Here is a 60,948-nt window from a genome sequence, read left to right as displayed (position 1 = left end):
TTTTTTATCTGAGATAAAAAGTCTAAATTGTGAGATATAGAGCAAAAAATGAATATTTACTAAATAAAATGCATTTGCAATTTTGCTTTCAAATGCAAGATATTAAATGATAATTATACTTTTAAAAAGAAAATTGAAATTAGAGGTTAAAAATGTCACAATTGCAAGTTTTCTCTATTTTTACACATACTTTACATACTTTTACTATTTACTATTCTTACGTACAGGTTTTGTTGAATAAAAGGAGAACTGCACATGTTCTTAAATGTTTCAGTGTTTATTATTTTTCCATTTGAAACACTGCCAAACTATTAGTAATCAGTTAACTTACAACTTGAAAATAAATAAATTATATTTACATATAAAAGTACTTTTTATTTAAAGTATATACAAATGCGAGAGGTGAAAGGTCACACACAGCAGTACATCTAAAGTGCCCATTACACCTGATAACGTAACATTAGTTTCATATTCAGACTGATCTTCAGCTGATTTGCATCTGCACTAATACATCAACATGTCTCACACACACTGCTAGAAAGTCTTATTTTTCTTTGTTTGTTTGGTCATGTCGTATCTTGTTTGGGAAAACAGGTCCATGACGTCCATACTCGTGAATATTATTCAACATTAAACATGTTTTGGTGCTGGAAATCATCTGATCTCCCACATCCTGAAGATCAACAACCAGACTGAAATCTGGAGGAAGTCCAGGCGGTTGGAGAAACTCTTCAAAGACCTTTATTGATGTAAAGCACCTCATCGCTTTCACAGGATAGCAGCTTAAACCCGCTCATTCGTTTCTGCAAAGTAATGTCGTAAATATAAATAAAATTAGGATATTTTAATAACACACTTAGTATGAGCACTAAAACATGTGACTAATTCCAAATCACAGGTTTTTGCAATTACACATTGTAAATTCTCCTTCTCTAAAATGAGCTTGAAGACAAACATTTGGCTTTGACTGTTTATGTAAATATAGCTTTTATTAAATCAGTATTTTTTTAAATGCATAATTTTTTATAGTTACAGAAAACTCTGAGTAAACATGAGATCAGATTTGGTCAGTTTATTCCAATTGACACGGTTAGATGAGACTCTTTTTATTTACACTAGTCTTCTATTGTGGTCCATGTACAGTAAATGCAGTTACTGAAAAATGGATTATGCACAGACAATATGTCTAATGTCAGTTCACACTAGCTTTCTAAAGTTGATCACAGGTAAATTTAACTGAAGTGATGGCTGTTGAAGATGAGGCTGTGCGTAATGTAATTCAAAAATAAGTGATTTTCAATATAAGTGAAGCATTAGCTTTAATTCCACCTCACTGGAATTTCTATCAACATATTAAAATATCTGTGTAAATCCAAACTTTTAATGCTAGTGTGATTGCTGAGGACATTCCCACCGTCCTACAGCTGATGAAACCACTTAAATGAGAAATAAGAGCAAAGACATGTAAACATATACTTACTCGCTTCCTTTGTACTAAAGCACAAATAGCCAGGACTATTGACTTTGAGGCCTATGACTTTGAGGACTAACATCATACCCAAAAGTATTGGGACGTATGGTTCTGTAAAATACAAAAAACACTTGTTAAAAAAAATTCAATAATATACAGACACAGCAATATAAACTGAAACAGCAATAATGTAGCAATACTAATAATAACAAGTTATGAATAAATGAGTTAGGGCCAGGGTTATTATCTTTAACAAAAAACTAAGCCATGTAAAGGCTTTGTTTGAGGAACAGCCCAAAACTCATTCAAATCTGGAGCCTTGATTAAATACACGAGAGCAAACCTGTCTGCATAGTTCACTGCGATGAATACCAACTTAAACTAAAATAAACTAACTAACAAAACTACCATATGACTTCAGAAGACTTGAAATACAGCTCATAGACTCATTTCATACTACTGTTGTGTTTTTTCTTAACTCTTTTCTCAGTCACTCTCATTATATGAAAGAAGATCAGTCAGACATTGTGCTGTATGTCGTGTTTTATGATCCACAGAAGAGAGTCACACGGGTTTGGAATGACATGAGGGCGAGTAAATGACGACAGGATGATCATTTTCAGGAGAACTAACCCTTGCTAATGTGTGATTTTGATTTCATAAATATATTTGATAGATCTGCCCAGTGTGATCTCAAAGGGTTAGTTCAGCCAAAGTTCTGTCATCCTTTATTCATCCTCATGTCGTTCCACACCTGTAAGACTTTCATTCACCTTTGAAACACAAATGAAGATATTTTTTATTAAATCTTAGAGATTTCTGTACCTCCATTCAGATCAAATGGCCTATAAGCTAAATGTGGTAAGGATAAGATCAACTATAAGCAAGTATAAAAAAAAGAGCATATTAACAACTTACTGTAGTAACTCTTGATCTCATCATCAGTCTTCTGGAAGGTTTTTCCCTGATGCTTCACCACACAAGCGTACCGGTTCTGCTTCCAGTCGTCTGGATAAACACAAAGGGTAAATGTCTTCTGGAAGGTCCCGTCCTCATTTGGCAGTGTCTCTCCAAGATCCACATCCTCGTGGTGCTCCTGTCCATTTCTGAACCAGCTGATAGTCACTTCTGATGGGTTGAAACCTGTGGCATGACACAATACTGGAGAGGAGGGATCCTTCTGTAACAGAGACACTTCAGGAGCTAAAAAAGATTGAGAGAAACATGTGGAAAATATTGAATACTTCAGATCAGATCAGTTATATTTATCCATATTATTAACTCAAATATGTTTTTGTTTTAATGAAGCAATGCATGGAAAAGAAAGAAAAATGACAATGACATTTTTTAATAAAAAAATTATCTACTTGTTGAACAAAGTGAATTTCTGAACAAGGTACCTCTTCTCTTTAAATCATCTTTCCTGAAGGCCAGGAACTTTTCAGCCACTCAATGCACTCTTGTTCGTAGTATTGTTTCAGAAATTCAAGCTGTGCTGTGTTATCGCTCCACTTCCTCGCTGTGGGAAATCCCTGTGCTACAGGTGTGATGTATCTGAGCTCCTTCAGGTCCAGTGAGATGAAGTCCTCTCCATCATAAGCGTACTCATCAAACCCTCGTGAGTCTCCAGTCTCATCATCATAATCACATTGTAAGGATCGGTTTTGGTGCTAAGACAAAAGCTGAGCTACACACCTCAGTAATTGAACAATAAAAGTCACTAATCTTGAGGAAAAGATCTCACAGAAACTGTGACAACACCCTGACAAACATTCCTCCCCCCTCCCCATTTTGCCCTCTCCTTGTCCTGGTTTCAAGTCACCAAATGCAGATATATCAGTGATGATGTTATTTGTACATTTATTGTTTTATCCTTTTCATGTTTGATGTCTTTTTAAAGGTCTCAGTGCGAATGGTAAAATGGTCTCAGTTTCACTGCAGTCACTGGTAGTATTAGAAAGATTGGAAAACTAATGAGAATTCAGTTCTCCTTTGAGTAGTCTCTTCAAAGATATCTGATCCACTCCCCCAAAACCAGGTGGGGGTGATGCAAATATTTACAAACCTTTTGTTCTAGTTGGAGTATTTAAGGCTGGATGTTCTAACTCTCTGGGGGAATATTCTGCAATCAGACCCCCCGTGCAAACTGCATGTAGATGTGCCAGACATGATGACTCTTTTAAATTATTTTCATATTGCTTTGCAATTGTGTTTTATGTTTTTACGCTGATCAGTTGTGTACCATGGATTCTTGCTTACGATATTTACTTTTCCTGTCTGGCCAAAATAAATGTTAACCTTGATTTCTCTTGTATGGTTCCGAAATCGTTATTCTAGTATGGATCGATGTAGAGTCCTTTATTACCGCAAAATCTAGGGTTATGATAGATCAAACCGATGAAGCCACGACTGAAGCATGGAGCGCAGCGTGCGTGATATTCCGATTTCTGACTATCGCTGGGTTAGCAAGTTGTAGTTCGTCGATATTACTAAAATTACACTTTTTGTTGAGTGAGCATGTGCAACCACTTAAAGGTAAAATATTCACCCTACATCCTCTGACTAATCACAGAAGTAACCGTTTTGTGCCCGTGAGCGCGCGAACCGGACGCGTCATGTCTCTCTGCGATTTAGGGTCTCTCGATGAACGAATATAAAAACTAGGAAGATATAAAGAAAATCAACGATCTAAATTAAATCGCAACTAATCATAAAATCAGCTGATAAACTCTAAATGTAGCACACTTTATGGAGTCACTTAGAATTGGAGTCAGATAAAATTATTAATGGAGTCAGATTTAAAATGAGATATCAATAAATTAAAAGAACTTCACCGAAAGGCTGAAAAGGCTTACACGCAGAATTCCTTTTGACCACGTCATTAGTTTTCGGTTTTTGGGCTAATGGATGGAGTTTTACAGTATCCATACATCCTCTGAAACGTGTGAACACCTGAGGAGAAAAGAGGTGCCATAATATCTGTTCTTTTTCTTTAATGCACAAAGTAAAACTGTGATATTTAAAAATCTAGCATAAAGTATTTTAACTCACCACCTGTCTGATTGAATCGCTCCATTAGAACATGAATGTTGTTTTTGTAGATCTGCTGCACATATTTTATGATCCCAGTGTCTTTCCACAGTTCTTCCGATGCAAACTCCTCCATCCAGGGCTGTTTGGGAATCAGCTTCATTGTGTTACTGTCATAATAATCAATCTGATGTCCATCCAGTGAAGTTACAGCAGAAAACTCTGGGATTCCTGCAATCGTCTTTCCATGTATTCCAGTGTATGTGGTGATGAAGGTGTGAATCCCTGGAAAAACATTGAACAAAACATAAAGCTATCAAACAACAATACAACTATCCAAATAAATATGATTTGAATTTGAGACACTAATCCCATTGAAATTGCTTACTTTTTATATGAATTTATATTTGAATCTATTCAATTAAAAACATCTCATGATTTTCTGTCTGTTGAACACACGGAAGTAGCCGAAGGCCTCGCTGACAGAGACGGCATTGTTAAAATGACAGTAAAATGAATCTCACCAGAGGAAACCAAAGGTACATAGATGAAAAAAATTATGAACTTCATTGCAGAGGAAAATCCATGAATTTGACCCACCATTTAAGTGTAGTCGCCGAAGAGTAACTTTACTGAGCAAGTTACGACAACCAGTGATTAAAAGGTTCCTCCCTAAGCTTCCGTATTGAGACGGTTTACCTCAAGAGCTGCAGTGACGTCAGTCCTGTAACCTGTTTTTCCTGATTCAGGTTTAGCAAAAGCTAAAGAGTTTTTACAGCGCTCTTCGATGACTACACATAAAGAATTGTGTGTCAAACACATGGATTTTCATCTGCAATGAAGTTCTTCATTTTCTTAATTGTCATACCTTTGGTTTACTCAGGTGAGATTCAATCCGTAATTTCAAATGATTGATGAATTCTCTGTTCGGCTACTTCCATGTGTTGAACAGACACAAAATGAGTTTTAATTCTGATGTAATATTGTCTTTATAATAGCCAGGATAACAGAGCTTGTTCTTGCCGTTTCTGTCGCTAGTTTTGTTGAAGCTGCACTGAAATGTTTCAGTATTTCCCAATGATGTGTATTTGTCTCAGTCAGGCAGGTCTATTTAAAACATAAAACTATAACACAACATTTTAATGTAAATGAAAGAATATGCTTCCTGTGCACATTTGTGTGATTTAAAATGAAAGTGCTCATCTTTTCCTCCCTATTGTGGCAAATGAGTAAAACAGCTTCTGGAACAAGAACAAATGTTAGGCACATGAATAAATAAAAAAATAAAAAGATGCAAACAGATCAATTATTCGTTTATAATAAATACTGCAAAATTCCATAAAACAAAAACCAGGAATTGTCCATTTTGATTTCATGGTGAATTTAAAAGAAAAAAACTTGTCTTTCAAATAGTCATTTGATTTATGACACTGTATCTATATGTATTTACCAGTTTGAGAGCTTTGTGTTGTTGTGTTTTTGTGTTGTTGAATGCGTTCAATGTATTTTCAGAGTTACACACCTTCATCACCACATGCACTGGAATAAGAGGCCGGACGATTGCAGGAATCCCAGAGTTTTCTGCTGGATCTTTACTGGATGGTTATCAGATTGATTATTATGACAGTAACACGATGAAGCTTATTCCCAAACAGCCAGAGGAGTTTGCATCAAACGAACTGTGGAAGGAATACACTAAGATCAGAGAAAAACAACAGAAGATCTACAAAAACAACGTTGATGATCTAATGCAGCGATTCTATCAGTCAGATGGTGAGTTACAATGTGTTGTTACCAGGGTTTGACAGTAACACTGGCCAAATGTGTGTGTATTTCAGCTGTGGCGTGTAATGCAGTCACTCCTACTAGCCACTTTAGCGGGTTGAATTTTATAGCTTAATTTTTCAATTGTAGTCTTTTAAAAATGCAACTGAAATAATACTAAGTGCAATGTAGTTTTCACAGTTGGTTGTAGACAAAGATGACGATAAAGTTCAAATACAAAGTTTAATGAAGAGAAAACAAATAATAATCAGACAGGCAGGGCAACACATACTAAATGTAATGTAGACCGAACAGAGAGTAAGGCCCCGTCCACATGGAGACGGGTTTAGCTGTATATGTTAAAATGTTGTACCGTATCAGCGTTTCGTCCACACGGATCCGGCGTTTTTTTAAACCGGGTCCCAGAGTGGATAAATCTGAAAACGACACCCTAAATTTTCATGTGTAAAGCCAATCCGTATATTTTGTGAAACGGTGATGTCATCACACCACGTCCCACGCGGTAAAGACTAGAAGGGATACAGCTACGGACACTGGGCATGCGCACATCAATACTGCGTTGTTTAATTCCTGTATTTGCATTATAGTAAGGGTAGGCGGATAGGGAAAGCTCTGGCTTCGTGTGGACACGCGCTGAATGTGAGGGACCAGCTTATAATGCAAACACAAACGAGGATGATTAATAGATCACAGCTGACACAAATGAACTAATAATGAGGAGCGAGAAAACTGAACAAAGTAGCACATGATGAGACTGAAGATAAACTAAGGCCCCGTCCACACGAAGCCAGAGCTTTCCCTATCCAATCTTTTTTTCCCCCTCGTTTCAAGAAATATCTACGTACAGACGAGAGCACTGAAACTGACTTAAAACGATGTAGTACACATGCCAGGCCAGTGTGTGGCGCTGTGATTCTGCCACAGAGATACACTATAAACAGAGAAGAAGAGTTGTGGCTAGTAGGGGTACAGCAACAGTCGGAGGTGAGGCAAAATCTCACAATAAAATAACAATAAATAAATGTGCTACTTACCAGATTGTGTTTTATTAACGTCTACACCTACACAACCCTAAACCTACCCTTACTATAATGCAAATACAGGAATTAAACAACGCAGTTGTAAGACCGCATGAATTCGCTCCAAGGATCGGTAGCGAACCGCGGTGAAGGCCTTACGCGTTCAGTGTTTCAGCTGGAAGAATGGATTTGATTATAATATTCTTTATCTGACTCCATTTATTAAAGTTGTCGCATTTAGAAGAGAATCCCAACCGGTTGTTTGGTCATCTATATTTGATAGTTAATCATACATTTGATCGTTCCGTTTTAACCCTTTGTTGCAATTATACCGTTCCACATTGGAGAAAGTTAATAATTACAGATTAATTCAGAAAGGATCAAAAATGTAACAATTTATTAACAATCAAGTAAATGTAAAATGTCAATTACATAATAGACATAAATCTCTTCTAAAAGGAAACACAAATTCTAGTTATGGTTACACTCTAAATAGTTTCAAATAGATGTAAACATAAACCATTAATTATGCCCAGTAGGCCTGTGTTACCTGTGAGATAGAGAGAGAAAGAGAGAGAGAGAGAGAGAGAGAGAGAGAGAGAGAGAGAGAGAGAGAGAGAGAGAGAGAGAGAGAGAGAGAGAGAGAAAGAAAGAAAGAGAGAGAGAGCTAAAGAACAGCTCTCTCCAGAGAAAGCCAGAATCCAAAGAGAGCGAGCTACAGATGAAATTCTCTTTTATCCTCTTTCCTGATGTCACCAAATTCAAACCTGACTCTTGTAAAACTGACCAATCAGACCAAACCATGAGACATTTGAAAATAACCAATCAGACAAAACTTCCCCCATTGTATCAAAGGTGTAAGAACCTGTTTGCCAGCCAGCCATTCTTTTGTTGTTCTATCTCCAACTGGCCCTTCTGATGGCGTTAAGGGGGAAGGGGTTGAGTCAATTTCAATAGCCTGATCATGACGATGGCTGCTAACAGCAAAGCAGATGATTTTGTTCTATCTTGTTGTATCTTTGATTATTTTCCACCTTACACAGTATTGATGTGCGCATGCCCAGTGTCCGTAGCTGTATCCCTTCAAGTCTTTACCGCGCAGGACGTGGTGTGATGACATCACCGTTTCACAAAATATACGGATTGGCTGTACACATGAAAACGCAAGGGTGTCGTTTTCAGATTTATCCACTCCACATGGTTTCAAAGAATACCTGTTTCAGGCGGATCTGTGTGGACGAAACGCTGATATGGGACAAAATTTTTACGTATACAGCGAAACGTGGACGGGACCCTAGATAGATCTGTGATAAAGTAACTAACAGAACATAAAGGTGACAGTAGTGTTGTCAAAAATATTGTTTTTTGATACATATCGATACTGAAATATCTGAAATGCTTCTAATAGGCCTAATAATTTTCTGCAGAATAGACACATGATACCAGCGTCTCTTTCTCTCTCTCATCTCTCAGACAGTGAGTGACACACAAACACCCGCCTCCTCTCACTCACTCGCTTCATTTGCTCCAAATCAATATTGTTGCTGTTACAGGGCTTGAATTTCAGTGTGGGATTGCGCATATTGCACATCATTTTACTGTGTAAACTGTATAAACATAATTCCCACATATTTTGTTCTCACACCCAAAGTGGGTGCATATAAAGCCACCTCTCAGCTCTAAATTTAGCTCTTTTTCCCTTCTTATTGTGCTTAGACCGTTAAATACACACATAATAATGTCAAAATGCCGGTCTTGGCAGTTCTGTTGTGAACGTAAACAGTTGAGCAAGAACACGCATGTGGATATATTGGATCCGTGCGTCAGGTCTTAAAGTGACAGCAGCCTAATAAACCTGTGCCAAATTATGAGATAATATAAAAAATATCTATAGGCTATGGCAGTTTTTTCCCATGGTATTGATGTCAAAATTGTGGTCAGTGAAAATGCTGAGTGGCTAGTAACTTTGGAAAACCACTAGCCACAGTGACTGCTGAGCAAAAGAGTTAATGTCAAGCCCTGATTGATACACGGCTCTCTGAAATGCTTGATTCTGGTCAATCGCCTCATCCTGAGGTCTGTTATTCCCCAATAATGACCGTTGTCAATAGCAGAGTGCAACAGTCGTGTTCTGAAAGTAAAAACTCCATATATTTTCTCCATAGGGAAATAGATATTTAACAATAACTTATAAAACATTAAAGACAGAACAACTGTGAGCCACAGGGTTGTTAATCGATGGTATTTGCTTCTGTTGAAACGTCTACCCGCATTATTACAACTTATATTACAGGGCTGTTGAATGCTTGAATCTGATTGGTTAGCGAACATTCTAAGGCATGCAGTTATTTTAAGAGAAACGCACAGCAAAAGTAGTTCCAGGCAGGTCTTGACTGCATTACAGTTCCATATCACTCCATATCACAGTTATTTCAATTACAATTTAGAAAATAATGCATCAGAGGCATCGCGTCATGGCCACATTGCCACTTCGGTGTGCATTATTTTCTAATAATTCAATGCCCAGTCAGCAATTATTCCTTACTTAGTTTTAAAATAATCAGGTTAACAGCTGAATTTATGGTGAAAAACTACATTGCCCATGATGCCATACAAATTCCAATCAGAGAGTCAAACAAGCAAAACTTTTAAAAAAGATTTATTTAGCTCCGCCCACTCCCATGAAGCACGTGAATGACTTAATGAAGTCGATCTCCCTATGCTCTCAAAATACTGAAATGTTATAGTAAATAAACTTAAAATATGAACATTTTTAAATTCATAGTTTTATATTTCTCCGTCATTTTTAATTTGACTATTCTGTTCACCATGCCTCATGGGATTGTCACTAATGCCGTTAAGTCTTGTCTTCTTGTCAGATTTTCTAATATTTTTTGCTTCAAATAAAAGTTTGTAATGTTGTGTAAGGGCTGGATGAAAAAACAGAGAACCCAAGAGCAGATAAGTTCAAACTAATATTTATTGGACCAAAAGCAAAGGACTCCAAGGACAGGCAAGGGTCAGCAATGGGTAGACAGTCCAGCAAGGCAGTAATGCCAGAGGGCAAGACAGGAGAGTGGTCAAGAGGCAGGCAGAGTCAGAATTAGCAAAACGACATCGTCTTCCTCTGAGTCCGCGCCTTCACAACGTAATGCCGCTTTGACTGTCGGGAAGAAGTCCGCTGTGTAACCCGCACCAGTGCTCAGCTGAAGTGCACATCAACTGCGGTCTCGTGGACTTAACCGACACGCGGTGGCCATTGTAAGTCCACATGACCGAAAGTGCACATGAAGTGTGCCATTTGGGACAGGGCCATGAACAAGAGACAAAGCAGGAAGAGCAATGATCAAACCCGAGTCTTGACATGTTGTGATTCACATTGTAACTGGTTGGTTTGGTTCATGGCTTATAATGCTTTAACAAAGACTTTTTTTTAATCCCTATGGGAGAAATAAATGGAAAAATACTTCAGGAACCAGGAAATTGTTCTGCGCTGTTTGTATGTATGTTTAAAAGGTGTACAGCACATTGGTCAAACTGTTGTTTTTAATGGTGCTTTACAAATACATTTTCCTTGCCTTGCCTTACATTAGCCAATACTTATACTACATTTATAAACATCAAAGGATTAGCTTGTACATTAATAATAAAAAGTAAGCACAGTTGAGTATCCCACTATCTCTCTTTCAGGTGTTCACACGTATCAGAGGATGTATGGATGTGATTGGGATGATGAGACTGGAGACTCACATGAGTTTGATCAGTACGCTTATGATGGAGAGAACTTCATCTCACTGGACCTGACGGAGGGCAGATACACTGCACGTGTACCACAGGCAAAGCTAACAGTGAAGAAGTGGAATAATAACGACACAGCAAAGCTTGATTTCTTAAAAAAATATTTGCAATATGAGTGTGTTTTCTGGCTGAAGGAGTTCTGGCATTCCTCTAAAGCTGCGTTTGAGAAAGCAGGTACAGTGTTACCAGGACAGACAGTAGATCATTTCTTTCTTTCATGTGTAGATCCCAGATAAATCATGTTGAAACAGAGAGCTTGATAAATCTATGCAGGTCAACATTAAACTAGAGACTGTTAAACTGTGAGGTCAAAGTGCAGGGGTTTATTTCTCTGTTCTCAGTTTTGTTCCCTGTTCTCTTTATTTACTTTTAGATCCTCTTAAAGTGTCTCTGCTGCAGAAGAACCCAGACTATTATACGTGTCATGTCACAGGTTTTCTCTTCAGAAACACAACCATTTCATGGAGGAAGAATGGACGAGATGTTAGTGATTCTAGTAAATTGGAGACTGGAGAGACACTACCAAATGAGGACGGGACCTTCCAGAGGACACTTACCCTCCATGTCCTTCCAGACAAATGGAAGAAGAGCCAGTACACTTGTGAGGTGGAGCACCAGAGTTTGACTGAGACCATCCAGAAGATTCTGACTGTGAATCAGATCGAGAGTAACGGTAAGTTTAAACCTGGTTAATTTTTCTACATGTACATTTTACTTTTTACAGGCCAATAACTAATAATGAGAATGGCTTTTTTTTCTGTTGTTTTTTTCTGTCATATTATTAATTGTGTATTGTGCATATGTTTCTCGGTGTTCAACTGTGTAGAACCTGCATCAGATGCTTCATATATCGTGTATCTGTTGGTTTTCCTGCCCATTATCTCTGTTGTTCTTGTTGGACTGATTGGACTGTGTGTACTTTGGAAATGCAGGAAGATACTCAAAGCTGGTAAGTACTGATGAGCTGTTGTATATAATTCCCATCATAAGTGCAGATGTTTCCACATGTGTTTCTGTGTGTGGCAGTAACTGAAGAAGTGTGTGTTGAATGAGAACCTGTTGATGTTTTATCTGTTACATCTTGTTTTAGTTTTTCTCTATAATGACTAAACTATAACTATTCTGAGATTCTGTTTGTGGTGTGTGTGAAATGATATGTGAATCCCTTGATAATGTTTTTAAAATTTCTTTACTGCACTTTACACCTCTGTTTATCTCTTCACAGGCAACAAGAAGATCATCTATGTCAAAAATCCAGAAAAAAGTCCAGAACCTGCACAGCCTCTTTTCTCCACTCCCTCTAAAGAAATGTTCCTTCCAGAAGACTGTGATTCGTGAGTGAGCGGCGTCTCATGGTACCTTCACAGATGCACAAAATCCCTTTCCAGAAACTTCACCTTCACAGTTCGTCACCGGTGGAACGATCTTCCCAACAAACGAGTTATAAAGTTCAAGAAACATCTAAAGACTTTTAGGGCCCGATCATACACCCATTTTTTCCCATTTTCAGCCGGACGCAGTTCTCATGTTCACGTCCAGCTCATCGTTGTTTAAATATCAAATGCACTGGCGCATCTGTTCACCCATGGGCGTCTGGTCTGAACCCCAGGTGTGATCAGGCATATTGTTGACGCATTGCTATTTTGAGGGACTGAAAACAACTGACCATTGACCAACACACACCTGCTCTAAAGTCAATAGTGCAGTATTGCTTGTGTTATTTAAAGGGTGTGTTAGTAATATGTGCCTATAGGTGGAGCACAACACATGCACAGTGAATCCGCCATGGTGCGAGCACAATTGTCTTTTAAAGGGAAAGGGAGATGAAACTCTGATTGGTTTATTGCACGTTACGCCCAAAACACATCCATGACTCAGTAAGAGACGAGGGACAACCCTTTTGTTTTTTCCGTTGTTAAACTAGCAAAAGTGGATTCGGACTCTCCCAAAGTGCACCTGCGCTTTAGACCATGCGCTCAGATCAGTAAAACAGGGCCCATAAAGATTATTTTTCATGCACATTCAACTAAACATACTTAAAATAATCTTTTTCACACTTTTACCTTTTCTTCTACCGCTAATCTTGAAATGTTAGCATTTCTTTAGAATGAATCGGGGCAAACCGTTTTCTTTGCTCAACCGTTCCATTCCTTGCCGATCCGGCCCAGCCGGTGCAGATATGGTTTCATTTTCCACTGTGGGACTGATAAACAGAGCTCTGTGGAGTTTACAGACCTTACGAGATATAAATCACGATCGATCGGAGGATAATTGTCTTTACTTCAACTCAAATGGCCGGCTACAGAGAAACTGGCAGCCAGACGACAGACAATTGACCAATCCCGAGTGACGACACTTCACACATTCTACCAGCCCAGTTTACAGTCCGAGAGCGGTAACCGTAACCATTTCTTTCCGTTCTTAGAACCGTTCGACCTGACAGTGGAAAAGTGGCTTTTGTTGTTTTGCTAAATGAGAAAGAAATGTAAATATTTTTTAATGATATTTGCTGGATATTTATTATGTTTTTTGTTTTTTTATATGAACTAACATTTTCCAGCAAAAAAAAACTATTTCTGTAGAAAACAAATATTCATGCTCATATTTTATGTGTATGTACTATACACCAATCAGGCATAACATTATGACCTAATATTGTGTTGTCCTTTTGCTGCCAAAGCAGCCCTGACCCGTCGATGCCACATGCATCAATGAGCCTCGGCCGCCCATGACCCTGTGGCCGGTTCTCCACTTTTGATAGAGACTGACCACTGCAGACCGGGAACACCCCACAAGAGCTGCAGTTTTGGAGATGCTCTGACCCAGTCGTCTAGCCGTCACAATCTGGCCCTTGTCAAACTCACTCAAATCCTTACGCTTGCCCATTTTTCCTGCTTCTAACACATCAACTCTGAGGACAAAATGTCCACTTGCTGCCTAATATATCCCACCCACTAACAGGAGATGAAGAGATCATCAGTGTTATTCACTTCACCTGTCAGTGGTCATAATGTTATGCCTGATTGGTGTATATGTGGCTTGTTTCCTGTGGAAAAATATTTCTTTGTGTTCTGGAGTCAATGTTCAGTTTAAGTCCCTTTTGATGGTTCTCATTGGAAAGTACTTGTTGATCTTGTGGTTAACTGGACCACACCTGCAAACTTGTCGCTTTTCGGCAACAATCGCCGTTTTTTTGGTCAATTGGGTCATTTACGTGAATCGCGTAGAACCAGAGAGTAACAATGTGTTATTTGAGTGTTGATTATTATACCTAAAAATTATAGCAACTGAATTTAGGCTCTTAGTTTGGGCTCTGTTGTTCCCCTTTACTATTAATGTGCAAGTAAGGGCTCCCTATATAATTTACAGAAATATTTTTTCTTCTTCAGTAAACCACTGTTAAATATAAAAAATAAATAAAAATTTTTTTTGTAAAACTGCTTTACCGAACTTGTACCGAACCGTGACTTCAAAACCGAGGTACCGAACCGTCAGTTTTGTGTGCCGTTACACCCCTACTGTCAGTCTTTTATTATTTGTGTCGTGCGTCACAACACCTCCTTGAGTTCCAGGCATTTCAATGTTGTAAATAAAATCATTTTTAAAATATTAAGTGTGTCGTTCTCTATAAGTCATGCTCAGAAATGTGTCATTTGCATATAATATATATATATATATATATATATATATATATATATATATATATATATATATATATATATATATATATATATATATATATATATATATATATATATATATATATATATATATTACATTTTGACTTATGAATATACTGTGCTGACACTTTTATTATACTTTTGTGATGCTTTTCTGAAGTTCTTGTCCAATGGTAATAAAAACGAAAAAGCCTCCAAAAACTCCTTAGTTTCACAGAAGAAAGTTATTCAGGGCTGAACGCGTGTAAACCATGACCATAAGTTAATTTGTGGGTGAATTATCCCTCTAATTGTCAAAAATGTAAAGTTTTATTGATAATTTGGCTCTAAAAACAGGCATGACGGTGAATTACAAATGCAGTCAAACTGAATCAGTTCATTTTGTGAATGAATCATTTAGACTGGATTCATCAAAAAGATCTGATTCGTTCATGAATTCTCTCTTGAATATTTTCAGTAAATAACGTGTGTAATAATTGTGTGTTTGGGACATGGATTTAATGGAGAGACTTTTGTTTTTGTAATCAGACTCTCAAAATTATATTAAAAATTGATTTAGATTTATCGGCCAATATATCGGTTATCGGCCTCAAATATAAAGAATTATCGGTATCAGTATCGGCCAAAATGTTCATATCAGTGCATTCCTAATAATATCATATTTTAAAGGATTATTTCACTTCAGAATTATAATTAATAATTTACTCACCCCTATGTTTATGTCTTTCTGTCTTCAGTCAAAAAGAAATGATTGCGTCGCTAGACGCTTATGGGAAAACTCCCTTTCTCGAAATATTGAAGCCTTATTTTTTAAAACGCAGTGCAGCTGCACAGCCAACATTATGAAAGCTATAAGCGTGCTGGTTGGTTGGGCTGCGGGAACAGCATGAACCTATGGCGAGGTGGCATATGTGCACGAACCAATCAGGGAGCATCCCGCCGCCCGCGAGCTGAGCCCACCAAAAGGGGGCGGAGCTACTGGCTATAAAAGCAGCTCATTTTTGCCATAGAAATCAGATTTATTCTCCTTCAGTGACGACTCACATCTTCGCTGATTTCTCCTGCTCTGAAGCCCTTCTCGCCATTGAGACAGTTCCCCCCTCACAGAGCGAGTCAGGCTTCTACAGCCGCTACTTCCTCTTGCCGAAAAAGGACGGCTGGATCTCAGACAGCTGAACAAGGCCCTCATGAGACGGCCATTCAGGATGTTAACAGCCAAACAAATCCTGTCGCAAGTTCGCCCAGGGGATTGGTTTTTATCAGTGGATCTGAAAGATGCATACTTTCACATCCAGATAGCCCCCCATCCGAGACTGTTCTTGAGATTAGTGTTCCCCAGCCAGCGAATTAGCGAAAATCAGCTAGCGAAAATTTGCCTGTTCTGGGGTTGTCACAAACACCTTGGCACCAAGTTTTGTTGTTGGGAGAGGAGGTTTACTGCATTATTCATTAAATATAAATATGCGAACGACACTCAGATCTGTCTTCCTGTGCGACAATCAAACATGAACACTATTGACAACTTACTGGCCTGTTTACAGGACATTAAAGCCTGGATGGCTGCAAACTTTTTGAAATTACACTATACGGTCTAAACTCCTCAGTCTTTGGCCCAAAAAATTACCTTATGAAGCACAATGCCTTGTGTAAATGTCAAATTGGCTTTCTCCCAAAATATTACACATCTGATCGCATTTTTACATTACAAACATTAATTGATAAATATGTACATCAAAACAAAAGGCAAATTTGAGCTTGTTTCATTGATTTCAAGAAAGCAGTTGGAAAGCACAAGGACCCTATAAAATAAAGTGTTACCAAATATTGTTTAATTTAAATAACTACTAATAATACAACAAATAATGATTTTGATATGAAGAAAACAAAGCATAATTAACAATAATAATAAATAATATAATTCATATTTTGGCTTTGATGTAGATGCAAGGTTTTATATATGAAAAAAAACTGTTTTAAAAAGGCCAAAATACTAAATACAAAATGAGAAAATCAGTGACTTGGCAGCAAAGAAGTGAAAATGTGAGCTTGTATGACGCCTGTGTTTATCAGGGATAACAAATACTTATATTTACAAAAAATAAATTGTTTTTTGACTAAGACAACAGTCTAAATTGTGAGATATATATATATATATATATTGACAGAATTGTAAGATACATTCTAGTGTTTTTCTATTTTTACACTTACTTTACAAAATATATTTACATTTACACATTTAGCTGATGTTGCACCTACACATTATTAAATCCTTATATAAATTATTAAAACATTCTTTATAAATTGTTTTTAGCTTTATATTTTATTTTCGTACATACAACAGTTTCATAGAAGAAAAACGAGCACTGCAAGTGTTCTGTTTAATTTTTTGTTTATTTGTTTACATTTAGACTCATAAAAGCCCTCAAACAACTTGTAATCAGTGAACTTAATTTTTTTTTTTTTACATATTTACAGGACTTTTCTTTTAAAATATTTGCAAATGAACACACACTTGTTCGTTTGGTCATGTTGTATCTCATAAAAAAATAATAATATTCATGGACATTAATCAACACTGAAACGTGAATTAAATGAGGATATTTTTAATTACACAATTTGTATGAAATGGCATGTGACCTATTACAAATCCCAATTGTATGGAATTATACAATGAAACTGTAAAAAAAAAGAGTAAAAAAGATTTGGACTGACAGTCTGAATGAAGCTTAAGGGTTTAGGTACACAGAGTGAGGTAACTGGAACAGAAACAGGTACGGGATAAATCAGATGTTTTACTTTTTAACATCTTTTGCAAAACTGTTTGTATTCAAATGAAATCTCAATCAGATTTGGCCACCTTATTCCAATTGACATGGTTAGATGAGACTAGTCTGAGTAAGAGCTGATTATGATATCCATTTATAGGCAACTGCAACAATTGAGGTCTAGATTTAGTGTTTGGTTGAACAATAAATCATTTAAATAACGTGGAGAATTTATTAACAATATGTTCTTGATATTTAAAGACATCTTTATGTCGGCGCCAATAGCCTCGTGGGCAGTGCGCCGACATATTGCGCAGTTGCGCTTTGGGCGTCCCAAGTTCGAGTCCCGGCTTGTGGACCTTTCCCGATCCCGTCCTCCTCTCTCTCTCCAACCTTGCTTCCTGTCAACTAACTGTCCTATCATAATAAAGACACGCACAAAAAACACCAAAAAATAAAATAAAGACATATTTACTATATCATTCAAAAGTTTATCTTCCATAAATGTAACAGCAGTAATGACTACTGAAGATAAGGCATTGCAGTTTAATGTAATTCATTAATTCCAGTAGTTATAGTGGCTCTATTTAATTCCACCTTACAGAACTTTCTACCTAATTTCCACCTAATCTACCAAACATATTAAAATGTGTGTAAAACGTTTAAATGCTTGTTTGCTTGCTGAGGACATACCCATCAGTGTAACGGCTGATCTGCAGATGAAGGCACGAAAACAAAGATGAAAGTTTCCGAAGTAATTTAATAATATTCCACAAAGTAGTTCGCAACAAAGAGAGACAACGCAAACACAACCACATGTGTACGAGAGCGGACAATGAACATTAGAATAGCAGGAACTTAAGTTAACAAGGTGATGATTAAACACAGCTGAACCAAACAAACTCATAATGACGTGACAATGGTAAAAAAGACTAACGAAGACGTCCATGAAAACTAAACATGTGACATTACGCCCTCTCCAAAAAGGTGCGGCCTCGCGCCACAACAGCAGACATGGGAGGGAAGGTGGCCAATGGATACCAGGGTGCAGATGGAGAGCCGATGGAGCAGAGTGACGGCATCAGAGGCCTAGGCAACGTCGCGGCGACAACTGACGAAAGGAGGAGCCAGAGTACCCAAGGACTGAGACGATGCCGGTGTGACCGCAGACCGAGGTGAGTCCTAAGGGAAGGAGGAGCCCGCTGCAGGCGTAGGGGTGGAAGAACAGAGCGTAGCTGAAGATCTGCAAGTCCGTGGCGTAGGTGGCGTGACAACTAACTAAGGGGGAGCCGCTGGGATGAGGAACCCGGTGCAGTCGAAAGGCCGAGGGGGTCTGGTGGAGCCGAAAGTGGGAGGAGCCGCAAGGTCGACGGGCCGAGATGGACAAGGCGATCAGAGGCCAGAAGTGGAGGTTGCTGGACCTGAGGCTCGACCGGAGATGGTGAGGGGCTGCACACCTCTGGCAGAGGCAGGGCTGGAGGACTGGCTGAGAAGGTCGTGACAGAGGCAGATGGAGACTAGGAAGGGATGCAGGTAAAAACATATCGTCCATGCAAGTCTCTGTGCCGTTTAGAAACTGCGTTGAATCCTCGTTGACACAGTCCAGGTACCTCTTTTTAGAATCGTCTTTTTATTCTTCTGGAACGGTTGCACTAAGAAGAAGATGAAAGATTCCAATGTAAATTAATAATATTCCACAAAGTACTAGGGGAGCGCGGGGCACAACCTAACACGGGGTTGGTTGTAACGTTCATGTTATAACCCTATCCACACATGCCAGGATGACGAAACTTAGTGTATTTACTAGTTGCCATATCAACAATATTTAGAGAAAAAATTGCGCCAAAATTAAAAAATTTCTGGAAGATATTTTTGAACATGTATTTAACCATAGCAAAAGTATTCTTACTTACATTTCTTACTTAAGTTTAGTTTTCATCTCTGTTTTTTGTGTTTATTTAAAATAAGACAAATCCGTTATTTTAATCTTATATCTGTTATTTAACAGTTGAGATGGTTCTTTAATGCTGATCTAACAGTAGGAGACACGAGCCGCAGTTTACATCCCAGTTGTGCAGATGAGCCCCTATTAGAAATACGCCATTATATTCTATACTTTTATGAATTCTTTTGAGAAACCATGAGAAAAGGGTGAATAATGACTGAGAGTTAATGTTCAGAAATAATGAATTATTATTATGTTTTGAACTGTGCTGTATAGCTGTATTTAGCGATGTTTGTTGTCAAACTCAAAAATGCTTATATTTTTTAATGATTCAAAAATGCCATTATTTTATTTTAAAAAGTTAATAATTGTATTTTGTTGACAAAATATTTTAGTTTGTCTTGTATATTTTTTTTTATTATATCAGGTAACATTTTAGGCTGTTATTTGGTCATGTTACAATGTACCCCACCTATGGGGCATGTTGTCACATTTGACTTCCATTCTTTCGGGGTAAATAAAGAAAAAAGTATTAATCAAACAAAACCACATAATTGTACTAGACATGTGTGCAATTAATGTTGTACAAAAATAAATACACTGAACGCCAATTGGATTTACGCAAACTGAGAAAGTCAAAAAGCGTCAGGTTGTGCCCCGCTCTCCCCTACTCAATAAAGATAGACAACGCAAACACAACATGTACGAGACTAGACAATGAACATTAGAAAAGCAGGAACTTAAGTAGTGCAGCTAAAGGTGATAATTAAAAACAGCTGAACCAAACAAACTCATAATGACGTGACCATGGTAACAAAGAAGTGGCTGGAAAAATCGAACAATGGAAGACGTGACTAATGAAAACAAACTGAATGTCCATAAAAACTAAACATAACTGTGACAAAATGTAAACATATACTTACTAGCTTAATTAGTACAAAAGCACAAATAACCAGGACTCCCATCACTAACACCAGCATGTATTCTTTTGTAGGTTCTTAAAAATAAAAACAAACAACAACAAAAAAACATTTGAAAATACAATAATATCATATCATTAACAAAAAAAGTTGATTGAAATACAGCTAAAATCAAATTAAATATCAATATTCCTTAGAGTATAGAATTAAATGTTTCTCAGAAACTACCTGAAATAGGTTTAATGTTAAAGCATTGTAATTAGGCTAATGTCTGTAAATAAATAAATAACTAAAACTGAACTAAAATCCTGTCGAGTCCTCCATCACCCTCAGTGCCGGACGTAGTGGACCATCTGGCATCAGGCCTATTCCCGCTGAATCACTGAGAACCGGTATTAGGCTGGGTATGTATGAGTGACCCTGCGGGGATCCCAAATATTTTTCCACGGTCACTTCTAAACAGAAGCCTGTGTCTTTCCCTTGGAAGAGCCCCCGTTTCAGTAGGCCAGGAGCCCCCTTTGCACTGTGGGCAAAGGCTCAGCACTTCTACCCCACATAACTCCGTTGGGGTATGTTGTGTCCTCCGTAGTGTCGTATAGTCACTGATTGGGTCATGCAGAACAGCAGTGATGGACTTCTCACAGAGAAGTCTATAACACTGGGAAAGTGTGCCTTCCTAGTGAGAATGAACACTACGGAGGCCACAACATACCCCGAAGGAGTTATATGGGGTAGAAGTGCTGAGCCATTGCCCACAATCCAAAGGGGCTCCTGGAAGGGGGCAGAGGCCATGGTGCTTTGTAAGGCTGACGATTAATTGAAAAATAATCAAAACCGAAATACAGAACCTCTAACCAACGTAATTTTCCCATGTTGGATATTTTGGTTTTTAATCCTGGTAATACTCTCCCCTTAAAGGGGGGGTGAAACGCTGTTTCATGCATACTGATCTTTTTGCACTGTTAAAGACTTGGATTCCCATGCTAAACATGGACACCGTTTCAAAAGCTAAGGTGGACGTTTGATGGGAGTATTTCTTTGCCAAAATTAGTACTTCCTGTTAGTCATAAGTTTCGGAAAGTTTTTTTCGATCATGGGTCCGCTTGACGTCAACAGGGCGGAATTTCCTTGTATGGGCCGTACGGACAATTCTACCGGAAGAGCGCGAGCGAGCGAGAGAGAGAGAGCGAGAGAGAGAGAGCGAGAGAGAGAGAGAGAGAGAGAGAGAGAGAGAGAGCGCGTGAAAGCAATAGGCTACGCCCATCAAAGCGCTGGCTCGTACAGATGGAATTTGCTTTTCCAGATCAGCAACTGAGTTGCGCAAATATTTATGTCTGTTCCCTGCATTTCGGTGCCGATTGTTTTATAAACAAGGCCCAGTTCGACGACGGATTTTCAGATCGCCTAATACTGAAGGATGGAGCGGTCCCAACGATAAAGGTCCCAACGTTGGAACCGCAGGTTTGACTGCTTCAAATGTCTGTTTTTGCCTATGCCCATCAAGTAGCCCAAACATGATCAATGAAGCATGCGATGTATAGTGTGTGTACATTTGTTTAGCTGGCCACTATATGTGTATGTTTGTGTATTGTAAAAGCACTCCAAACAACAATACACAAAGAGTGGGGAGATATGTTGAACTAAATAAGCGCGCTTCTTCATTCAAATGCGCTACTATTCCATGTCTTTCTATGTAAACACTAGCCTGACGCGCAAAACCAGTCCGCTTACTACAAATCATGTCTACACAAACCACGCGTAAACACACACACACACACACACACACACACACACACACACACACACACACACACACACACACACACTGTAACACTCGCGCTTGACATGGTGTTCTAAATAACACAAGCCGCTAAACATTATATAGTTAGTGTAACTTATACCACATAGTCGACGTCCTGCTCTAGTCGTTTTTGCTGCTGCTCCTGTTCAACTTCAGCCTCTGGGTCTGATTCCGGATCATAGATGTATGGCTGTATCTGATTAAAAGCCATTTTTTATGTTGAATAAAGTTTTTCCCCGCTTTTAGGGATGACGCAGCTTTCAGACGCACTCATCACAGTAACAGCGGCGCGCGCTCGACATTCTTTAGCTCCACCCACACGATACGCCCCCAGCCGCACGGCTTTTTTCGGAAAGACTCGGAACAGCGCATCTTTCTTCTATAATTATAATAAAAATAAAGACTTTTCGGAGATATGCAGGATGCAATGCTACTCTATAGGTACTCAAGATTGACATGAGACTGACTGAAACTGAGTGTTCCCCCCCCCCTTTAAAAAAATACTACAGTGTAGTAGTCGGAAGTTTGGATCATTTTACTGACTCGGATCTTTGTATCTCGTTTAGCAAAATGAACAAATCTTTTTTCCAAGTCACATTTTTCCAAGTCGCTCATTTCAGCAGAATCTAATTAAAATGTTACATGTTACATTTTTCAACACATTTAGTACTTTAGAAATAAAAAATAAACTATAAGCTAATGCAGCCATGGCCAAATTTTGAGAAAGAAACGATTAATGAATTGCTAGAGCTTGCTTCAGGCTATGTATGCAGTCTGTTCGTTCACCTCACCTCCCGATCCAAATCGTTCTTTCTTTTGTCACCGTGACAGCCTCATATACACTCACCTAAAGGATTATTAGGAACACATACTAATACTTTGGTTGACGCCCTTTTGCCTTCAGAACTGCCTTAATTCTACGTGGCATTGATTCAACAAGGTGCTGAAAGCATTCTTTAGAAATGTTGGCCCATATTGATAGGAGAGCATCTTGCAGTTGATGGAGATTTGTGGGATGCACATCCAGGGCACGAAGCTCCCGTTCCACCACATCCCAAAGATGCTCTATTGGGTTGAGATCGGGCCATTTTAGTCCAGTGAACTCATTGTCATGTTCAAGAAACCAATTTGAAATGATTGGAGCTTTGTGACATGGTGCATTATCCTGCTGGAAGTAGCCATCAGAGGATGGGGACATGGTGCTCATAAAGGGATGGACATGGTCAGAAACAATGCTCAGGTAGGCCATGGCATTTAAACGATGCCCAATTGGCACTAAGGGGCCTAAAGTGTGCCAAGAAAACATCCCCCACACCATTACACCACCACCACCAGCCTGCACAGTGGGAACAAGGCATGATGGGTCCATGTTCTCATTCTGTTGACGCCAAATTCTGACTCTACCATCTGAATGTCTCAACAGAAATCCAGACTCATCAGACCAGGCAACATTTTTCCAGTCTTTAACCGTCCAATTTTGGTGAGCTCAAGCAAATTGTAGCCTCTTTTTCCTATTTGTAGTGGAGATGAGTGGTACCCGGTGGGGTCTTCTGCTGTTGTAGCCCATCCGCCTCAAGGTTGTGTGTGTTGTGGCTTCACAAATGCTTTGCTGCATACCTCGGTTGTAACGATTGGTTATTTCAGTCAAAGTTGCTCTTCTATCAGCTTGAATCAGTCGGCCCATTCTCCTCTGACCTCTAGTATCAACAAGGCATTTTCTCCCACAGGACTGCCGCATACTGGATGTTTTTCCCTTTTCACACCATTCTTTGTAAACCCTAGAAATGGTTGTGCATGAAAATCCCAGTAACTGAGCAGATTGTGAAATACTCAGACCGGCCCGTCTGGCACCAACAACCATGGCACGCTCAAAATTGCTTAAATCTCCTTTCTTTCCCATTCTGACATTCAGTTTGGAGTTCAGGAGATTGTCTTGACCAGGACCACACCCCTAAATGCATTGAAGCAACTGCCATGTGATTGGTTGATTAGATAATTGCATTAATGAGAAATTGAACAGGTGTTCCTAATAATCCTTTAGGTGAGTGTATGTAATACATGCGTCCGGAAACAGAAAAGATTAACGTTAGTTCATCTCTCGAGTCTCGGGTCATTCCTTCATCAAGTCCCAGCCCCATAGACAAGTCACCGGAAACAGAAAAGATTAGTTCATCTTTCGAGTCTTCTCGTTCGAGTCGTTCGTTCAAGTCCCCATAGGCTTAATGCAGAAACAGAAATGATTAGTTCATCTTTCGAGTCTTCTCGTTCAAGTCGTTCGTTCTTTTTTCACGTGACTGCTTCCCGGTTCAGTGTCTCGCAACATATACAACATTACAGTCGTATTATTGACTGCATGTTCAGTCAAAAATCATCAGAAGATGTGCAATAAACTTTTGTTATGCCTATCTGTTCTGACCAACCCATCTGTCCAGGCTTCATAGGAAAATAAATTATTTTACTAGCTAAAAAGCTGAAATAAACAACAACAAAAAACTATGCACTTGTTTTTAAGGAAGGTTGTGAATTAACTAATTTCTGTACCCAAGCAACACGGCTGTCATGTGACTCGAGACTCGAGAGATGAACTGTTTCTGCATTCAGCCTATGGGGACTTGAACGAACGACTCGAATGAGAAAACTCAAGAGATTAACTAATCTTTTCTGTTTCCGGTGACTGCATAGCCTTACCTAACGGGGCTGGGACTTGATGAACGAATGATTCGAACCGAACTAATCATTTCTGTTTCCTGTACAGAACATGGAATGTTGCACATGCGCGGTCAACACAAAATGAACGAATCGCTCTCTGAGACAACTCATTGCTCTCGAGTCATTTTAAAGATTCGTTCAAAAGGAGTGTTTTAATGCTTGCCAGTTTGGACAATAAAGCGATTTTAGACCATCGGATGTGTATCATTGTACTGAAATACTGCGCTGATGCATTGTGACACACCAACACTCATACAGACAGTAGCTCGCACATCAGGTGAAGATCACACACGCTTTTTCAACATGTCACGCTGGAGACCCAGCCTTCTTTTCCATTCATCAGCGCTGCGCTCTGCGGTTGGATACTATTATAAGTGTCTCGTGTTTTTAAGAGCTGTTTGATTGCCCCCTTGTGCCTTTCACTCAGATGTCTAATATGTTGTCAAATTGAACAGATAGTGGAACTAAAGCTAAAGACAGAGGCGCGGCGTTTAAAAATGACTGACATCACAGAATTTATCGGTATTTTGGTGATGTGTGAATGGTCTCTTAACGGTAAAAAGCCAGAATGCTGTTGCTTGTGTGAACAGCATATTTGTGTATTTACCGGTAAAGTCATTCTGGTATCTTCCCGGGATTGCTGTGTGAAAAGGGATAATGTCTGATTTCACACAGAACTAGCGGTTTTCCTCGCACACAATTTGAAAAGACCCAAACGGATTTGTTTAGGGTACAAGTGATTTCAAAACATTTCAGCCGGTTGTAATGCTGTTTTTGACACGCAAAATTATGCATGCTAATAATATGGACATGTTTAGCTAAAAAGACTGCCACTCCAGTTTAGCGTTTATTGTTGTCTCTGCAGTTAAAAAGACAAAGTTGACAAATCTGGCTATGCTTTTGTTATTTTAATAATTTCTTTATTTTTATTGTTTTTATTGATCACTCAATTCTGACTGGACTATGTAAATCCTTAGTTGGGAACACCCCTAGACTCAATATAATAAACATGATCTACTTATTGAACAAGGTAAAGTTCTCAAAGACAAGGTACCTCTTCTCTTGAAACCTGCTTTCCTTATTTCCAAGAAATATGTCAGCCAGTAAACGCACTCATGTTCGTAGTATCGTTTCAGAATTTTAAGCTGTTCTTGATCGTTATTCCACTTCTCCACTGTTTGCATTGCCTGTGGTACATGTGCAGTGTATCTGCGCTCCTTCACACCCAGTGAGATGAAGTCCTCTCCATCATAAGTGTACTGATCAAACCCATGTGACTCTTCAGTCTCATCATCCCAAACACATCCATACCTCCTCTGAAACGTGTGAACACCTGAAGACAAGGGGGTGAGAAAGAAAAAATAAAGCTTCGAAGTGAAGCTTCGAAGCGTTATGAATCAGTGAGCCGAATGATGATTCGGATCGTGTGTCAAACTGCCAAACTGCTGAAATTTGTCGATTCAAACCGCTGATTCGACTCACTGATTCATAACGCTTCGAAGCTTCATGAGGCCATGTTTTGAAATCGTCATCACTATGCAAGTCGTTATTTAGGGGTTTTTTTGCGCACAAAAACTATTGTCGCCGATTCATAAAGTTATTTTAGAACCACTGTAGTGAGATGGACTTTGTAACGACGTCTTTAGTACCTTTTAAGGGTCTTGAGAGTGTAAAGTTGAGCCAATGGAGGCCTTTCAGAGCCATCAGATTTACACTAAAATATCTTCATTTGTGTCTGAAGATGAACGGAGGTCTGACGGGTGTCGAACGACATGAGGGTAAGTAATTAATGACACAATTTTCATTTTTGGGTGAACTAACCCTTTAAGAATGTTAACAAACAAGAGGATTGTGCAGAACGGATTTAAAGCACAGACTTTACAAGCATGGAATGTTTTTTTGTATCCTTATACATTATAGATATGACGTTATCCACCATTTAATCGCGATCTTTGTTGGACAACTAAGGTAATACAAACAGCAATTGATCACAAAACCATGGTTAATTTTCCTAAAGAGCGGTGAACTCTTACAAAAGCTACAGAAAACAAGTTGGTCTCCGTAAAATGCGATGGGCATTGATAAACATTCGGGTTATAATGTTCAGGAACATTTTTGTTTGACCCACTCTAAGTTCGAACAAATGAGTTTTGGAAAAGGGACGGACAAAACAGCGTCTCTTTGACAAAGTGTCTTTTCTAGCGCACCTCAACCAGGCCTCATCCACTTTTTTTTTGCGTATTCTGTTTGCGGGGATTATTCAACATTGTGAGTAACATTGTGACTTCATAAGATCCAGAACAAATGCATGTAGTCTAGGCTTGCTGTGAAAGTCGGTGTTGCGAACCGGTGTTAAGGTGAAACACCCACCGTTGCACAGCCCACCGTCGTTTAGATTTTTATAATAATAAAATCATTTAGTTCAGTTAGAGAACAGACACTACAATTAAAAACTGAACATGTCTGCTTAATGAAGCGTGAGCCGAACGAGAGTCGCAGCACAAACGCAGCAGGAGTCAGATTTCATTCATCAGAGAGTGAGGAGCTGACAGACGAGATGATCGCGGAAGATTTGGTTTCAAAGCAAAATGTAAAATTGAATAATGAACCCACCATTCAAGCAACCCGCCCCCGAATCGACGCTAATTCTAAATCGAAAGTAAAATGCCCATGGCCGCACTGTCATTCATTCACGGCTGCACAGGTGCACGCATTTACGGCCAGGCCACACTGTCATTCACGGTCCGTGTCCATTGCCGCGTTTTCATTTCGTGCCTATGGAAGCTTAACTTTCATAGGAATTAATTAAAAACACTCGCTTTGCTCTGCACCATTATGAATGCCCGAGTGACCGTGCGCATTTTTACTTTCGGTTTAGAATTAGCGATTTAAAAGCCCCTGCCGGTGATACCGGTATTACTGGTGTTGTCACACGTCAATTAAATGGTGGGAAAATGTATTAATACTATATGATTTCCCCCCCCAAATCATTCTTGTCGGCTATTGGCTGGAGCACTGTTTGTTGTGCTGCGTGGTGCAGCCTGCACCAGTTTGTTTTTGTTGCAGTTTGTGGAGCTTAGGCAGACTACAGAGACCACATTTTTTTACAGTGTGTTCAGAGGACAGGCAGTTAGCGGATAGCTGCTGTATAGGAAATGTTTGCTGTATGTGACAAAAAAAATGTTGGCCAAAACAAAACGTGTGACATTGCTTAGAGCACATTTAACCCGAGACTGGCAGAAACTGTGTGTATTATGTCCCCTTTAAATAAAATATCGCCCTTTGGAGTGGACTTTGAGTTTTGTAACCTTGCAGATCTTTTTTATGTTCAAACAGCAACACTACACACTAACTACATTTAAAAAAGTGGAAAAGCAAACAAAGATCCCTTTAAAAATGCACCATAAAGCTGTTTAACTCACCATGTGAGTGACTGAATCGCTGCATTAGAACAGGAATGTTGTTTTTGTAGACCTGCTGTACATGTTTTCTGATCTCAGTGTCTTCTTTCCACGTGTCTTTATATACAAACTCCTCCATCCAGTCCTGTTTGGGAATCAGCTTCATTGTGATACTGTCATAATAATCAATCTGATGTCCATCCAGTGAAGTTACAGCAACAAACTCTGGGGTTTCTGAAAATGTCTGGTAATTTATTCCAGTGTATGTGGAAACAAATCTGTGTAACTCTGGAAAATATTGAAGAAACAACAGACTGTCAAACACGATTAAACACAGTGTCATAAACCAAATTACTGTAAAATATAACTATCCCAATGAATATGAATTGAATTTGAGACACTAAAAATTACTTTGGTAACACTTTAGAATAACGGTCATTAGTTAGCATTAGTTAATGTATTAACTAACATGAACTAACCATGAGCAGTACATTTGTTACTGTATTTGTTCATGTTACGTTAGTTAATATAAATACAGCTGTTCATGGTTTGATCATGTTAGTTCACAGTGCATTAATGTTAACAAGATTTGAATAATGCATTAGTGAATGTTGAAATTAACATTAACAAAGATTAATAAACGCTTTATAAGTGCAGTTCATTATTAGTTAATGTTAACTAATGTAGTTAACTAATGACCATTATTCTAAATTGTTACAAGTATTTTTTATATAAAGTAAGAAGTTATATATATATATATATATATATATATATATATATATATATATATATATATATATATATATATATATATATATATATATATATATATATATGACAAATTCATGATTTTGAGTCTGTTGAACACACGGAAGTAGCCGAAGTCCTCGCTGACAGAGAGTTCATCGTTTAAAGGACGTTACGAAATGAATCTCACCTGAGGAAACCAAAGGTATGAAGATGAAGAAAATGATGAACTTCATTGCAGATGAAAATCCTTGTGTCTGACCCACAGTTTTTTATGTGTAGTCATCGAAGAGCACTGTAAAACTCTTTAGCCACATCACATCTGAATCGAAAGGAAAAACAGGTTACAGCGACCCTCCCTAAACTTCCGTCTCGAGACGGTTTACGTCTAGAGCTGCAGTGACGTCAGTCCTGTAACCTGTTCTGTCTTGATTAAGGTTTAGTAAAAGCGAAAGAGTTTTACAGCGCTCTTCGGTGACTACACATAAAGAATTGTGTGTAAAATTAATGGAATTTAATCTGCAATGAAGTTCATATTTTTCTTCATCTTCATACCTTTGGTTTCCTCAGGTGAGATTCATTTAACGTTGTTTAAACGACGAATTCTCTGTCAACAAGGCCTTCGATCGGCTACTTCCGTGTGTTCAACAGACAGAAAAGGATATGTAATTTCTTCTCAAACATACTTTATAATATCCAGGCTAATTAAACTATTGAACAGATTTAGTTCTTGCCGTTTCTGTCGTTGGCTGAAAAGCAGGATTTAGTTTGTTGAAGCTGCACTGAAGTATTTTCAAATGATGTATTTGTCTCAGTCAGGCAGGTCTATTTAAAAAGCAAACTGAGAAATTAAATTCATATTTATTTGTAGCGTTTTTCACAATGTCATTTCAAAGCAGCTTCACAGAAAAAGCATGTGCCTACATTACAATTTAAAGTGATTTGTCCACGTTATGTATTTCAGAAAAGTACATATACAAAGCATGCAGATTAGCTAACAATGTAATAATCAATATAAAAAATAAAAATGAACGACTGAAGTTATGCACATTTTAATGTAAATGAAAGAATATGCTTCCTGTGCAAGTGTGTCTGTGTGCCACAGTTCTGTGAAAGATTGTTATCTGTGCAAACTTATTGATTTGAAATCAGCATGAAAGGGAGGCTGCACTGTGGTGTATATCTGAGTAAAATGGCTTCTGCAACAAGAACAAATGTAAGGCAATTAAAGATTAGGCTACAAGGCACATGAATAATAATTAAAAAAATATGTTCACAGATAAATAAATCATTTACAATAAATACTGCAATATTCCTTTGTTGTAAATAGTTATATACACAAAATGTTCAATAAAAATAGAATCACAAAAATAAATACTGCAATATTCCACATACCCCCCCCCCCCCCCCCGTGTCCGTGTTATCACTATGTCAAAGAGACACTGTTTTGTCCATCCCGTTTCCAAAACTCATTTGTTCGAACTTTAAGTGGTTAAAATTTATTTTAAACAAAAATGTTCCTGAACATTATGACCTGAAAGTGGAGTGGAGTCTGCAAAGATGTGACCAAATGCAATGATTAGACAAACATGTTTTGGTCCTGATACTTCCACTGAAGATGTACACACACGGCACGCCACACACACATATAACAATATACACACTCAATATAATATTGAACTGTTCGGTACGGCATTCACGGTTCAATACGCGCTTGTGAATTGCAGTTTTGCATTTAATGAATTATTTTTCTACACATTCTATAATTTGCCTCCATCCCAATATAGCCTACTGAGGTTAGTGGTAGAGTTATACTCACGGAACACTATAGTAATTCACAATCACGAAAGTTCATTATTTGCATGCGTCTTAAAGTCTTGCCGGTTAAACATTTCGCACATTCTGAGATCGATCGTTTTCTGGGCCTGGTGTCAATAAAAGCTTTTCTTTGACTAACAAGGACATTTTCAGCTCTGAAACTTACAGGATATTCTTATATTACCATGACCTTTTATATATCAAAAGCTCAAGGAAAAGTACATTTCTCAATTTATCACCCCTTTAACATGCGCTTTTCTGAGCGCGCGCACTAAACGCCTGTCAAACACGTGATTACTGAACTAAGTAGTCGTCTTACTGCGCTAATACTGTCAAATACACACAAGGTTAACATAAACACAGTCGGTTATGTCTAAAGTGAAAGTAAAATCAGCGTGTGTCTGAAATATTAGATGTGTAGACGTCTTAAATTGACAGCAGCGCAGCCTAGTGAACACACTGTCCTTAAAGGGACAGTTCACCTCTAAAATAATGTCATTATTTACTCATCTAATGTTGTTCCAAACCTGTTTTAATTTCTTCTGTTGAACAAAGACAGTTGAATATCAGACAGCTGATGGTAGTCATTGACTTCCATATTATTATTTCCTACAATGGGGTAGTGTTGTCAAAAATATCGATATTTCGAAATGTATCGATACTGAAATATCTGAAACGATACGAGTATCGAGTATCTACAGGGACAGCAGTTATTTATTATTCAAACTACAAAAAGACAAACAATCACTTACTGCTCTTGACTGATTAACTTTTGTAACTCTTATGGATTCATCAGTATTAAATTTTTTATAATGAAGATTATCCAATGTTATTTTAAATTTGATTACTTTGTTTGTTTTTTTTATTCAGTTTTTTAAAATTCAGTTTCTGAATACTGTAAGACCTACCTGAAAAAATAAAGCAGTCCATTTCATTTGTATCTTTATTCTATTGTATTTATTTGTGCTATTGTTAGTCATTTGTTTATTTGTTCTTATGTTATTACTGTTTACTCATCTTTTTTAATTCAATTTGAAATCAAGCTTTCTTGTGCTGTATGTAAGCTATTGCAACACAATTAGTTAGCAAATATTTGTGAGATAATTGTAATGGTAATTGATCAACCTCCTGTGATTGATTGTTGTGTTTTTGAATTTGTGTTCAATATTTTTCAGAGTTACACAGCTTCATCACCACATACACTGGAATACATGGAAAGACGGCTGCAGAAACCCCAGAGTTTGTTGCTGTAACTTCACTGGATGGACAACAGATTGATTATTATGACAGTGACACAATGAAGCTGATTCCCAAACAGGACTGGATGAAGGAGTTTGCATCTAAAGGACTGTGGAAAGAATACATTAAGATTACAGAAAAACAACAGCAGATCTACAAAAACAACATTGATGATCTAATGCAGCGATTCAGTCAGTCAGATGGTGAGTTACAATTATTACATGGCTCTCCCAAATGCTCGATTCTGATAAGTCAGTCACCTTATCCCAGGTCAGTTATTCCTCGATAATAACCATTGTTAGTAACAATGTATGCACATACATGTTTATATTTAAGAAATAGTTGCATGTGTATACTGTGTATATATATTTATATCCTTTACATTATTTATAAATATTTTATGTATAAATAAATATTTTTTTCTTAAATATACACAGCACACACAGATATATTATGTAAATACAAACTTTCGTTAAACAGCCCTAATTTGAATATGTATATGAATATTTTGCAATAAACTGCAAAGCTGCAGTGGTCAGTCTCTATCAAAAGTGGAGAACCGGCCACAGGGTCACGGGCGGCCGAGGCTCATTGATTGGCAGTGATGCTTTGGCCAATGTTCTGCTGGATAACCTTTGGTCCTGCTCCATCCATGTGGATGTTACTTTGACACACACCACCTACCTAAGCATTGTTGAGCCCATGTCCAGCCTTTCATGGAAACGGTATTCCCTGGTGGCTGTGGCTCTTTCAGCAGATAATGCGCCACCACAAAGCACAAATGCTTCAGGAATGGTTTGAGGAGCACAACAACGAGTTTGAGGCTTTGACTCGGCCTCCAAATTCTCCAGATCTCAATCCAATCGAGCATCTGTGGGATTTGCTGAACAATCAAGTCCGATTCCATGGAGGCCCCACCTCGCAACTTACAGGACTTAAAGGATCTACTGCTAACATCTTGGTGCCAGATACCACAGCACACCTTCAGGGGTCTAGTGGAGTCCATGCCTCGACGGGTCAGGGCTGATTTGGCAGCAAAAGGGGGGACCAAAACAATATTAGGATAATGTTATGCCTGATCGGTGTACATATACTGTATATAATCAACATTTTTAAATGGGTAGATTTACGTTTCTCCATCATTTTAATTTGATTATGCTGTTTGCGATGCATAGTTCCTTCCCTCACTTAAGCTTATATTCACAGTCTTGTGCCTGTGTGTTTTTGTCTGATTTTCAAACACTTATTTGCTTAAAATCAAAACTTGTAGTGTTGTGATTCACCTTGTAGCAGATGGGCTTGGTTCATGGATTATAACGCTTTAAAGTGTTGTGTTGTGAACTTCTGTTGTTTCTTGAAGAAGAGACCAGGAGACGTCGGATCAAGACAGAAGTGATTCTTTTAATGAGAACTCTCTGTGCTACAGGTCGTCCAAAAACAGTCTAATTTAACAGGACACCTGATAGGTTATATACATTCCAAAGGGGGAGGGATTTACATTGAGGTTGAACAAAGCATGCTAATTAAATATACAGGTTTTGGGAAAACCTGCCCAGACAGAGTATCACCTACTCCTAATCAGCATAACTATTCAAACACATAGATGATAATCCAATCACTCAGGCAGTATTGCTCTAAACTTGTCATGGTAAATAGTCCGGAAGTGCATAAAGACAAAAGACTTAATGTCTCAACCACTTACACAGCCTGACGAAATTTCCCTCAAGTTTACTTCAAAATGTAAAACACAAATATAGATAATGTTTTCAGTTATATTCTATCACATTGGAACCTAGATATAACAATGTATACATTTGTAATTTTACATTCCCCCCTTTGGGAGTTCTAATAACTCACATAATACAAATTTAAACCTTCATCAGTCCATTCTGTAGTTTATGTTTGTTAACATAAGCCCCATCTTCTAGTCATGTAACTTGTAAAAAGTTACAGGCACATTTCACTTGCTCTGTGTTGATTGTCTGTAGTGACGAATGACATGCTGCCACAGAAACAACATGCCACGTGTAGTTCATTTCGGGCAATATTCTTTTGTGGTTGGAACAGTCCTTGTGAGTTCTTTGTTGACCTAACAGGTTTCTGAACCATGAAGAATTATCTTCAGTCATCTGATGTAATTTTGCTGAAAGATCAAGAATGTCTTGTTGGATTTTGTTCAAGAGTCCTTGACCACCATGTTTGTGCATAAGTGAGTCCTTGAATGCAGCCATCTTCTTTGTTGGTGGTAGGAGAGCAACCAGGGTGCACCTGCCATTGAATTGGCTGAGCAGGATGTTATATACAGACGTTCCTCCCATCATGTGCCACCCATGGGATTCCTGCTCCTACTGAAGGCAGGTGTGGCATGCAAACGTTCTTTCCAGCAAACAAGGTGTTTCTTGACATATTCATCAGCTCTAAGAATATGTTGTTTCTGGAGTCTACACTTTGTGCGATGTCCATGATGAGTAGTAGCAAGTCAATCTTGATCATGTTGATGGAAGACTGAAGTTCCCGTAGATCATTCTCTGCGTTGTGTATTTTTTTTTCTTCTTTTCTTCTTCTTGACAGTTGACTCATTAGTGGGTCTAGTTGTCCTTCAGAGGTTGTGGCTTCATACGCAGGTGAGGATCAGTGCGTATGAATCTGGGGACAGCCTTCAAGTGGTATCTGCACAGATTAAGAACGAAAACAAAAGACAACAGAGCAGTATTTGTTCTAAAAGACAGCAAACATCAGGATTGTCTCATCTGTTCAATCGGAGTCTGCTATTGTTGTTCCTTCTTTCCCTATTTCTTAATTCCTGTGACACCTAAAGAAACAGTGAGGTAAGGATGGACTAGTCGATGGGGATGTCTACAAGGGAATCTTCGCAGGTTTGGCCCCCGAATGCTTATTGCATTCAGTTCTTTCCTGGGCTCCTCACTGGTCCGTGTCCTACCCTATCCCTGTTGGTGGGGGAACAACTTTACAGTGTGACACATGAGTCCAGGTTTTCCTTCCCTGACACAACACTGCAGCTGCTGTAATGTTACCTTCAATCACTTGAGCTGAACCATCAACAAACAACTCCAATTCTGCATTCTCAATGGGAGTTTCTGCTATTTAATTCGAAGTTGCATATGTAAGCGTAACACAATCATGAGTCATTTCATCCTCTAACAAAACTTCAGTTATTGCAGACGTACATGAGGATGGGTTCGTGACTGGTGCACGCTGTAAAACAATGTTCGGGGCTGTGACGCTAAATTTCACTGAATCAACAGGCACATCAGATACTGATTGAATGGCTACATCTGTTTCAAAGAAAGCTTGCAAGTCAGGATAAGCGTTATCAGTCTGACTAACTTCATTCACATCAGTTTTCTCTACAGCTTTGTTGAGGTTCAATTTCTTAGTCAAAGAAGCTACTCTAGCACAGAGTTCTTTGTTCTGTTTCTCTAGCTCTGAGATCTGCTGAGACTGTTGTCTAGCTAGTGCTAAACCAAATTCTCTGTGACAACAAATAATGCCTTTCACATTGTTCTTGCGAATACATGCTCCTAAAACTTTTTTACATTCATCAATCGACCAATTCTTGTCTGGATGGATCTCATATTTCTGAGTTAGTTTTTGTCTAACTTTCTCTTTGACAATTAAATTCATCTGCACTCCTAACTGTGATTTGAAATCACTGTCTGTCCACAAAGGAGCTAAAACACAAATATAGATAATGTTTTCAGTTATATTCTATTACATTGGAACCTAGATATAACAATGTATACATTTGTAATCTTACAGTTGGTTCACCCAATAATGAAAATTCTGTCAATAATTACTGACCCTCATGTCGTTACAAACCAGTTAGACTTTCGTTCATCTTTGTAACACAATATATTTGATTAAATCTGAGAGATTTCTGTGCCTCTGTTGACAGTCTACACAACTACCACTTTCAAACCCCATAAAAAAATTCCATGTAATATAGAGTATCCCACTCTCTCTTTTAGGTGTCCACACGTTTCAGAGGAGGTATGGATGTGATTATGATGATGAGACTGGAAAATCACATGGGTTTGATGAGTATGCTTATGATGGAGAGGACTTCATCTCACTGGACCTGACGGAGCACAGAATCAGATACATCACAGCTGTATCACAGGCAATGCAAACAGTGGAGATGTGGAATAATGATAAAGTACAATTTAAAACCTTACAAGAATACTTTGAACAGGATTGTGTTTACTGGCTGAGGGAGCTCTTACATTCCTCTAAAGCTGCTTTTAAGAAAACAGGTACAGTATAGTATCAGAGTTACCAGTTGATTATTCCTTTCTTACATGTGTAGATCCCAGTTTAAACAGAGAGCTTGATAAATCTAAGCAGGTTAACATTAAACTATAGACTGTGATAAATAGAAAGTGCATGTGTTTATTTCTCTGTTCTCAGTTTTGTTCCCTGTTCTCTTTATTTACCTTTAGATCCTCTTAAGGTGTATCTGCTGCAGAAGAACCCAGACGATAATGTGAAGTGTCATGTCACAGGTTTTCTCTTCAGAAACATAACCATCTTGTGGCGGACGAATGGACGAGATATAAACAGTTCTAGTAAATTTGTGGAGACTGGAGAGACACTTCCAAATGAGGACGGGACCTTCCAGAGGACACTTACCCTCTATGTTCTTCCAGACAAATGGAAGAAGAGCCAGTACACTTGTGAGGTGGAGCACCAGAGTTTGACTGAGACCATCCAGAAGATTCTGACTGTGAATGAGATTGAGAGTAACGGTAAGAAACCTGGTTAATTTTTCTACATGTACATTTGACTTTTTTACGGGCCTGACAATGAGAATGGCTTTAATTTCCTATTACTGTTTATAGGTTTGTTTTTGTTTTGTTGTTGTTTAGTTTTTTCTGTCATATTATTCATTGTGTATTGTGTATATGTTTTTCTGTGTGTTCTAGAACCAAGATCAGATGCTTCATATAACATGTATCTGGTGGTTTTCCTGCCCATTATCCCAGTTGTTTTACTGATTGGACTGTGTGTACATCGGAAACACAGGAAGATACTCAAAGCTGGTAAGTACTGATGAGCTGTTGTATATAATTCCCATCATAAGTGCAGATGTTTTCACATGCATTTCTGTGTGTGGCAGTACAATGAAGAAGAGTGCAGTGAATGTCAACCTGTTGCTGTTTTATCAGTATTTTTTTCTAAAATGATCAAACGTTAAGAATTCTGTTGGTGCTGTGTGTGAAATATGTTAATCAATCTTGAAAATGTTCTTTAAATTTCATTACAACATGATACACCTCCATTTATCTCACTTCACAGCCCACGAGAAGTACAAATGTATTACAAAACCTCCAAGCTCAGATAAAGAACAAACAGAGGCTCTACATTCTGATAGCTCCACTCCCTCTTCATGTCCATCTACTTCAGAACCTTCACCTTCACAGTTCCTCACCAGTGAAACGATCTAAGGATAAGACTCTTTTCCGTGCGCATACAACTATATAAATATTCTCCTTTATACTTTTTCTTCTCTAATCTTAAAATTTGAGCATTTCTTTTAGAATGAATCGGGCCAAACCGTGCAACTGTTGCGGCCCAGCCGGTACAGATATGGTGTCATTTCCCACTGTGGAACTGATAACGGAGCTCTTTGGAATGTAATACAAATGCGTCAGTCGTTAAGGCCTGTACACACCGGGACGAATATCGCACGCGCTTATCGCCAGCGTTGTTCGTGACGTTTTTCGGCGCGTCTTGAGTGTTCACACCCAAACGATTTCCACTGGCGATGCGCCGAGTGAACGTGAACATTCAGTAGATGCGCTCCCGGTACACAAGATGGTGCTGCGGCACTTTTATGCTTCTGACACTCGCTTGTCCCACAGAAGAAGAAGAGAGACAGTATTTACGTGCTTGCCAAAACCATAGACATATTATGTCTATGGCCAAAACCATTCACACACTTTTTGCTAACTGGCAAGCAGCATTAGCAGCTCATCTTCTTTGTCTACTTACTACTTCTTCGTCGTATCAATGCGTGCTCGGCAAGACCGTTTTGTGCTTGAGCGCCACCAAGTCGTGTTTTACTGTCACTTCAGCAGCTCCAGGCACGTGAACAAAAGCGCTGATCTCATTGGTCGGCCAGTTTTTAACGCGCCGCGTCAAAATAAAAAACGAACCAGAGGCGTTTTTTTTATTTATTACGCTTTTACGCCTGCCGTTTTGCACGTCGGTGTGCACACTCACATTGGCGCCCATTGTTTAGTCATGAGGCGTTAAACGTCGGCGATAAACGCGTGCGAAAATCGTCCCGGTGTGAACAGGCCTTTAGACGCAAGAGTTTACAGGTGTTATGAGATATGTAATATCGACTGTGGAGGATGACGGAAGATGATTGTGTTTACTTTGCTCAAATGGCCGGCTACAGAGAAACTGGCAGCCAGGCAACAGACTATTGACCAATCCCGAGTGACGACACTTCACGCATTCTACCAGCCGGGTTTACAGGCCAATAGCGGTTTGTAATCGTGAAACAAGCTCAAGTGGAAATATAACCGTAACCATTTCTTTCCGTTCTTAGAACCGTTCGACCCGACGGTGGAAAAACGTTTTGTGTTGAATTCCTCATTTGTTGCTCTGAATTTTGCTGAGAATTTTAAAAAAATATTTTTTAATGATATTTGTCTTAATGATATTGCTGGATATTTATGTTTTTTATTTTTTATATGAGCTTACATTTTCCAGCAAAAAAAACTCATCGGGTAGAAAACAAATATTCATGCTCATATTTTATGTGTATGCACCAATCAGGCATAACATTATGACCTAATATTGTGTTGTCCTTTTGCTGCCAAAGCAGCCCTGACCCGTCGAGGCCACGGGCATCAATGAGCCTCGGCCGCCCATGACCCTGTGGCCGGTTCTCCACTGGTCCTTCATGACCCTGTGGCCGGTTCTCCACTGGTCCTCCATGACCCTGTGGCCGGTTCTCCACTGGTCCTTCATGACCCTGTGGCCGGTTCTCCACTGGTCCTCCATGACCCTGTGGCCGGTTCTCCACTGGTCCTTCATGACCCTGTGGCCGGTTCTCCACTGGTCCTCCATGACCCTGTGGCCGGTTCTCCACTGGTCCTTCATGACCCTGTGGCCGGTTCTCCACTGGTCCTTCATGACCCTGTGGCCGGTTCTCCACTGGTTCTTCATGACCCTGTGGCCGGTTCTCCACTGGTCCTCCATGACCCTGTGGGCGGTTCTCCACTGGTCCTTCATGACCCTGTGGCCGGTTCTCCACTGGTCCTCCATGACCCTGTGGGCGGTTCTCCACTGGTCCTTCATGACCCTGTGGCCGGTTCTCCACTGGTCCTCCATGACCCTGTGGCCGGTTCTCCACTGGTCCTTCATGACCCTGTGGCCGGTTCTCCACTGGTCCTTCATGACCCTGTGGCCGGTTCTCCACTGGTTCTTCATGACCCTGTGGCCGGTTCTCCACTGGTCCTCCATGACCCTTTGGGCGGTTCTCCACTGGTCCTTCATGACCCTGTGGCCGGTTCTCCACTGGTCCTTCATGACCCTGTGGCCGGTTCTCCACTGGTTCTTCATGACCCTGTGGCCGGTTCTCCACTGGTTCTTCATGACCCTGTGGCCGGTTCTCCACTGGTCCTCCATGACCCTGTGGCCGGTTCTCCACTGGTCCTCCATGACCCTGTGGGCGGTTCTCCACTGGTCCTCCATGACCCTGTGGCCGGTTCTCCACTGGTCCTCCATGACCCTGTGGCCGGTTCTCCACTGGTCCTCCATGACCCTGTGGCCGGTTCTCCACTTTTGATAGAGACTGACCACTGCAGACCGGGAACAGCCCACAAGAGCTGCAGTTTTGGAGATGCTCTGACCCAGTCCTCTAGTCGTCACAATCTGGCCCTTGTCAAACTCCCTCAAATCCTTACGCTTGCCCATTTCTCCTGCTTCTAACACATCAACTCTGAGGACAAAATGTTCACTTGCTGCCTAATATATCCCACCCACTAACAGGAGATGAAGAGATCATCAGTGTTATTCACTTCACCTGTCAGTGGTCATAATGTTATGCCTGATCAGTGTATATGTGGCTTCTTTCCTGTGGAAATATCTGTATATATGTGTATATATAGTCAATGATCAGTAGTGATAGGTCGGTCACTTCTTCTTGATCTTGCTTAAAAGAATTGTTGATAATTCACATTACATTGTTTTTCATACTTTGTGTAAATTGTTTTTCTTTCTTCATTTTGTGCAATAATAAATAATAAACCCCTGTAATGTTCATTTTTTTCTGAGTGAGTTCAGTCTCTGTCATGAATCTGTATATTTATTAGTTTTAGAGAGATTCTGGCTAAATGCGTCTGATGGATTATGCTATAGATTTTTAACCTTTTACATATGATGTTAAACTATTCAAAAAATTTACCCCACAGTTCTTGATTGCATGCGAGACTTCATCTCAAACTTAATTATCTACTGAAGTAACACCAGCACCATTTCTTACTTACTCTATTTATATTATAATGTATACAATTTATTCTAATCCTTATAACCTAGGTCATCTTGACTAGTTAATGGAGGCCTAGTGAGGATGCGTGACCGTCTCTAGTGGCGATGATGGCGTGTGAAAGCGCTGCCAGTGCATGTTCTCAGCAGGTCTGAGCGAGTGAGGGTATCCGAGCGCTGCAGGGCTGTTTGTGAGGGCTGTTCGCAGGAGGTAATTAGTCTCTTCACTGCCACACTGAATCAGGGCTGTGAACGGGCCGCTGTCACATCAGCTCTGCAGCGCTCGCGTCAGAGCACCAGCGCTCAACATGAAGCTCCGCACGACTGTCTGCTTCACCCTGAGCTCAGGAGACACGCCACACCTGCGAGAGAGAGAGAGGACAGCCGGCTCTCAGGTACACACAATACTGCTGAGTCCTGAGGATGTGTGTTCTGCTAATCTATATACACTATATAATGAATCTAGCAAAATAAAAACATTGGAAAAAATGCATCATCAGACGTCCTCCAGTACTCAAGGGGGCGCTAGAGTTTCTATAAAATGCGCTATTAAACCAGATACGTTGTTATCAAGCGGCAACCTCCCGGTTCTTCTCAATGGCTGGATCCCAAATCGCCCCCTAAACCCTCATTCACTACTCCCTACATTAGTCCACTAATACAGGAGTGAATGAAAACGAGCATGTCATACAGCCGTTGAGTGTACATTGGCTGTACACTTGTTATTGCGGTGCAATGTGGGATAAAATGAGTGCACTTGATAATGTCCACTATGGTTTCGGACTCCAATACAAATGGCAGTCCGCACTTTCGTGACGTAATGCTGCTTTGACTGCGATGAGTGAGGAGGTGAGGATCGAGGAGTGAGGAGGCGAGAATCGAGGAGTGAGGAGGTGAGGAGTGAGGAGGTGAGGATTGAGGAGGTGATGAGAGAGGATTGAGGAGGCGAGGACTGAGGAAGCAAGGAATGAGGAGGCTAAGATTGAGGAGTGAGTAGTGGAGGAGGCAAGGATTGAGGAGTGAGGAGTGGAGGAGGCGAGGATTGAGGAGTGAGGAGGTGATGAGAGAGGAGTGAGGAGGCGAGGAGTAAGGAGGCGAGGACTGAGGAGGCGAGGACTGAGGAGGCGAGGAGTAAGGAGGCGAGGACTGAGGAGGTGAGGAGTGAGGAGGCGATGAGTAAGGAGGCGAGGACTGAGGAGTGAGGAGGCGAGGAGTAAGGAGGCGAGGACTGAGGAGGTGAGGAGTGAGGAGGCGAGGAGTAAGGAGGCGAGGAGTGAGGAGGCGAGGAGTAAGGAGGCGAGGACTGAGGAGGTGAGGACTGAGGAGGTGAGGAGTGAGGAGGTGAGGATCGAGATGTGAGGAGCGAGATGTGAGGAGGTGAGGAGAGAGAAGTGAGGAGGCGAGGAGTAAAGAGGCGAGGACTGAGGAGGTGAGGACTGAGGAGGTGAGGAGTGAGGAGGTGAGTATCGAGATGTGAGGAGGCGAAGAGTGAGGAGGTGAGGAGCGAGATGTGAGGAGGTGAGGAGAGAGGATTGAGGAGTGAGGAGTGAGGAGGCGAGGAGTAAGGAGGCGAGGACTGAGGAGGTGAGGAGTAAGGAGGCGAGGACTGAGGAGGTGAGGAGTGAGGAGGTGAGGAGTGAGGAGGCGAGGAGTAAGGAGGCGAGGACTGAGGAGGTGAGGACTGAGGAGGTGAGGAGTGAGGAGGTGAGGATCGAGATGTGAGGAGGCGAGGAGCGAGATGTGAGGAGGTGAGGAGAGAGATGTGAGGAGGTGAGGAGAGAGGATTGAGGAGTGAGGAGGCGAGGATTGAGATGTGAGGAGGCGAGGAGCGAGATGTGAGGAGAGAGATGTGAGGAGGTGAGGAGAGAGGATTGAGGAGTGAGGAGGCGAGGATTGAGATGTGAGGAGGCGAGGAGCGAGATGTGAGGAGGCGAGGAGCGAAGAGTGAGGAGGCGAGGAGCGAAGAGTGAGGAGCGAGATGTGAGGAGAGAGGATTGAGGAGTAAGGATGCGAGGACTGAGGAGACGAGGAGAGAGGATTGAGGAGTGATGAGTGAGGAGGCGAGAATCGAGGAGTGAGGAGGCGAGAATCGAGGAGTGAGGAGGCGAGGATCGAAGAGGTGAGGAGAGAGGAGTGAGGAGGAGAGGAGCGAGGATACACAGGTGTATCCTTTGATCGTTTTGAAGTGTTTTATCAACTAAACGTGACGCACGTATAAATTCTCCTCCTCCTTCACATCTTGCCACAGTTTATTAATTATTATAATTATCCTTATTGTTTACATTGTTGGGGTAACAGCTTAGGACCCAGGACCAGTAGTGTAAAAAAATGAAGACCAGGAGTCAGGAGTCAGATTAATTAAAGAAAATTTTACTGAAGAATAGTTTGCAGTTTCATCAGCAGAAGCCAGCTTCAAGAGGAGTTTGTAGGCCGCGCTCCCTCTAACAGTCTCCCCGCCTCCGTCTAACGTACATACAATTTTCTGAACAGTTATACGGTTTTCAAGGTCTAGACACGTCATTACTGCCATGTGGACTGATTCTGATTGGTTCTAACAACATGCAATGTAAGCAACTTTCCACACGTAGACAGATAGGAGCATATATCACTAAAAATGCGTAGACTCCGTGTCGCCCAGGCCCAGATTAATCCTCAATGACCTCGGAGGTCACAGAAAAGACACCTCAAAGTCTGGAATCGTTTGCAGAAAGGACCATCTCTAATACTGGATCTGCACAGAATCATGAGACGCACACACAAAGTTTCCCAGAAAAACAGTTTCCATCAAGGTCGGGACATCTTAACTAACTATCAACAAAGCTGAATCTGCAAAACATGCTGATACTACATTTAGTACAGAAGTGACTTTATTCTATTCTATAAAGAAAGAAAAGTATATCAGAGAGGTACATTTCTGTTACATTTTGAGTCCCCAAAAGAGTCACATAGCTGTAACATAGATGACCCCGGGGGTCGCTTTAGGAAGACATACAGTTAACACATGCTGAGCTCTTCTCACTTCAAACACCAAGGACATTTTCCTGTCAGCACATCTTGACACAGACATCAGAGCTGGATTCAAAAGCACAGAGCAACTAAAACACTACAATATTCAAAATCACTCCTTGAATATAGAGAACTGATTTATCAAATGTAGGACACTGTTATAACTTGATTATCATTCATTCTTATTTTAATATTGAACATAAAATCATTCTTGAAGGATATGTGTCTGATGAAGAGACAAGTGATGTTTGGCTTGACCCTTGACCCTTCAACATGTACAAGATACAAATATATATCAAATTACACAACTGTAGTAGGACAGTTACATAATTATATCAAAGCAAACTGTAATACTATACAACAAATAAAAAGCAGTTAATTGGGAATAATTCATTGTTATTAATAACTGGTAATATAAAAATATACAGTCAAATGTGGTATTTTGTGGAGGTTGAAGCCAACATGGAAGTGACTTAAACTGCAGTTCATCGACTGGCCACTAGAGACAGACTCCAGAAGGAGCAGAATCTCATTGAGCTCATGTTAAAATGCCCAACTTTACAGCAGAAGAACACATGTTTACAGTCTGAGACAAACTGTGGTTTAATTTTGCCCTTCATGACGACTGATGGGGGTGATTTTTTTTTTTTTATAACTCATCCGTTTACATTATATAAAGCCTTAAAGTTCTGCACAATTAAGGGCGTGGCCACTTGAGTGACAGGTGGATTGCCGCTATGGTCGAGCTAGGCGGGCGTGGTTTCAGCAACCAGGCACCTCAGCTCCGCCCACGTCCCGCCTCTTTGCCCATTTCCAGTTATCCGGGAGTGACGTGCGGTAATGCCAAGATGGCAACAGCCCGCTTTTAGGTTTGAAAACTGCTCTTCAGAAACCTATGGGTGACGTCACGGACACTACATCCATATTTTTTTACAGTCTATGGTTGTTATTCAGGTCAGTAAATATGCACACAAATTTACGCAATCAATAGCACATGCATTTGAGTAAGCATTTGAGTATTTGCTTTTCTGTATTTGCATAGAGACGCTCCTAGGTTAGCAAAACACACTTGAACCGCTATAATTTCCTGTAATACCCTCCGCCCCACATGTGTGGTCCAAGTCGAGCACGGCTTCATCGGTGACTGATCGTTGTTTTGCTCACTAAGGCCTCAGGTGTCAGAAGTCACACACCCAACAGACCTGTACGTGTGCTAGCATGAGCCGCCCTTCGCTGGGGCTAACCGGGCCAAATCAAGCCGTGATTAATAACACGACAGAGGCAGAAGTGTAAGTGTGCGCGAGCGCTCGCCCACACGCTGGTGTACATGATTAGTGTACAAACAATTACTTTACCCCAACACTCCCCCCGACAAGTGAATTAAGATTCTGCCATGCTAATCTCCCTGATCATACAAGATCCATTCATTACGGGCCGCTTTGAGTGGAAAACGGGAAACCTCTGGGAAACAAAACCAGCGTTCGCCCACTCGCCGCGGACAGCTGTTGAGAACGAGCTGAAACGGGGCAGAATCAGAGCCAGAGCTATGTTTGATATGATTATTACTCTTTTACCACAGATTTGGATTTACAGGCTTTTGAAAGAAGCTAGCAATGAACTGTTTTCATTTGTAATCTGTGGAGGCCTTTTGGCTCGTGCTAATGCTAAAATACCACACATTAGACTGTGTTAAAATGAAAAACAACACGCATGCTAACAAAAATAGGAGAAGCTAGCTTTCTTTTAGCAATCTAATTGGGAAGAAAATAGAAATGGAGAGAATCATTGCTAATGCCACAAAATTAAGAGAAAAAAAGTTTAAAAAATTTTTTTTTTCATTGTTAAATGAAGAAACAAGCATCATGCTAAAGCTAACGATGAAATAAAGTGCTCTGGGTAGCTAAAAGATAGTTTGATATTACTCTTTTTACAGATAGATGTTGACATTTTAGAGGCTTTTGAAAGAAGCTAGCAATTAACTTTTAACTTGTTTTAATCTTTGAAAGACTTGTTTTGCTAATGCTAATGCTAAAATAGCACACACTAGACTGTTAAATGAAGAAACAAATCTCATGCTAAAGCTAACAGTGAAATAAAGAGATAAATGATGACTAGAGTCATATTATTTGAAGATACAGAATGAAAAATCACTGTTAAACTAAAAAAATAGCTTTTGAAAGGTGCTCTGGAAAGCTAAAAGCTACATTTGATGTTTATTACTCTTTTTCCAGATGGATTTTGACATTTTAGAGGCTTTTGAAAGAAGCTAGCGATTAACCGTTTCTTTTTTTTTTAATCTTTGAAAGTTTTTTGTTTGTTTTGCTAATGATAAAATACCACACATTAGACTGTTAAAGGAAGAAACAACCCTCATGCTAAAGCTAACAGTGAAAAAAAGTGCTCTGGAAAGCTAAAAGCTACGTTTGATGATTATTACTCTTTTTCCAGATGGATTTGACATTTAGAGGTTTTGAAAGAAGCTAGCAATAAACGGTTTTCCTTTTTTTATCTGTGAAAGCCTTATTTTGCTAATGCTAAAATACCACACATTAGACTGTTAAATTAAGAAACAACCCTCATGTTAAAGCTAACGCTGAAATAAAGTGGAAAGCTAAGAGCTACGTTTGATGATTATTAGTCTTTTACCACAGATTTTGATGTTTTAGAGGCTTTTGATAGAAGCTAGCATGAGCTATTTTCTTTTTTAATCTGCGAAAGCCTTATTTTGCTAATGCTAAAATACCACACATTAGACTGTTAAATGAAGAAACAACCCTCATGTTAAAGCTAACAATTAAATAAATTGGAAAGCTAAGAGCTACGTTTGATGATTATTAGTCTTTTACCACAGATTTTGATGTTTTAGAGGCTTTTGAAAGAAGCTAGCATGAGCTATTTTCTTTTTTAATCTGTGAAAGCCTTATTTTGCTAATGCTAAAATACCACACATTAGACTGTTAAATGAAGAAAAAACCCTCATGTTAAAGTTCTCGGGAGAGCTAACAGCTACGTTTGATATGATTATTACTCTTTTTACAGATGGATGTTGACATTTTAGAGGCTTTTGAAAGAGGCTAGCAGTTAACTTTTAACTTTTTAATAATTAAATATCCTTTTTTAATCTATGAAAGCCTTTTTTGCTATTGCTAATGCTAAAATGCCACACATTAGACTGTTAAATGAAGAAACAACCCTCATGCTAAAGCTACAATGAAATAAAAAGATAAATGATGATTAAAGTCACATTATTTGAAGATACAGAATGAAATATCACAGCTAAACAAAAAAAAAGCTTTTAAAAAGTGCTCTGGAAAGCTAAAAGCTACGTTTGATATGATTATTACTCTTTTTACAGATGGATTTGACATTTTAGAGGCTTTTGAAAGAAGCTAGCAATTAACTTTTAACTTTTTAACAATATCCTTTTATAATATACGAAAACCTTTTTTGCTAATGCTAAAATACCACACATTAGACTGTTAAATTAAGAAACAACCCTCATGCTAAAGCTAACAGTGAAATAAAGTGCTCAGGAAAGCTAAAAGCTACGTTTGAAATGATTATTACTCTTTTTACAGATGGATTTGACATTTTAGAGGCTTTTGAAAGAAGCTAGCAATTAACGGTTTCTTTTTTTAATCTGTGAAAGCCTTATTTTGCTAAGGCTAATGCTAAAATACCACACATTAGACTGTTAAATGAAGAAACAACCCTCATGTTAAAGCTAACGCTGAAATAAAGTGCTCTGGAAAGCTAAAAGCTATGTTTGATATGATTATTATTCTTTTTACAGATGGATTTGACATTGGGGCTTTTGAAAGAAGCTAGCACTTTGGCTAATGCTAACATACCACATGTTGAACTGTGCTAAAATTACCCTCATGCTAACACAAACAGAAAAAGCTAACTTTTTTTAGAAATACAAAAAGAAATCATGGGTGATGTTACATTTTCTTAAGATGTAGGCCTACTCTACGTAGAATTAAAAAGTTGATGCTAAACTAGCAAACTGGGTTAAGCATATTGGGATTAGAATCAGTTTGGAAGAAAACCTGTTTAGATACAGATATTACGTCACTTTAGCTAAATATATAATATTTGTGTGTACACTCAATGCTTACAACGTAGCATCTGAGCGAACTGCTAGGCTCCGGCTTTGTTTTTGACACAAACAGGTTTGGGCGTTTTTTGTATCTTCGGACACTCCAAACAAACACAGAGTCCAGTGTTTTTGTGATACTCCGTCTCTGGAAGTCGCTCTGGATTTGCCCTCAGGACAGAGATGCCGTGTGACGGGTGTCAGCGAACCTGAAGCCAATAAAACCCCAGTGACGGCCGGAGAGTTTCACAGCTAAACGACAGCGAGGAGAGGAATCAGCAGCCGGTTTGGAGCGAGTGACAGATGGAGGGAGCTTTGACGTCTGGAACATGGAGCGGATTCACTGGTGCGGAGAACACAGAGCTGGATCCGTCCTCCAGCTGATGGGAGAGATAACAAGACATCAGAACTCATCCGATTCACTTCCGTAATAAAACCCTCTGCTGCTATCCTCAATCAAGACGGGATGTTATTCTGAATGCTTGTTTTCATAATCTTTCATCAAAATGTAATAACTTTCGCCGCCACTTTAATGACTTTCCAGCTGACGCAAGTCCTCATGGGAAGATCCAATTTACAAGCTCAAAGTCGTTATTACGAGGCGATTTTGGTCTGGAAATTTACATATTGCCAACAAAATTTATGTTTCTCGCTTTTTAACTTACTAAGACGCTTTTTTAGCTCTAATGCAGGTCAACGCGACTGTAAGGCAGTACAATGGTGTATGGAAAATCATATTAATCAATAACATGCTGGCGAATATGATTGAACCATTTAAATCTTGGCGGATACATTTTGTGCCAATTTATAGCGCCAAATTTTCGGTTTCACACCAAAAATATGCATTTAAATTTAATTAATAGTAATTTAATTTAAATAAACGTTAAATATGTTTTAATAGTACATTCCATGTTGACTTTCATTGTTAGCATTAATACAAAAATACATTATTTATTTAAACACAATTGATATCAAGTATACCTATCAAATAATAATAAGTATATATATAATTTTATGCAGCTGAATTTAAATTGGTAATAATAATAATTTAATTTGAATCATTAATAATAAAATTAATTATTTTAAAAATAAGTATAATTACAATTATTAATGTAATACATTTAATAATAATTAATAATTTAAATTAATAAAGTATTTAATTTATTGAAAAATAAAATGTATTCATTAAATAATAATAATTTATTAATTTTATATTAATTTTATACATTTTAATGCAGCTGCCAGGTTGTATAGTTGTTATAACTATTGTATAATGTATTTCAATAATAAATAAAACAATAAAATAAAACAAGAGTCCAGTGGCGGCACGCTTTACCCCACTGCATCCCACGCTTTGCATTGCACTTGGTGATGTAAGGCTTGGATGAGCTGCTCGGCCATGGAAACCCATTCCCTGAAGCTCTACACACTGTTCTTGAGCTCATCTGAAGGACACAGAAGTTTGGAGGTCTGGAGCTCTTGGCGACTTCTGTGACCCTCAGCATGCGCTGACCCCGCTCTGCGATTTCACTTCGTGGCTGAGTTGCTGTTGTTCCCAATCGCGTCCACTTTGTTATAACACCACTAACAGTTGAGCGTGGAATATTTAGTAGTGAGGAAATGTCCCGAATGGACTTATTGCACAGGTGTCCACCGATCACGGCCCCACACTTGAGTTCTCTGAGCTCCTGAGAGCGGCCCATTCTCTCACTGATGTGTGTAGAAGCGTCTGCAGACCTAGAGGTTGAGTTATACACCTGTGGCCATGAAGTGATTAAACACCTGAACTCAGTGAGTTGGAGGGGCGGCCCAATACTTTTGGCAATATAGTGTATATAACAAATATTATATTTTTTTACAAAGTAAAAGTGATGTGTAGAGTTTTCTTCATTTCCAGCATCTGTTAGGTGTGAGGTGCTGCAGGGCTCCGTTCTGGGCCCGGTTTTATTTGCTTTATATATGCTCCTTCTCTTTCACAAGGTTCCTTGTGTTAGCTCGTGTAAATGACATTAAAAGTTTCGGCTGAAGTTATCTTATTTGGCTCCCCTCGTTTTTATAGATGGTCTTAACTTTAACTTAGGCCTGCTGCAAATTAATATCCACACTCATGTGAAGAACTTGGGTGTCATTTTGGATTCAGAGTTAACATCCGTTAAGGCAAATAAACTCTGTTGTTAGAGGGTTTGTCCAGCCTAGCGGTTTAAGGTTTAATGTTTATCTTTTAACAAATTAGAGACAGTTGTTCATACCTTCATTTCAACAAGGCTTGGTTTGTAATGCCCTATATATGCTGGTGTCGTTTTGAATAATCTGTGTGTGCGATATGCATTTTCAGATATTTCCAGCACAAACTAGCTCATTCACATCCTCCTCTCCAGTTTATTTGTTTGTGCTCTCCGTATCGTTTCATCTTGCTTCTGTTGTTCTGTTCTTATCAGCGAGACGCAGGTGTTCTCCAATCTGATTATCAACTATTTAAATCTGCCCATTTCATTTCATTCTTCCTCCTGGTTTAGTTTCTTCCCCTCAGCAGGCTCTTTCGTGGAACAGCGACACGCTTGTTTGAGCGGCCGGAGAACAATCGATTCCCGCTCGTCGACACGCGCGGCTTCTGTGGAGAGAGAACGCAGGGAAGAAAATGAGCAAAAAGAAGTTAGTTAACTACAGCTGTCAGGTTGTGTCATTATTATAACTGGATGATTTATTTAAATAATAGTACATACTAAATAATCATATTTTTAATAATAAATATCACTGTTAAATGCACGAAATTAATCAATAATATTTTAGCTTTGATGTAGCTATCAGGTTGTCATGTTGTATAATATAATTATATAAATTAAATAATAATAAGGAAAACATAATAAACATAATAAAAAACATAATAATACATATTTGAATATATAAACATTAAAATCATAATAAAATAAATTATTTAATTATTATTAATAATAATAATAATTATAATAATTTAGGTTACATTTAACTTTCAGGTTGTATAATTAATATGTTGTATAATTTAATTATATAATTTAATTAATAATAAATAATACATTATAATAAATATTTAAATATATAAAATAAAAATAATAATACAATTAATTATTATTATTAATAATAATAATAACTATTTAATAATACAAAATAAAAATAATAATAATTTAGCTTCAATATAACAGTCAGGTTGTAAATATAAATATAATTTAATATTTAATAAATATAATTTGTATAATTTAAATAACTGCTAATAATACAATAAATAATGATTTTGTTGTGAAGTACTGTATAGTATTGAAATTTAATTAAACATTATTATTATTATTATTATTAATAAACAATATTATGAACATTTTTGCTTTGATGCAGCAGTAAAACAATAGCAGCAAGGTTTTATCATTTACATTGTTGTATAATTTATTAAAATAATTGTTAATAAAATAAACAATAATTTTAAAAAGTATAATAACTTAAATTTAATAATGATGAATTAATTAATTGATAATAATAATAATAATAATAATAATAATAATAATAATAATAATAATATTTATTAATCATTATTTTATTATTGTAGCAGCCAGGTTGTATCAATAAAATGAAATAATTTAAATGAAAATAAATCACGATTTTAATACATAAATGAAAAATATAAAATGGCATCTATTTATTATGCGATGAGACCGAACGGAGAACAAATGGAGACTTTTACTTCATCTAAAAAGTCTCTTCAAAAGAAAGAAACTTCAGTAATCATCAATTTGGATCATTTGGTCTCCTAAGATATTTTATGCAAAACACTTATTTTATGAGACAAAGACGACAAGCACGAGGTCAAGCGCTCTGTCTAGACTCGAAGATCGTCCCGCTCATATTTCTGGCACCGTTTTAAACTGGTTTAGAACTGGTTTAATCTGGTTTAGATCCAGTTAGTTGCTTTAGAGGAATACAGGTCTGATATTGGACCAGTGTCTACTGGCGTCCCTCAGGGCTCGCTTTTAGGACCCTTACTTTTTAGTCTTTATTTAAACCGTATTTTGAAATAATTTCACTGGCTATCAGTTAAAAACAGACTTGATTTTAAAGTACTTATGCTCACATTTAAAGCACTTGAGAAGCTCATTTAAAAGGGGCTATAGATAATAAAGTTATTATTATTATTAAAGGCCATTTTTTGCATCTTAAAACCACATGAATGCTGACTAAGGCACATGTAATTTCCCCAGAATTCATTCTGTTGGGTTCCTTTCAGACATGAGTTATAGCTGGTCCCCAGCAGCAAACTCTCACAAAAGCCCCAAAAATATGGTAATGATTTAATTTCCTCGCCCGCTGAGTCTCGTCAACATGAAGCCGTTTGATCCGTCATTACAATAATCCTAATATTCCGTTATTCTTTGGACATTTCCCGCTAAAACGACAGCGAAACTCTTCAGAATGATAAATATTTGACTGGAGTTATCACTCAAAGTCTTCTGCTAAGTGTGGAAGAGAAAAGCCGGGAGAAAAATAAGGGATATTGTGTGCATGACTGCCCTCCCAGAGCCAACGGGACACATCTTTAAATAAGGACTGCCGTTTTTCATGTATATTTGCACAATTATTTTTGCCAGCCAAGCAGGAGCTACGCGCTAACCATGCTGATTAGCATTTAAAAGAGCCCCATTTTTCATATCCGCCAGCTCGAGCCCCTTTGACTGCAATTGAACTCGTGGACCCGCCGCTGTTCAATTACGGCTGTAAATACCGTCCAGGACAAAAGGCAGAAATGAGACTGTCTTGTGAGGAAAACGGGAACCTTTGAAACAACTGAAAGGCCTTTAATAACGCGAGCCGGCTCTCCAAATGAAATGAATCACGCGCCAAACAAGCTGACAAACTCTCACAGAACTTCTGCAAACAACGGGAGGCGTTTAGACTTTAACTCGGTCAAAGATACGAGAGAATGTGAGGGGATGTTAACAACGTCTTCTCGCCCGTTCGGCTCGGAAAGGTCAGAGTCGTGCGTCAGCAGAATCGCCCGACGTCGACGAAGATCGTCCGGACGCTGTAGAAGTTTCCGCCAGGCTGTGTTACATAACGGTGTCAAAATGAGATATAAATACTTATTCATGTGCGAAGAGACTTGATTTGATCGGACCACACGGGCCAGCCTTCGCTTCCCACGTGCATCAATGAGCCTAACCCTGGGGCCATCACAATTTGGCCCTTGTCAAACTCGCTCAAATCCTTACGCTTGCCCATTTTTCCTGCTTCTAACACATCAACTCTGAGGACAAAATGTTCACTTGCTGCCTAATATATCCCACCCACTAACAGGAGATGAAGAGACCACCTGTCGGTGGTCATAATGGTATGCCTGGTCGGTGTATGGTATACAGTGATATTTTTATTTTATTTCAAAAACTGCTCTTGTGCACCAATAACACTTTCATGAAGAACCGAGAGTTTACCGGCATCACATCATATATATATATATATATCCATGGAAATGAGTTTTATTCTATTTTGATACTAAAAGTGAAGATGTTGCCATACCAGCGTGAGATGCAATCATCACGCTGAAGATTTCTCAAGCTTTGACATCTGATATTTGCAACCCATCTTGTCCAGACGTCTCACCGACTAAATATCCGAGTGACATGCTGAAGATAAATGGGCGATCAAACGAAAGGAAAAGCGAAAAACTCCTTACGCTCTCATTAATTCAGTGGGAAATCGACACCTGGGCGAGATTGATCGTCATGTGACCTTTGGCGACGCCACAGGGTTTCCCAGCCGAAACAGCAGGATCCAGATGATGATATCCCTGTATGCAAATCACTGTTTGTGTAGCGGGAATGACATCTGACGGCTTGAGCTACGGCGAGACGGCGGGGTTTCTCCGAGAACACTGATAAACCTGGAGAAATGAAAGAAAATTCAGATGAAAACTGTAAAATATTCTATTGAACCTGCCAGACATTTCACAATCCTATAATCAATGACAAACTGGTAAAATACATGCTAACGTGTTTCCGGTGGGAAAATGTAACTTGAAAGCTACTCTGCTAATCAGAAATCATTTATACACAAGGGTACTTCTGAATCTAGACTCTGTTTGTATAGTTTTCATACAATTTATATGTAATTAGGCTATTTCTTATGTGTTTCAGCTGATTTTTTGGTCCTCCTCACAGTGGGAGAAAACAAAAACACAGTCTAGCGTTCATTTGAGCGACTTATCGCCATTATCATTAGGAAAACGGATGGAAATTCAATGGTTCGAATCAATCATGCGCACTTTCATTATGCAAACTACAATAAAGGAAAATCAATTTCAATCCATACCTCAATCTAAGCTGACAGGAACAATGACCTTTCACCCCCGCTATTGTGACGCGAGGATATTCAACTGGCCTGATTTCCCATGAGCCTCTGGAAACATCAACAGCTCACCTGATGGCATTGCTTTTTGCTTTGGATTTCAATATTTCTAGAGACATAATTAGGTGTAAATGAGGTACAAAACATTTTTTTGTTTTTCTCAAATGTTGCATTTTGGTTGCAGTTAGGCTATGCATTGTTAATAACCTAAAATAATAAAGAAATATGTACACTTTTACTAAAACGGCAAGTTATTATTAATCATATTTATAATTTATAATAATAATAATAATAATAAGTAGTAGTAGTAAGTAGTAATTATTATTATTATAAAAAATGACCACTAATAATTGCCTTTATTAAATAATTATGTGTGCAAAAGAATTATGTAATAATGTTTTAATGAAAACTTAGAACTTAGAAATTTTAAAGTTTTAAAACTTTTTTTAAAACATAGTAAAACGTAGAAACTTAGAAGTTTACCTTTTAAAGTTTTTTTAAGTAAAGGTTTACAGTATTTTCCCTGTTAAGTAAAAGTTTAAAGTTAACATTTATGTAAACTTTAAAACTTAGAAACTTAGAAGTTTGCTTTTAAAGTAAAAGTTTAAAGTATTTGCCCTGTTTAGTAAATCTGGCTCTTAGAAATTTACTTTTAAAATAAAAAGTAAAGGTTTAAAGTAAACATTTATGTCAACTTTTAAACTTAGAAACTTAGAAGTTTGCTTTTAAAGTAAAAGTTTAAAATAAAAGTCTAAAGTAAATGTTTATGTCAACTTTTTTTAAACTAAGAAAAACTTAGAAACTTAGAAGTTTACATTTAAAGTAAAAGTAAAGTAAAAGTTTGTAAACTTTTTTTTTTTTTTTTAACTGAGAAAAACTTATAAACTCAGAAGTTTACTCAGAAGTAAAGGTTTAAAGTATTTGCCCTGTTTATTAAAAGTTTAAAGTAAACATTTATGTAAACTTTTAAACATAGAAGTTTGCTTTTAAAGTAAAAGTCTAAAGTAAAGGTTTATGTAAAAAAAAAAATATTTAGAAAAACTTAGAAACTTAGAAGTTTACCTTTAAAGTAAAAGTAAAAGTTTGTACACTTTTTAAAAACTGAGAAACTTAGAAGTTTACCTTTAAAGTAAAAGTTTTTTAAGTAAAGGTTTAAAGTATTTTCCCTATTTAGTAAAAGTTCAAAGTAAACATTTATGTAAACTTTAAAACTTAGAAGTTTGCTTTTAAAGTAAAAGTTTAACGTTTTTTTTAAGTATAAGTTTAAAGAATTTGCCCTGTTTAGTAAATCTGGCCCTTAGAAGTTTATTTTTAAGATAAAAAGTAACAGTTTAAAGTAAACATTTATGCAAACTTTTTTAAAGCTTGGGAAAACTTAGAGACTTGGAAGTTACTTTTACTTTTAAAGCAAATGTTTAGTTTGCAAAAGTTTTTTTTAAGTAAAAGTTTAAAGTAAAAGTTTATGATAACTTAAAATCTTAGAGACTTAGAAGTTTGCTTTTAAAGTAAAGATTTAAAGTATGTAAACTTTTTTAAAACTTAGAAATGTAAAAGTTTACTTTTAAAGTAAATGTTTAAAGTTTTTTTAAGTAAAAGTTTAAAGTAAAAGTTTATGAAAACTTAAAATCTTAGAGACTTAGAAGTTTGCTTTTAAAGTAAAGATTTAAAGTATGTAAACTTTTTTAAAACTTAGAAATGTAAAATTTTACTTTTAAAGTAAAAGAAATGTTTTGGAAACGTTATGAAAATCCTGGAAGGTTTTCACAAAAAATAAATCTATAAAACTTAAAAAAACAAAAAGTCTTGGACTTGGACTGGATGTGATTATGAAACTTATCAAGCAATGCAATGCCGCTGCTAATGTCATAACAACATTTCTGCAACATTAATAAAACACTTGTTAAAAATCAACAACATCTGTCATGTACGTCATCACAAGCCATTTCACGACTTCAAAATACATTTTTACAGAGATGTGCTACAGAGAAACAATACGATGGTTTGCTTATAATAATTGTGAGATTTTTGTCACTGTGACGAGCAGAAAACCTTTTGTCAGAAAGCTTAAATTGCACAGAAAATATTAAATTAAATAAATAAAACTGTCCTGTCATGTAATCACAGCCCAAAAAAACTGCAGTTAGTGCCGGAGTCCAGCTCTATACACGGCCCTATGTGTGTCTCTCTCTCGCTTTCTTCTCTGAAGAATTAATGAGCCGATTTATCATCCATTCATACGATGCCCTTCCAGCTGCCCAAAAGCACAGCACACGCTCCCTAAAACCAGCGTTTTCAACTCTAATTGTTTTTGTCCTCAAAAGAGCAGCACTTAGGGAATTTCTAAAGATGACAATTAAAGAGTCTGTATCTGTCTGACAATTCCCAGAAGCCTTTGCTGCATACACAGCACTTAACAATACAATAATATATATATTTTTTTGAGTTTTTGTCTCATATTTACATCATGATATAGTTATATCACACGAGTAACGAGTGCAATTACACAAAAGTTATGATTTTCTGAAAATGTGATACAAATTTTATACAACAGTTCAATAAATACGTTAATATTGTATTATTGTTTTGCTCACACTGTAAACCAGAATTAAGGTAATCGGTTACATCAGATTTTTTAAGTTAAGAAATGTAAAGTTTAAGTTAGCATCGGATTTTTATTTTGTACTCATACATTTGAATTGCTCCGAACTTGAAATATTTGATTAAGTAATCATTTAAGTTAGTCTAGATTAAAAGAAACAAGTTCATAAAACTCAAAACAATGAAACCGTTCAGATGACTAAAAATGTGTCAGTTTTGTTAACTCAGTTTTGTGAAGTTTTAAATGCTCATAAAAGTTCATTTGATTAAACAAATGTGTTTAATTTGAGTTGGCTCTACTCAAGCCAATTAATTATGTTTAGTGTTAGGGTTCACAGTGTAGTTTTGCCAATGAAAATATAAAGACAAAGCACTGTTCATCTCCGAGCAATACACAGCGGCGTTTCTTTTCTGATTCCGCGTTTTGAACGAATCGGGTGAACCAATGATTCAATGACTCATTCATAAGGAGAACCATATGGGCTGGATCCCAAATGGCACCTTAAACCCTCACGGTCTTCCTCTGCGTCCACACTTTCATGGCGTAATGCCGCTTTGACTGCCGGGTGTAGCTCGCGAACTTGCAGGTTCAGCTGAAGTGCGCATCGAGGGCACATAACGGTCACTAAGGGGGCACTCGCGAGCCCCCTTCTGAAACTTAAAATGATGAATGGGACACCCTACGGTCTCATGGACTTAAAGGACATGCGCATGAAGTGTGCCATTGGGATTCAGCCTAACTTGAACGAATTGAATGAATGAATGAATGAATGAATGAATGAATGAATGAATGAATGAATGAATGAATGAATGAATGAACGAACGAACGAACGAACGAACGAACGAACAAATCATTAAGACATTTACCGCCACCTAATGGCCATTTTAGTTACTCTTTAACTAAGAGTAGCTTATAATTTCATTAAAAAAGTTCATAATTCCATATTAACTCACATGAAAAAAACTATAGTAGCCTATATTATAGTATATTATAGTAAAATTACAGTAAAATTACTCTAGTAAATACTTTAGTGTTTTTGAACCATACTATAGTAAAGATACTACAGTAAATTGTAGTATATTGTAGTATATTATAGTATTTACTACATTTTGTTAATTTACTGTAGTATATTTACTATAGTACGGTTCAAAAACACTATAGTATTTACTAATTTTACTATAATATACTATAGTATTTTTTCATGTGGAAAAAAAAAAAACAACAACATTAAAGGTATAGTTCACCCAAAAATATTTCTTTCTGAAGTTACTTTTTGTAATGTCTGTTTGATTCTTTACACAATAATGACTAAATGATCTCTTGGGGGTAATTTATCAGCCAAATTTGATGTGCGATTAATTAGATTAAAAATTGTAATTGCTTGATAGCCCTAATATATATATAAGAATGACGAAAACAGCAAAAATTAATGTTTGGAATAATTCGATTTTTTTGTATTTTTTATAGTTGCCTATATTTACCAAAGCTGCATTTATTTGATGAAAAATACCGTAAAAAAATGTATAGAATTTTTTTATTATTACAAATATTATTACAATTTAAAGAACTGTTTTCAATTTTAATATATTATAAAATGTATTCCCATGATGACAAGGCTAAATTTTCCAGTCATTACTTGTCTTCAGGGTTATATAAAAATAAAATTAAAACTAAACAAAATATTTAGTGTATATTTCTCTCTCTCTCTCTCTCTCTCTCTCTCTCTCTCTCTCTCTCTCTCTCTCTCTCTCTCATATATATATATACAGTGCCCTCCACAATTATTGGCACCCCTGTTTAAGATGTGGTCGTGGACTTCTAAAAATTCTCCTTTTTTTTAAACAACATAGAACCCAAATGCAAAAAAAGACAAAAATCCAACCTTTCATTTTATTACATTACTTTGGTGGTAAAAAAAAATCACACATTTAGAAAAAAACTAAAACTTGAAATCATGTGTCCCACAATTATTGGCACCCCTGATGTTAATTCTTTGTACAACCCCCTTTTGCCAACAAGACAGCACTTAATCTCCTCCTATGACATTTCACAAGATTGGAGAACACAGAGAGAGGGATTTTTGACCATTCTTCTTTGCACAATCTTTCTAGATCATCCAGTGTCCTGGGTCCTCTCTTATGCACTCTCCTCTTTAGCTCGCCCCACAGGTTTTCAATTGGGTTGAGGTCTGGGGACTGAGATGGCCATGGGAGGACTTTGAGTTTGTGACTGCTGAACCATTTTTGTGTAGATTTTGCCACATGTTTTGGATCATTATCCTGTTGAAAGACCCAATGACAACCCATCTTCAGCTTTCTGGCAGAGGCCATCAGGTTTTTATTTAAAATGTCCTGGTAGTGCAAAGCGTTCATAATGCCATGCACCCTAACAAGGTTCCCAGGGCCTTTGGAAGAGAAACAGGCCCACAGCATCACAGATCCTCCACCATACTTCACGGTGGGCATGAGGTGCTTTTCGGCACACTCATCTTTTGTTTTAGGCCAGACCCACTTAGAGTGTTTGTTGCCAAAAAGCTCAATCTTAGTCTCATCTGACCAAAGCACACGATCCCAGTTGAAGTCCCAGTACCGCTTAGCAAACTCCAGACGTTTACGTTTGTGAGTGTTAGTGAGAAAAGGCTTTTTTCTTGCATGCCTCCCAAACAGCTTGTTGGCATGTAGAGAGTGTCTGATGGTTGTTTTGGAGACTTTGTGACCCCAAGATGCCACTCTTTGATGCAATTCTGTGACAGTGAGCTTAGGACATTTTTTTACTTCTCTTACCATCCTCCTCATTGTGCGTTGTGGCAATATAAACTTGGGACCTCTTCCAGCCTTGTTTGTCACTGTTCCAGTTGTTTTAAACTTCTTAATGATTCCTCTGACTGTAGATACGGGCAAGTTAAGGCGAGTGGCTATTTTCTTGTAGCCATTGCCTGACTTATGAAGGTCGACACACATCTGCCTTACTTGAATGGTGTGTTCTCTTGTCTTTGCCATGTTGACAAATGAGTAAGAGAATTAGGCCTCTGTGTCACGTAATTTTTATACCCCAGGGAAACAGGAAGTCATGAATTACTAATTAAAAGTTCCTAGATACCCTGACCAACTTTAGCAACTACAGAAAAATATATTTAAAAAAAAAATCAATTAAATTTTTCAGAGGAATTGTTAGGGGTGCCAATAATTGTGGGACACATGATTTCAATTGTTTTTTTTTTTTCTAAATGTGTGATTTTTTTTACCACCAAAGTAATGTAGTTAATGTAACTTGTACTTTTTCTCTTTTTTTGCATTTGGGTTCTATGTTGTTTAAAAAATAAGGAGAATTTTTTGAAGTCCACGACCACATCTTAAACAGGGGTGCCAATAATTGTGGAGGGCACTGTATATAAATATACACATTATATATATATATATATATATATATATATATATATATATATATATATATATATATATATATATATATATATATATATATATATATATATACATATATATGCTTTATTACATTTTATTGTATTAGTTAAATAATTAAATATTGAGATTAATACAAACGTATAAATATTTGTACGGATCCTGCGGTTTTGTATCAGAGCATCTCTCTACCCGTCTGTCTGTGGAAAACATGAGCAATCTGTAATTGAATCACCGCACGGCGCTCATACGTGTAGTGTGACCTACTTAGGGTGCAGTTTTGGTCCGGAGACGACATGACCATTACAGCAGAAAACTAGCCAGGTCTGCTCTGGGGAGCGCGTCAATACCCAACACTCGCTTGTGTGGGCATCTGTGTGCGGACCCACTAGCATCAGCACAAAGAGCTATTCATGTCACCACAATAAACGGCCCCGCTTGATAAGAACATGACATTCTTGTCTTTTATGTTTCTGGGCTGCATTAGTCCGGTTATTGTGAAATGTCTTTGGCGTCTTATACGCAACAACAAATTTAATTTACTACTTTCCAAGACCAGACTTGGCGCCCAAAACGGGGCATCAGCAACTGTTTTTGTTAGGGGGTTTTGGCAGTTCTGGTGCATTTGGTGCCCTAGATAAGATGAGATAAAAATAAGACAAACAAACAAATAAAATACCTCAAAAAGAAGTATATTTCTTGATTATTTTTTTTAAATAGTGTGTAAAAAGTGGGGGTCAGTAATCACTTCAAAAAAGAAAAATACAAGCAGAAATCTGTCATAAGCTACATAAAATTATAATGAGAACACATT

General features: G+C 38.2%; 4 protein-coding genes across 4 annotated transcripts; 2 read left to right on the top strand and 2 right to left on the bottom strand.

The window, feature by feature from the left end:
* Nucleotides 1-263: 263 nt before the first annotated feature.
* LOC307120815 (HLA class I histocompatibility antigen, A alpha chain-like) lies at nt 264-4,664 on the bottom strand (the record flags this gene model as incomplete). The annotated part of the gene is made up of 4 exons (XM_079807990.1): nt 264-803; nt 1,481-1,582; nt 2,390-2,674; nt 4,523-4,664. 4 exons carry the CDS (start codon nt 4,662-4,664, stop codon nt 784-786), a joined length of 549 nt encoding a protein of 182 aa, XP_079664116.1. The 3' UTR covers nt 264-783.
* Nucleotides 4,665-5,243: 579 nt separating this feature from the next.
* LOC307120713 (major histocompatibility complex class I-related gene protein-like) lies at nt 5,244-14,706 on the top strand. Its single transcript, XM_079807853.1, has 6 exons — nt 5,244-5,384; nt 6,014-6,274; nt 10,996-11,277; nt 11,477-11,776; nt 11,930-12,052; nt 12,329-14,706. Exons 1-6 carry the CDS (start codon nt 5,339-5,341, stop codon nt 12,439-12,441), a joined length of 1,125 nt encoding a protein of 374 aa, XP_079663979.1. The 5' UTR covers nt 5,244-5,338; the 3' UTR covers nt 12,442-14,706.
* Nucleotides 14,707-17,183: 2,477 nt separating this feature from the next.
* LOC307120717 (major histocompatibility complex class I-related gene protein-like) lies at nt 17,184-29,441 on the bottom strand. The gene is made up of 5 exons (XM_079807863.1): nt 29,262-29,441; nt 28,346-28,612; nt 25,978-26,256; nt 20,417-20,490; nt 17,184-19,200 (listed from the first exon to the last, which is right to left on the bottom strand). The coding sequence occupies exons 1-5, from the start codon at nt 29,305-29,307 to the stop codon at nt 19,165-19,167; spliced, it is 702 nt and encodes a 233-aa protein (XP_079663989.1). The 5' UTR covers nt 29,308-29,441; the 3' UTR covers nt 17,184-19,164.
* Nucleotides 29,442-29,472: 31 nt separating this feature from the next.
* LOC307120712 (class I histocompatibility antigen, Non-RT1.A alpha-1 chain-like) lies at nt 29,473-40,425 on the top strand. The gene is made up of 6 exons (XM_079807852.1): nt 29,473-29,641; nt 32,065-32,331; nt 36,118-36,402; nt 36,589-36,894; nt 37,072-37,188; nt 37,445-40,425. Exons 1-6 carry the CDS (start codon nt 29,596-29,598, stop codon nt 37,591-37,593), a joined length of 1,170 nt encoding a protein of 389 aa, XP_079663978.1. The 5' UTR covers nt 29,473-29,595; the 3' UTR covers nt 37,594-40,425.
* The last annotated feature ends 20,523 nt before the right edge of the window (nt 40,426-60,948 follow it).

The sequence above is a fragment of the Gobio gobio genome (assembly GCF_949357685.1).
Source record: "Gobio gobio genome assembly, chromosome: 24".
Classification (NCBI taxonomy): domain Eukaryota; kingdom Metazoa; phylum Chordata; class Actinopteri; order Cypriniformes; family Gobionidae; genus Gobio; species Gobio gobio.
The sequence above is the reverse complement of the archived record's forward strand: the minus strand, read 5'-3'. Positions and strand labels throughout refer to the sequence as shown.

Excerpts from the sequence above, each read along its gene's own strand:
- LOC307120712 (XM_079807852.1), top strand. The coding sequence starts at position 29,596 with ATGAAGTTCATATTTTTCTTCATCTTCATACCTTTGGTTTCCTCAG. Across the intron at positions 32,332-36,117 it reads GCGATTCAGTCAGTCAGATG|GTGTCCACACGTTTCAGAGG; the intron begins GTGAGTTACAAT and ends TCTCTCTTTTAG. Across the intron at positions 36,403-36,588 it reads AGCTGCTTTTAAGAAAACAG|ATCCTCTTAAGGTGTATCTG; the intron begins GTACAGTATAGT and ends ATTTACCTTTAG.
- LOC307120713 (XM_079807853.1), top strand. The coding sequence starts at position 5,339 with ATGAAGTTCTTCATTTTCTTAATTGTCATACCTTTGGTTTACTCAG. Across the intron at positions 5,385-6,013 it reads CATACCTTTGGTTTACTCAG|AGTTACACACCTTCATCACC; the intron begins GTGAGATTCAAT and ends ATGTATTTTCAG. Across the intron at positions 6,275-10,995 it reads GCGATTCTATCAGTCAGATG|GTGTTCACACGTATCAGAGG; the intron begins GTGAGTTACAAT and ends TCTCTCTTTCAG.
- LOC307120717 (XM_079807863.1), bottom strand. The coding sequence starts at position 29,307 with ATGAAGTTCATCATTTTCTTCATCTTCATACCTTTGGTTTCCTCAG. Across the intron at positions 26,257-28,345 it reads GCGATTCAGTCACTCACATG|GTGTTCACACGTTTCAGAGG; the intron begins GTGAGTTAAACA and ends CCTTGTCTTCAG. Across the intron at positions 19,201-20,416 it reads CTTTTGTACTAATTAAGCTA|TGCAACCGTTCCAGAAGAAT; the intron begins GTAAGTATATGT and ends TCTTCTTCTTAG.